Here is a 72,089-nt window from a genome sequence, read left to right on the forward strand (position 1 = left end):
TCTTAGTGTCTATGCCTTAAAGTTATGAATGTCCTATGAATCCATCACCTCTCTTAAATAAAAACGTGCTTAATTGAAAAAGAAAAGAATTGCATGAATTTTGAATTTTATAACAGTTTAATTATTTTGATGTGGTGGCAATATTTTTGTTTTCTGAATGTATGCTTAAACAGTGCATATGTATCTTGAATTTGTGGTTCATGAATGTTGGCTCTTGAAAGAATGATGAAAAAGGAGACATGTTACTGAGGATCTGAAAAATCATAAAAATGATTCTTGAAGCAAGAAAAAGCAATGAAAAAAAATCGAGAAAAAAAAAGAGAAAAAGAGAAAACGAAAAAAAATAGAGAGAAGAAAGAAAAAGAAAGAAAAAGGAATAAAGTTGTGATCCAAGGCAAAAAGAGTGTGCTTAAGAACCCTGGACACCTCTAATTGGGGACTCTAGCAAAGCTGAGTCACAATCTGAAAAGGTTCACCCAATTATGTGTCTGTGGCATGTATGTATCCGATGGTAATACTGGCAGACAGAGTGCTTTGGGCCACAGCCAAGACTCAATAAGTAGCTATGTTCAAGAATCATCATACTCTACTAGGAGAATCAATAACACTATCTGGATTCTAAGTTCCTAAAGAAGCCAATCATTCTGAATTTCAAAGGATAGAGTGAGATGCCAAAACTATTCAGAGGCAAAAAGCTAAAAGCCCCGCTCATCTAATTACTACTGATCTTCATGGATGTTTTTGGAATTCATTGCATATTCTCTTCTTTTTATATTAATTGATTTTCAGTTGCTTGAGGACAAGCAACAATTTAAGTTTGGTGTTGTGATGAGCGGATAATTTGTACGCTTTTTGGCATTGTTTTTAGTATGTTTTTAGTATGATCTAGTTAGTTTTTAGTATATTTTTATTAGTTTTTAGTTAAAATTCACTTTTCTGGACTTTACTATGAGTTTGTGTGTTTTTCTGTGATTTCAGGTATTTTCTGGCTGAAATTGAGGGACCTGAGCAAAAATCTGATTCAGAGACTAAAAAGGACTGCAGATGCTGTTGGATTCTGACCTCTCTTCACTCGAAGTGGATTTTCTAGAGCTACAGAAGCCCAATTGGCGCGCTCTCAACGGCGTTGGAAAGTAGACATCCTGGGCTTTCCAGCAATATATGATAGTCCATACTTTGCCCAAGATTTGATGGCCCAAACCGGCGTTCAAAGTCACCCTCAGAAATTCTAGCGTTAAACGCTGGAACTGGCACCAAAATGGGAGTTAAACGCCCAAACTGGCATAAAAGCTGGTGTTTAACTCCAAGAGAAGTCTCTGCATGAAAATGCTTCATTGCTCAGCCCAAGCACACACCAAGTGGGCCCGGAAGTGGATTTTTATGTCATTTACTCATTTCTGTAAACCTTAGGCTACTAGTTTTCTATAAGTAGGACCTTTTACTATTGTATTGAGATATCGAGGGGTAGCTATCTTCATTGTTATGCTATCTTAGATCATTGGGAGGCTGGCCTCATGGCCATGCCTAGACCTTGTTCTTATGTATTTTCAACGGTGGAGTTTCTACACACCATAGATTAAGGTGTGGAGCTCTGCTGTACCTCGAGTATTAATGCAATTACTATTGTTCTTCCATTCAATTCCGCTTGTTCTTGTTCTAAGATATCACTTGTTCTTCAACTTGATGAATGTGATGATCCGTGACACTCATCATCATTCTCACCTATGAACGTGTGACTGACAACCACCTCCGTTCTACCTTCGATTGGGTGAATATCTCTTGGATTCCTGATTGCACGATGCATGGTTGATCGCCTGACAACCGAGTGCTCGCCTGACAACCGAGCCAACCATTCCGTGAGATCAGAGTCTTCGTGGTATAGGCTAGAACTGATGGCGGCGTTCAAGAGAATCCGGAAGGTCTAACCTTATCTGTGGTATTCTGAGTAGGATTCAATGATTGAATGACTGTGACGTGCTTCAAACCCCTAGCAGGCGGGGCGTTAGTGACAGACGCAAAAGAATCACTGGATTCTATTCCGGCCTGACCGAGAACCGATAGATGATTAGCCATGCTGTGACAGAGCATAGGAACATTTTCACTGAGAGGATGGGAGGTAGCCACTGACAACGGTGAAACCCTTGCATAAGCTTGACATGGAAAGGAGTAAGAAGGATTGGATGAAGACAGTAGGAAAGCAGAGAGACGGAAGGGAAGGCATCTTCATGCGCTTATCTGAAGTTCCTACCAATGAATTACATAAGTACCTCTATCTTTATCTTTGTGTTTTATGCGTCTATCACTATATCCATTTGAGTTTGCCTAACTAAGATTTACAAGATGACCATAGCTTGCTTCATACCAACAATCTCTGTGGGATCGACCCTTACTCGCGTAAGGTTTATTACTTGGACGACCCAGTACACTTGCTGGTTAGTTGTGCGAAGTTGTGTTTATGCCATGGTATTGAACACCAAGTTTTTGGGATTCATTACCGGGGATTAATTGATTTATGAAAAGTATTGATCACAATTTCGTGCACCAGTCCACAAATCCTGAGGTGATCCTGTGGGGTCCACAGATCCAGAGATGTCAAAGATTTATCATCCCTGCACCAATTAGGCGTGTAAAACGCCCTCTGCATGCAATCCTGGCATTTAACGCCAGACTGAAGCTTGTTTCTGACGTTAAACGCCCAAATATATCATGTTTCTGGCATTTAACGCCAGTCCGATGCTTGTTTCTGGCGTTAAAGGCCAGCTTTCCTCAGGGTGCAATCCTGGCATTTAAATGCCAGATTGCTACTTATTTCTGGCGTTCAACGCCAGCTTCATGCTCTGTTCTGGCGTTGAACGCCAGCCAGATGCTCCTTACTGGTGTTTAAACGCCAGTAAGCTCTTTCTTCAGGGTGTGCTATTTTTCTGCTATTTTTTATTCTATTTTTAATTTTTGAAATTGTTTTGTGACTCCACATGATCATAAACCTAATAAAACACAAAAGAACAATAAAAATATAAATAATTAAAAATTGGATTGCCTCCCAATAAGCGCTTCTTTAATGTCAATAGCTTGACAACGAGCTCTCATGGAGCTTCACAGATGTTCAGAGCATTGTTGGGACCTCCCAACACCAAACTTAGAGTTTGAATGTGGGGGTTCAACACCAAACTTAGAGTTTTGTTGTGGCCTCCCAAAACCAAACTTAGAGTTTGATTGTGGGGGCTTTGTTTGACTTTGTATTGAGAAAAGCTTTTCATGCTTCCTCTCCATGTTTACAGAAGGATAACCTTGACCCTTAAACATAAGGTAGTCCCCATTCAATTGAAGGACTGGTTTTCCTCTATCAACATCAATCACAGCTCCTGCTGTGGCTAGGAAGGGTCTTCCAAGGATGATGCTTTCATCCTCATCCTTCCTAGTGTCTAAAATTATGAAATCAGCAGGGATGTAAAGGCCTTTAACCTTTACTAATGCATCCTCTACTAATCCATAAGCTTGTCTTATTGACTTGTCTGCCATCTCTAATGAGATTCTTGCAGCTTGTACCTCAAAGATCCCCAGTTTCTCTATTACAGAGAGTGGCATAAGATTTATACCTGACCCCAGGTCACACAGAGCCTTCTCAAAGGTCATGGTGCCTATGGTACAGGGTATTAAGAATTTACCAGGATCTTGTTTCTTTTGAGGTAAAGTTTACTGAACCCATGTATCTAGTTCACTAATGAGCAAGGGAGGTGCATCTTCCCAAGTCTCATTACCAAACAACTTGGCATTCAACTTCATGATAACTCCTAGATATTGAGCAACTTTCTCTCCATTTACATCTTCATCCTCTTCAGAGGAAGAATAGTTTTCAGAGCTCATGAATGGCAGAAGGAGGTTTAATGAAATCTCTATGGTCTCTTTATGAGCCTCAGATTCCTCTAGGTCCTCAATAGGGAACTCCTTCTTGTCTAGGAGACGTCCCATGAGGTCTTCCTCATTGGGATTCACGTCCTCCCCTTCCTCTTTAGGTTCGGCCATTTTGATTATGTCAATGGCCTTGCACTCTCTTTTCGGATTCTCTTTAGTATTGCTTGGGAGAGTACTAGGAGGAGTTTCAGTGATTTTCTTACTCAGCTGGACCACTTGTGCCTCCAAATTTCTAATGGAGGACCTTGTTTCACTCATGAAACTTAAAGTGGCCTTAGACAGATCAGAGACTATATTTGCTAAACTAGAGGAGCTCTGCTCAGGATTCTCTGTCTGTTGCTGAGAAGATGATGGAAAAGGCTTGCTATTGCTAAGCCTGTTTCTTCCACCATTATTAAAGCCTTGTTGAGGCTTTTGTTGATCCTTCCATGAGAAATTTGGATGATTTCTCCATGAGGAATTATAGGTGTTTCCATAAGATTCACCTATGTAATTTACCTCTGCCATTGCAGGGTTCTCAGGATCATAAGCTTCTTCTTCAGAAGATGCCTCTTTAGTACTGTTGGATGCATTTTGTCATCCATTCAGACTTTGAGAAATTATGTTGACTTGCTGAGTCAACATTTTGTTCTGAGCCAATAAGGCATTCAGAGCATCAATTTCAAGAACTCTCCTCTTCTGAGGCGTCCCATTACTCACAGGATTCCTCTTAGAGGTGTACATGAATTGGTTATTTGCAACCATGTCAATGAGTTCTTGAGCTTCTGCAGGCATTTTTTTTAGGTGAATGGATCTACTTGCAGAATGGTCCAGTGACATCTTAGAGAACTCAGATAGACCATAATAGAATATATCCAGAATGGTCCACTCTGAAAGCATGTCAGAAGGATACTTTTTGGTCATCTGTTTGTATCTTTCCCAAGCTTCATAGAGGGATTCACCATCTTTTTGCTTGAAGGTTTGAACATCCACTCTAAGCTTGCTCAGCTTTTGAGGAGAAAAGAACTTGGCCAAGAAGGCCGTGACCAGCTTATCCCAAGAGTCCAGGCTATCTTTAGGTTGTGAATCTAACCATGTTCTAGCTCTGTCACTTACAGCAAAAGGGAAAAGCATGAGCCTGTAGACTTCAGGATCTACTCCATTAGTCTTAACAGTCTCACAGATCTGCAAGAACTCAGTCAAAAACTGGTAGGGATCTTCTGATGAAAGTCCATGAAACTTGCAGTTCTGTTGCATTAGAGCAACTAGTTGAGGCCTCAGCTCAAAATTGTTTGCACCAATGGCAAGGATTGAGATGCTTCTTCCATCAAATTTGGAAGTGCGTGTAGTATAATCACCAAGCATCCTCTTTGCATTATTATTTTCAGCTGCCATCTCCTCTTCCTTTTCGAAAATTTCTATCAAGTCCACTCCAGAGGGTTGTGCTTTAGCTTCCCTTAGCTTCCTCCTTAGGGTCCTTTCAGGTTCAGGATCTGCTTCAACAAAAATGTCCTTGTCCTTGCTCCTGCTCATATGAAAAAGAAGGGAATAGAAAATAATAATAGGGATCCTCTTTACCACAGTAGAGGGATTCCTTTATGTTAGAAGAAGAAGAAAAGAAAAGAAGAAGGAAAAGAGGAAAATTCGAACTCAGAGAGGAAGAGGGGCTTCGAATTTTAAGATGAAGAGAAGTGTTAGTAAATGAATAAATAAATAGAAAAAGATGAGAGAGAAGAGTTTTCAAAAATTAACTAAAATAAAAAATATTAAATTTAAAATTCGAAAATTAAGAAAAGGAATAAAATAAAAATTAAAATTTGAAACAATTAGTTAAAAAAAGAATTTTGAAAAAGAGAGAGGTAATTTTCAAAAATTAGAGAGAGGAAAGTAGTTAGGTGGTTTTGAAAAAGATAAGAAACAAACAAAAAGTCAATTGGTTAGTTGAAAAAGATTTGAAAATCAATTTTAAAAAGATAAGAAGTTAGAAAAGATTTTTGAAATCAATTTTGAAAAAGATATGATTTGAAAATATATGATTGAAAAATATATTTTGGAAAAGATTTGATTTTTAAAATTAAAATTGATTACTTGACTAACAAGAAACTAAAAGATATGACTCTAAAATTTAAAGATTGAATTCTTAACAAGAAAGTAACAAATTTCAAATTTTTTAATCAATCACATTAATTGTTAGTAAAGTTTTCGAAATTTTGAAATAAAGATAAGAAAAAGATTTTGAAAAACAATTTTAAAAATTTTCGAAAATTAATAAGAAAAATGAAAAAGATTTGATTTTTTAAAAAAGATTTTGAAAAGATAGGATTTTTAAAATTGAAATCTTGACTTAACTAACAAGAAACAACTTATTTTAAAAATTTTTGACTAAGTCAACCCAAAGATTTCGAAATTTATGAGTAAAACAAGAAAAAGATATTTTTTATTTTTAAATTTTTAATGATGAGAGAGAAAAACACAAAAATGACTCACAACATGAAAATTATGAATCAAAACACATGATGCATGCAAGAACACTATGAATGTCAAGATGAACACGAAGAACACTTTGAAGATCAAGATGAACATCAAGACTTATTTTTGAAAAATTTTCAAGAAAAGAAAAACATGCAAGACACCAAACTTAGAAATTTTCAATGCTTAGACACTATGAATGCAAAAATGCATATGAAAAACAACAAAAGACACAAAACAAGAAAATATGAAGATCAAACAAGAAGAATTACCAAGAACAACTTGAAGATCATGAAGAACACATGCTTGAGTTTTCGAAAATATGCATAGATTTTAAAAAACATGCAATTGACACCAAACTTAAAAATTGATACTAGACTCAAACAAGAAACACAAATTATTTTTTGTTTTTATGATTTTATAATGTTTTTTTCCAAAATAATTTTTAGAAAAAACGAAAAAAGAAGAAAAAAAATTTTTGAAAAGATTTTTGAAAACTTTTTTGAAAAGAAAACTACCTAATCTGAGCAACAAGATGAACCGTCAGTTGTCCAAACTCAAACAATCCCCGGCAACGGCGCCAAAAACTTGATAGGTAAAATTGTGATTTACTCTTTTCATAACTCGAACAATTTTTAGTAATGGCTCCAAAAACTTGGTGCACACTACTATGGTTCACTCACATTCTTCACAACTTCGCACAACTAACCAGCAAGTGCACTGGGTCGTCCAAGTAATAAACCTTACGTGAGTAAGGGTCGATCCCACGGAGATTGTTAGTATGAAGCAAGCTATGGTCATCTTGTAAATCTCAGTCAGGCAAATTATAATAGTTATAAAGGTTTTCGAAATTAATAATAAATAAAGCATAAAATAAAGATAAAGATACTTATGTAAATCATTGGTGAGAATTTCAGATAAGTGTATGAAGATGCTGTGTTCCTTCTGAATCTCTGCTTTCCTACTGTTTTCATCCAATCCTTCTTACTCCTTTTCATGGCAAGTTGTATGTAGGGCATCACCGTTGTCAATGGCTACATCCCATCCTCTCCGTGAAAATGGTCCAAATGCTCTGTCACAGCACGGCTAATCATTTGTCGGTTCTCGATCATGTCGGAATAGAATCTATTGATTCTTTTGTGTCAGTCACTACACCCAACAATCGCGAGTTTGAAGCTCGTCACAGTCATTCAATCCTTGAATCCTACTCGGAATACCACAGACAAGGTTTAGACTTTCCAGATTCTCAAGAATGGCCGCCAAAGGGTTCTAGCTTATACCATGAAGATTTTGATTAAGGAATCCAAGAGATACACGCTCGGTCTAAGGTAGAACGGAGGTGGTTGTCAGTCACGCGTTCATAGGTGAGAATGATGATGAGTGTCACGGATCATCACATTCATCATGTTGAAGTGCAACGAATATCTTAGAACAAGAATAAGCTGAATTGAATAGAAAATAGTAGTAATTGCATTAAAACTCGAGGTACAGCAGAGCTCCACACCCTTAATCTATGGTGTGTAGAAACTCCACCGTTGAAGATACATAAGTGATGGTCCAGGTATGGCCGAATGGCCAGCCCCCAAATTGTGATATATAGTCTCCTAAGATGAACAATAGATTAAAATTGAGACCAAAGATGAGACGTGGTCAAAAGACACTAGTACAATAGTAAAAAGTTCTATTTATACTAAAACTAGCTACTAGGGTTACAGAGATAAGTGATTGATGCAGAAATCCACTTCTGGGGCCCACTTGGTGTGTGCTTGGGCTGAACTTGAGCTTTACACATGCAGAGGCTTCTCTTGGAGTTAAACTCCAAGTTGTAACATGTTTTTGGCGTTTAACTCTGGTTTGTGATGTGTTTCTGGCGTTTTACTCCAGAATGCAGCATGGAACTGGCGTTGAACGCCAGTTTGCATCGTCTAAGCTCGAACAAAGTATGAACCATTATATATTTCTGGAAAGCTCTGGATGTCTACTTTACAACTCCGTTGAGAGCGCGCCATTTGGAGTTCTGTAGCTCCAGAAAATCCATTTCGAGTGCAGGGAGGTCAGAATCCAACAGCATCAGCAGTCCTTTGTCAGCTTGAATCAGATTTTTGCTCAGGTCCCTCAATTTCAGCCAGAAAATACCTGAAATCACAGAGAAATACACAAACTCATAGTAAAGTCCAGAAATGTGAATTTTGCATAAAAACTAATAAGAACATCCTTAAAAGTAGCTAGATCCTACTAAAAACTACCTAAAAACAATGCCAAAAAGCGTATAAATTATCCGCTCATCAGTGACCTCCCAAATAAATGGAGAGTATCAGGCCAAAGATTCCAACATGAAAAAGTACTTGGACAAATCCTTGGAGCACCTTAGGCGCTTTGAGGAGACCGAGGTAAAGCATATAACTCGGGACCTCAACAGCAGGGCAGACGCCCTCTCCAAGCTAGCAAGTACCAAACCAGGAGGGAACAATAGAAGCCTGATCCAAGAAACTCTCCCTGAGCCCTCTGTGGCCAAAACAGAGGCTGTTCAAAACATCTTTGAAGTCACCGGGTTAGACCTCGGGTGGATAAAGCCCTTAATCGAATACCTGAAATTCGACATCCTCCCCAAAGAAGAAAAAGAGGCCAAGAAAATTCGGAGGAAAGCACAAAACTACACGCTGGTGAAAAATATCCTCTATAAAAGGGGGATATCAACACCACTACTAAAGTGCGTCCCGACCTCAAAGACAACCAAGGTGCTAGAGGAGGTGCACAATGGAATCTGCGGGAACCATCTTGGAGCAAGGTCGTCAGCTAGAAAGGTAATTCAAGCTGGATTCTACTGGTCGACCTTACAAAAGGATTCCACAAAATTTGTGAAAAAGTGCCAGCCATGCCAAATGCATGCAAACTTCCATGTAGCCCCTCCCGAGGAACTCATTAGTATAACTTTCCCATGACCTTTCGCAAAGTGGGGATTGGACTTGCTAGGACCATTCCCACAAGCGAAGGGGCAAGTAAAATATCTAATAGTGGGAGTGGATTACTTCACAAAGTGGATAGAAGCAGAACCATTGGCCACCATCACCGCTCAGAGAAGCCAGAAGTTTCTCTACAAGAACATTATCACCAGGTATGGGGTACCCCACTCCATCACCACCGATAATGGCTCTCAGTTCACCGACTCAACCTTCAAAATCCTGGTAGCCAGCATGAAAATCAAACATCAGTTTACATCAGTGGAACATCCACAAGAAAATAGACAAGTCGTGGCAGCAAACAAGGTCATACTGGCAGGGTTGAAGAAAAGGTTACAGGACACAAAGGGAGTCTGGGCCGAGGAACTCCCACAAGTACTTTGGGTTTATCGGACCACACCTCAGTCTGCCACAGGAGAAACACCCTTTCGACTTACTGATGGCATAGAAGCCATGATACCAGTTGAAATCAACGAGCACAGTCCAAGGGTAAACTTCTACGACGAGGTTGGAAAAATAAAGGGACACAAAGAAGAACTTGAGCTACTCCCTGAAGTCCGAGAACGAGCCCATATTAGAGAAGCAGCATTGAAACAAAGGATGATGAACAGATACAACCAAAAAGTCATTCGAAGGAGCTTCGCCCCAGACGACTTGGTTTTAATCAGGAACGACATAGGAGTCAACAAGTCTGGGGAAGGAAAGCTCGCTGCTAATTGGAAGGGACCATACAAGATTAGTGAGGTCTTAGGAAAAGGTTATTACAAGGTGACCGACTTAAACGCCACCGAGCTACCTAGGTCGTGGCATGCTTGTAATATGAAAAGGTACTACAATTAAAAGCGAACTCTACTCCCTGATGTACTCTTTTCCCAACTTCATGATTTTTTCCCAAAATAAAAGGGTTTTTTCTGAAGAAGGGTTTTTAACGAGGCATCACAGTAGAGACTAAGGGGTCATAGATAGCCCAAAACCATTAGTAGCGATAAAGTACCTTTGCAAATAAATAAAGATCTTTTACAAATATCTCTTATAAAATTCCTTCTTGCTTTTCTTTCTTTCTATGAAACGCGCCGACTTAAGCTCGACAAAGCGTGAAAATCCCATGAACCGACCTAGATGGTCGTCAGGATAAAACGACGAGGTACAAGTCGGTGTAAAGAGGTTATAAAAGTTGATCGTAAATAAACTCGGAAATTAACTGACTAACAAGTCGGAAATTCCGAGAAACAAAGAAACGCATCGCAAAAATAACCTAAATTATAAAAACTCAATATATCAAAAAATTAAGTATAAATAATACCGAAAAGAGATCAAAAAACTTATAGAAAGCACTAAAGATTGTCCCAAGCCTTCAAGGAAAATTTGAGAAAAACTTAGAAAAAGGGACAGCTAGCTAAGAAAAGGTCTTTCAAAACAAAAGATCAAAAAAGGGTTTTTCGAAACCTAAAGCAGAAAAAGCATGCACACAACCAACAAAAATAACTTAAACCCTTGTCCAAAAAAGGGTATTTTTAAATATTTTGTTTACGGTCATAAAAGGCCAAGAAAGTGTCAGCAACATACCACCACAACATGAAAATAAATAGTTTAAAAAAGGAGGGACCTACAGGCCGGGCCCCCATATAGCCAAAGATAATTTTTTCAATTCGGAAGGGCATCACCACCAGAACCCAGAAGAGTAGTCGGAGCACCACTAGAGTCAGGAAGAGAAACATCCATAGGAGATGGAGAAGTCTCAGGAGCCTTGGAAGAACTCGGAGCATCATCTGGTCGGGAAGGGGACTCTATGATTCTCTGGCCCCGAGTCTTCAACTCAGATTCAGACACAGGTTGGGGAGGAGATACAATGGCCCCATCGATTACAACCTTATCAGAATCCAAAGGTGAGATATCCAGGTCGGGAGCAATAACTCCGACCTGCTCCTTAAAAACCCTCCACGCCTCCTCGGATCCCTCGGCAATGGAGTCCTCCAGATCTGCATAAGCGTCCCGAGCTCTTACCAGATCTTTTTTGACCTTCACAAGGTCCTGGAACAAGCTCGAGTAGCTCTGCTCCGCCTTCTCTCGTAGACCCTCTACCATAGAGCACCGACCCATCAACTTCTCCCCCTCCTTCCGGAAATTATCCCTCTCCTCTCTCAGCTTGGCAACCTCCTCCTTCAGGCTCTTCTCAGACTCCTGATACAAAAGAATCCTCCCTTCTAGCTCTTCAACCCTCAGGGATGAACCCAAAGAGTTGAGGGGAGTTTTCTCAAAAATATCAAGAAACTTGGTGCACACCCCCGCCGCCCTGATACTCTCCTGAGCCAGAATAGTAAGGTGGTTTCGAAGAGAAGGATCATCCATACTTATACGAGTATAAGGATAGATATGCTCCCGGATAAATTGAGGCGCATCCACCTTGGCCTCACCTTCAAAGGGAGAGCCATACTCTAAAGCTTTGCGCTTCTTCTTTTCTGGCTCAGGAGAAGGTCGGGAAAAAGGGGGCGGCAGAGAAGAGGCTGAGGAAGAAATAACAATAGGTCGAGCAGGGGTCCCCAAGTTGTGAGAAGAAGGGGGAGGGGAAGGAAGAGAGGGACCAGCTGCCCTGACACCGCCAACTCTGGCGCGGGATCTCGCTTTGGCCTCCTGAATCCTCTAGTAAGACTCCCTCGAATTCTTCTTCGCCATCTCTGCAAAAGCCATTAGGTAAAAAGTCAATAAAAAAATCGGAGAAAACAACTCGGAAAGTCGGAAAATCCACAAACAAATATGACACTACCTAATTGGGGCCTGCACAAAAGTCGGAGACCCCTGGAGGAACTTTTTGGTATCCAAATAAGGGGCGCTCCCCCAAACTTCTTGGAGGAACCCAACGATGGCCGCCTCCATCTCATCTAAATCATCTAAACTATATTTCTCACAAGGAGAGGCCTCTAACCAGTACAGGAAAAAGCGAGGAGAAGAATTTTGATCCAGGAAAAAGGGGTGGTGACCCTCTACAGCTTGCACTTTGAAAAAGAAGTTTTTAAAGTCATGAAAGGATTCATCAAAAAGGGTAAAAACTCTCCGGCCTTGTATGGCCCGGAAAGAAACCCATTGATGTTTGTTATTTTGCCCACTGAAGGGCTTGGTCATGTAAAAAAGAAAAAAGAAAATCCTCAAAAAAGTCGGAAAATCCAAGGCATGGCTGATAAATTGATAAATTTTCAAAAAATCCCAAGAGTTGGGGTGAAGCTGGGTAGGGGCTATCCAGCAATGAGATAAAACGGTTATTTCAAAATCAGAAAAAGGAAGAAGAACGCCCAAACGGGTGAAAAAAATCTCATACATAAAAATAAAATGAGGGTCTTCCTCAGAAGCTCTTCCAAAACAAACCCGGTCTTCTGGACCCGGGGCTACCAGTTCATATCTCGACTCATCCCCATCAGAAGCACAAATCCTATGGTGCGTACGAAGATCGGTAACATAGTTAATATCCACAATGGGTTCTTCCCCAAGAACAGTAACATCTACCCATCGAGTGAGGAATTCTACAGAAGACATCTTCTTTCTAAAAAAGAAAAGGATCCCGAAACCTACAAAGGGGAAAGAAAAAAAAGGGGATCAAAAACAAGGTCTCTAAGGGGCCTGGGGTTAGATCCTTGACAAAACAGAATCACTAAGTCTACGACCAATACTCCTCTCAAATAAAAAACATGCAAATAAAATCAGTCATAAAAGAGGAGAAGAAGAAAGAAAAAAACTGACCTTTACTTTCGAAGGGTCGGAGGTGCAACATCAGTTAATCGAAGAAAAAGGAAGCTTTCTTTTCGAACAGAATGTGTAAGTGAGAAAGTTTTCAGAAATGAAACAAGGAAAGAGAGGAAAAAGTATTTATAAGCACGTTAGGGGCATAAAGGTAAAACGACGCAACCATTTAAAAAGTTGCACCGTTACCAATGTAACTGCCCCCGCGTATGAATGCTCAAACCTCTAAGAGACGCGACGTTTGATTAGACGCGACTGTTGAGAGTTTTTAAAAAACACGTCGGCTCCGAAAAAATCACGTCGGTTCCTTATCAGGTCGACTACGGTCTCGAGTTATAATACTCGACCCCATCTCTTAAAAGAAATTGGGCTCGAGTAGGGGCACTATTCATACCCTGGCCCAATGCTAAGGCCCAGGTCAAAACGACATGCCCAACCCACAGGGTTGAGCCCCACAGTACACCGACCTTCCCCTAAGAAGTCGGTACTCCCCACGACTTGCCCTAGCGAAGTCGGAAGCAAAGATTAGGTGGCAGATAATAACTGCCCCTAAAATCTCTCAATCCTCTTTCAAGAGCCATATCGTAACCTCCCTAAGATAAATGGACAGTTATCCACCTTAAAAGGTGGAACTACCCCAACGGTGGTTATTGGTTCACCACTATAAATACACTGACACCCCTCAGGTATCTCTAAGTCCCAATACTCTTTAGACCTGCTCACACCCTTACTGACTTAGGCATCGGAATGTCTTTGCAGGTACCACCCCCCATTCTCTCACGCTCACAAGTCGGATGGAGGCCCCCTAGACGCGAACCCGCTCGAAGGCTTCCTTCCTCAGACGATTGGGCCAACCTAACGAGTCCAGCCCATTAATCTCCAGTTACCAATCGTAACACTAACAAAATAGCAAGTGGCATTTCTTAGTGAGCAAGCACTCTTAAATTTAAATCTTTTAAATTTTTATTTTAGAGATTAAAGTGTAATTTTTTATTTTTAAATTATTTTTAAATTTTTTTATTTCATTTATAAAATAAATTATGAAAAATCACACTTGATCTTTTAAAATAAAATTTAAAAAGAATCCAAATTCTTTTCTCTTATAGTTATAAATCTAATGCAATTGAATTTTAAATTCTTTTGAAAATTATATTAACTATTTCCTAATAAAATGAACGCATGATTTAAGTGCAATACTTCAATTTTTTTTTTGAAAGTTCCTAACAAAACGGTACGTTTGGCGCATAGTTATTAACTTATTATTGTTAATGTTATTTGTTTTCCAATATTTATAATATTTATCCTCGAAACCTATAAATATAAGTGATATATTTCACATACAAGCTATGAAACACAGATATTTCATTGCGTTGTCATATTTTTGTGTCGGACATATTTTGAATATGACACTCATCAATATTCGTTTGATACATGTGTCTGTTGTGTCTAACTGTATCTTAATAAAAAATAAAAAAAAAATTTCGAACACATTTGGACACACCTAAATACCGTTATGTGTCACGTGTCTATTATTCAACCTTATTCTTAACATATATTCTTGAAATAAGTTTAAAAATAATATATATTATTATATTAAAACAAAAAATATTTTAAATACTTTTATATAGTTAAAAGAAGACATTAAAAACAGTTAAAAAATTATTTTATATTTTAATACCAATAAAATATCAAAAATTTATATATATATATATATATATATATATATATATATATATATGAAGTGTCTCCGTGTCTTATAAGATTTTAAAATTTGTGTGTTCGTGTGTCCCATGTCGTGTCGTGTCCGTGTCCGTGTCCGTGTCAGTATCCGTGCATCATAGCATACAAGCGTGTTTTCATACAAGTCATTTATATTCACGTGCATATGTTCTTCTTCGTGTCGTTACAACATCTTCGTTATTTTTCTCCCTCGTTATCGTCGTCACCAAGACCACCACCTCCTTCTCCTCCTCCTCCTCCTTCTTTTTTTATTAGAATTTCTTCTCCTCCTTCTTTTTTCTCTTTTTCCTCTATCATCAATTATCTCGTTGTTGAGGATAATGAATAATTTAAGTTCAGATTATCAATTAAAGCAGAACGAATTGATTATTGTTTTGAATTCAATCAAGTAGTTGAGGTGTTGTTCGATTCTAAATTTTTTCGTTAGTAGTTTATGATTCTGTATTTGTAGCAAATTTAGGTGTAACACAAAGATATTTGGATTTATTGTTTAAGAATTTTTATTGTATGTGTTCTGATAAGTTCTACATAATTCAAAACTCTTCTCCTTTCTCCTCATCTTCTGGTGCTTCTTCTTCTTCTTTTTCATCATCATTATCATCTTCTTTTTTTTTTCTTATTCATCTTTTTTTTCTTGTTTTATCTTCTCAAGTTTCTTCTTATTTTAATCTTTTAACAAGAATAAAAACAAAAAGAAATCAAACAAGAATAAGAAGATTTTGATTAAAAGAAAAAAAAAATATAAGAACCTAATTGAAAATTTCGCAAAACTATAAACAGAGTAATTAAACCTTTTTTTTAATAATAAAAATAAGCGACACAAATCATAAGTTGTCTATGTGCACTACTGGTGTTGGTTAATCCTAATATATTGAAATGCTGTCACCAAAAAAGTTACAATAACATCAAAAAAACCATAATCACCATCTATTACAGCATGCAAACTAGCATGATATTTCTCAAGCTTCATCTTTGAATACCACCTTAGGCCTTTTGGTAGCTGAATCCTTCTGCTCAAAATACTCCGGGACGGTGTCTTGCATTACCTTTGGGGATGAAAAATCAAAATCTGTAACAGACACGCCTTTGTGTTCCGGATGATCTTTCAGATACACAGCAATTTCATTGCGGGTTCTTAGCTTTTTCCCTGTGGGAGTGATGTAGTAAGCATCCAACTTAGAGTAATCTTTTCTCAGCACCAAGGTTCTCCTGAAACCTTCTGGAGCCTTAGGGAGGTTAGGCTTGTCCATGACCCATGTCCGAGTTGAATCATATTCCAAATCAGCAGGGTCATCACAGGACTTGCCCCTTTTACTGCAATAAAATGGTTCATCAATGAATTTGCTTCGAATCTCCTCAAACTCTTCCTGAGTATCAATCACTCTCCATTTCATGCAATTCTTGCATTGTGCAGCATACTCATCAACTGAACCAAGGCTTGATCCTGATCTCTGTCATAAAAATTTGCCAACAGTTTAAAATCATCAATCATTTCAATTCCATGATTAACATCCATTAATAAGTTTTAAGGGGTAAAGTATGTGTTTTGTCACTAACGTATGTGATTTTTTTCAAAAATACCCCTAACATTTAGTTCCATTCAATTTTGTTCCAAACGTTTTTTATTTGTGTCAAAATTACCCTTAGACGTCAATTACATGTAAAACATTAGGGATAAAATTGAAAACTTCTTGGGGTAGTTTTGACAAAAATCGAAACGTTAACAAAATTGAATTAATTGAAAACGTTAGGAACAAAATTGAATGAAATTAAATGTGATGGGTAGTTTTGAAAAAAATCACAAACGCTAGGACAAACAATATACTTCATCCATAAGTTAAGAGTCCAGTTTCTGTTTTCCTTTCTTGTTTTCACTTCTAGTATTATTTTTTGTTTTCAAAATTATTGTAAAGTAAAAGTGAAAACATAAAATATAAACAGATTTTGATTGTTTTAATTTTTCTTTCACAAAATCAATCAGTATTTCAGCCTTACAAATATGCACTATTTCATATCAATTTTCAATCTATGCTATCAACCTATATTTCTATGACAAAAGCTGTTTTTCTTTTGGTTAAAAAAAATCTGGTATGAACTAACTACCCATATGAAACAGCAGCAGAACAATCTATATCTATTGCTCATTCAAATTCAGCGGAATGTAATTATATCAAACAATTTGTTCCTCATTAATTTACTATCCTATTATAAGCACATTCAAAACAGCATATTCACCACCAAAGGGAAAAAAAATTCATCAGCAAAATTCAGCCAAAAAAAAAGGAAAAAAGAAAAAGGCAGATTCATACCCATATTGATCACACACACATGAATCACTCACAAGAACAAACGACATTGATGAAAAGAAATGCAATTTTTCACTTTGAATCCATGCAAACTGAAGGGAATAAAATGAATCATCAGTAAGAGTTTGAAAATTTGGGTATCGCAGGAGAGCGAAACCTAAAACCCTAAGAAATTAGAGAATGGGTATCGAAAACTAATAAGAGAAATTGAGAGGAGAAGATTAAAAAAAAAAAATTATACCTTGGCGGAAGTAGATGGGGTTTTGGAGTGAGAGTTTTCTTGAGCTCCCTTCATTCATTCAGAGGAACAGATTCACCAAAAATTTTCTTGGCTTCTCAATACCTCTCCCCGCTAACAAGTTATCTAATTCACCAGTGTACGGGATAATAAGAATGAAAACCATATTCTAATAATTAATATGGTTTTTTCTGTAATATTTTAAAATTTAATTTTAATAAATTATCCAAATAAAATAATTTTAAACATACATTTAGTTATGTCATGCAGTAAATTTTAACTATTTTTATGTTAGGATAAATCACATAGATAAACAAACTGTAAGTAGATATTATATAATTTTACAAAAAAAAAATATTACAAGATTCTACTAGAAAGACATTTTTATGTAGTTTAAATGAGACTAAATCGAATTATAAAATTCACATAAATTTGAATTAGTCAACATTAATGTAATTCGAATTGAAGAATTATATATTTGTTGTATCCATGGAGTAATTCCAATTCCATTGATTCGAACTATAAAAAAACGTGACCCACACTAATTAGGGTAATTAGGGTAATTTCATGGAGTAATTCAAATTTTTTAAATTACTATACATCAAATTAGTGTGGGTTACGTTTCTTTATAGTTCGAATCAATGGGATTCGAATTATTTCATAGATACAACAAATGCATAATTCGAATTGACTCAATTTAGATTACGTTGATATTGACTAATTCGAATTCATGTGATTTGAATTAATGTGGATTTTGTAATTATGTGATTTACCCTTTATATTAATTATATAAATAAACAACAAAAAATATTAATACAATCAAAATAATTATATAAAATATTTTAAACTTTAATGTATCAAAATTAAATTCATTGTAAATAAAAAAATTTTTATTTGTCTAATCAACTAACTAGATCTTTTTAAATTAAAAAATTGTGGTGAGTCACAAAACTACAGAAGATTTGGGAATTAGAGATCCAATTTAAACTAATTTAGTTCTGTTAGGCAAGTTAGTTTGACAAATTTTATATTGTCCGGATGAGAAACGAAGTCTTATGTTGCCAGAACCGAATTGGTGGTCGAACCGGTCAGATTATTGAGTCATTGAATTACTAGTTTAACGAGTGAGTTATTGGTTGAACCGTTTAACCCGATCTTATATAAATAAAAAATAGCTAAAAATTTAAAATATATATATTTTGCTAACATTTTAAAAATATTAAACTATTTTAAAATAATATGAAATAAGAACAATAAGTATTTTATTATTTTTATTTTATCATAAATATTTTTATTTTGTTTTTGTATTAAAATAACTATTATTTTTAAATTTTAATAATTTATTAATTAGTTTATATCTATTATATTATTATATATTACAAGTATTTATTAAAAAATAATATTAATATATATTATATAATTATAAAAAAAAGTGAATTTATAATTATTATTAAATAAAAATATAATTAAAAATGATCAAATTTATAACTAAAATTAAAATAAATTAAATAAAAGTAAATTATTTGATAAAAAATATTTATATATATTAAATTTGCATATAAATTAACTAAAATCATAACAGCCTAGTGGTTGTATTGGTATTTTTGATAAAAGTAAATTATTTGATAAAAAATATTATCTTCATATGATGAAGGATTCTCACACTTAAAAGAGTAGGAGGGTTATTCTTAGAATATTGACCTATTATAACAGTCTTTTTAGTAGTGTTCTAAAAACCGGATCGGATCGGCCGGTTCGATCGAATTAACCAGAAACCAATCAGTTGGCCGGTCCGATTAATGTCAAAAACCAATTTGCAAAAAATCGGTAAAAAAATTGATCAAATCAGTGGTTAACTAGTGAATCGGATGAACCGGTCGGTTTTTTCGAAGGTCTGGTTCTCTCATTCACGTCAAAACAGTGCCGTTTTGAGTTAAAAAAAAAAAAAAAACGCGAGAAGACCCCCAATTGCCCCTCTCCCTTCTCGCTCACTCTGAGTCTCACTCTCACTGCCAAAATCCCTAATTTCAAAGGTGGCAGCTTTGGAGAGGAGCGGAAGAATAAGCGGAGCCCTCGGAAGCGGCGGAGGAAGGAGGCAGTGGAGCTGTGTCTGAGGTTGATGTGCATGGCTTCTTCTCACTGTTTCGGTGTCTCTGTCATTCTCAGTCTCAGCCGCCGTCACTCTTCTCCTCACTGTCTCTGTGCTCGTTGTGAAGCCCACCTCTGTGCTCACCGTCGTCGGCCGCCTCTTTCTCGTCATCAAAATGCCTTTGTCTTCAAGCCATCTCTCTCTCTCTCTCTTTGTGTGTCGGGCACCACGCTCTGCGAAGTGCGAATGTACCCGTGCCGCGTTGGACTCTTCACCGTCGCCGTGAGTTCTTCAATCCTCGTCGTTCCTCAACATCTTCGCCGTCGCCGCCGTGAGTTCTTCAATCCTCGTCCCTCTCACTTTTTGCTCTCTTGTTCTGTTTTTTAATTTTTTTAATTTTGTTTATTATATGATTAATCATTCTGTAATATTGAAGAAATTTGATGTATGTTGCTCTGTTGATGTAGGTTCAATTTTTTTATTTTTTCAATTAACTAGATGAATTGCTGAATTTAATTATGTTGGATGCCATATGAATTGTATGAGTTATGAATTGATATATTGGTCTGAATTCTGGATTGCTGTCATTCTGAGTTGGGTTTGATGGTTGATTTTAACGGTGGTTGTTAATTTTGTCAATTGTGTGTTCTGAGTTGGGGGTTGTTGGTGATGTGATTCTGAATTTACTTTGATGCTGAGTATGGATTCTTTTAGTTTTTTGTTTTGGGATTTTTTGACTTTGGAGGTTGAGTTTTCTGTTTTAAATGCTGACTTTTTATTGTTGAATACTTGATTAGAAGTCTTTGATAAAAAATTTTATGATTCTGAATTTTTTATTGCCAATGCTTTGAATTTTTATGCTAGTTTGTTATTCTGAATTCTTTTTATGATTATTGAATTTGATCTACTTGGTTCTAGCCTCCAAAAGCAAGTGTATATTGTTGCCAAAAATGTCATTAGAGGTAAAGGAATTGCTCTCAGATGATGAACTTGAATAGGAGAATTATGCAGCACCAACACCAGTTTGTTGTTGTGCAAGAGCCAAGAAGTTATAGATTGAAAGAGAATTTGAAAATACAAGAGAAATTGATTTAATTATGATATATATGACTCTTTTACACTGAAATGTACAAATAATAATACCTAGTTACTGCTTTAGTTTTTATAATATCTATATTTATATTAAATTTTAATAATTTTAATATATATTGAATTAAAACGGTTCAACTACGGTTCAACCCCGATTAAACTATTGAACAATTGAACCAGTTACTTGATCAGTTCGATGACCGATTCGATTCTCGCAACCTTGCTTTTTAGTTTGACAACTTGCAGGAGATAGTACTATAGCAGAGAAACCAACCAAATTGTGCGCATATATCGGATATGGAACTTTGTATTAGCATTTAGCAACCTCTGAAAAGATGATACATGAAATTTGGTTGATGTTGTTACCCACAACCTGAGAACTTTAAGCAGAACCTTGATGCCTTTAATTCTTTAATATATTATTTATATTAAAGAATAATATTTTTATTTTGAAGAAAAAAAAACTCAACAAAAAATGATACCTCATTTTTATTAATTAAAAAAAATTTAATTTTAATAGATTAAGTAGATTATTATTATTATTATTATTATTATTATTATATTATTATTAAAAAGACTTATAAATACAGAATAACTGAATAATTCGTGCATTGAAAAGAATTTTATTATGATTAGAATAACTCATGCCATTAGCATATTATTATTATATCATATCATATCGTATTGTTTTGATATAATTATAATAAAGACAATTTCTTAAATTAGTATAATTATATATCATTTATTAAATACTAATTATAATATAATTATATTAATTAAAGATATTTTTTTAAAATAAATTTAGAAGAGCGAATAGTGTAATCATTTTGGAGGGAAAATGGATTAACGAAAAAGTGATACCTCACCATTATAAGCGGGGAAAAACCTAATTTTAGTATATTATATAAGTAGATAAAATTTTAATAATAATACACGGATAATAGAAATAGTTTATATATGGGTTTTTAAAATTAATATTATTATTATTATTATTATTATTATTATTGAATAATAAATAAGAATTAGAATTATATCAATATTTTTAAAATTAATATAATTAAAATGACTAAAAATATTTAAAATTAATGTTCGTTATTAATATCATAAAATTTGCTCATTTTATGATTAAATTCAAATATTCTTAACTACGTGCAATTATCATATATTATTATTATTATTATTATTATTATTATTATTATTATTATTAAAATGACTAAAAGTAGTTTTAATTGATAATTGATAAGTAATTTAATAATGTATTAAATATTGATTTGATATAATTATAATGAAGATATATTTCTAAATTAGTATAATTATATATTATTTATTAAATATTAATTATAACATAATTATAATAAATATATTTTTTATAAAATAATTTAGAATAGAGAATAGAAAAGTTCATTTTGGAGGGAAAACGGAGTTATGAGGGATCGACACGTCACCTTCATTAGTCGGGAGAAAACCCAGTTTTAGTATATTAAACAAGTGTATTAACCCGTGCTATGCACGTGATAAGATTGAAATTATAATTTTAAATTATTTTGTTAAGATTAATTTAAATTATAATAATTTGATTAATAAAAATAAAACATGTTATGTATTATTTATTTTTTCTTAAACTAGTGTTAAATATATTAATTCGAAAATAGTTATTAATTGGTTTTAGTAATCTATTTTCTTCAATAAATCAAACATATATACTCAATGTGACCATAAATAACTTAATAATACTTAGACCCACCGATAAATTTTTATATGTTGTTTTACTGTCAAATAAGAACATATCAAAATTAGCTCAAAATAAATAATAAATTATTAGAGAATTTTAATGCACAAAATTCTCTAATAAACAATAAATAATTTAAATCTACTAAAAAATAACTCAACACTTTTCTTTAATACCTGTAAAATATATACCTGAAATAATATTATATCAATATTAGTATACAGTTTTACAATAATCGACCGTATTTATTATACATGACTCTTTCTTAAAAGTTATTCTATACACGTGTGTAGTCAGAAGATAAATTACTGGACTTTATTTTATTTTTCTAAATTATTATAATTATGCATTATTCATTAAATGCTAATTGTAATATTGTAATATAATTATAATAAAGATATTTTCTAAAATAAATTTAGAAGAGAGAATAGTACTTTCATTTTGGAGGGAAAATGAATTCATAAGAAATTGATACCTCACTTTTATTAATTGATAATGTATTAAATATTGATTTTATATAATTATAATAAAAATATTTCTCTAAATTAGTATAATTATGTATTATTCGTTAAATGTTAATTGTAATATAATTATAATAAATATATTTTTCTAAAATAAATTTAGAGAAGAAAATAGTGATTTCATTTTGGAGAAAAAATGAATTCATGAGGAATTAACACCTCACTTTTATTAGTCGGAGAAAAAAATTCAGTTTTAGTATATTTTGTTATTATTATACTTTTTTCTCTAATCATATATCCACTGTTTTCTTTTCTTTATTTCAGCATTTTGAACATGGGTTAACTTTTCGTAGTTCTCACTTCTCAGTCATTCTATTAGATGTAGTTAATAACTATTAATTCTTTGGTTAATATTGGAAAAAATATATTATTATATGATAGAATTAATATGAGTATATTTTATTATTAAATAAACAAAGTTAATATAAAATAAAATTATACATAAAAAAGTAAAGAAAATAAAATTAAAATAGCAAAAGTGATAAAAATATTATTTTTATAATTTTGTTTTGTCATTTTTATGTATAGAAGATTAGAAAATTGTAAATTTTTAACTAAATTAATTTATATTTGTTGTATTCAATTTAAATAAGTAATAAATTATCTTATTTTAATTTATTACTTAAATTTATATATCATAAAAATTAAATCAAATAATTAATATACATAATTTTAAATTATGTGATACTTAAATATCTATTCAAATAAATTAGTTGATATAATTAATTCATCATAATGAATTGACTTTAATGAGTTAAACAAAATAAAGCAGAAGTATACTACGTTGATTCTATTATTAAAGGTGAAAATTCAATGTTTATATAATAGAATAGATGGAATAGATAATATAATAGACGGCGAGAAAGAGAAAGATAAACATTTTAGATCCTAAGTTGTTTCATTTGGATGTTGCAATGTGAGTATCACATTATTTTACTTATTCTACCCTATGGACCTTTTTGTAACTTTATTTCAGTATCAACGGAATTTCACTACCTTTGAGTACTAAATTAAAATTCAAAATAAAACTGGAAAAAAAATAAAGAGTATAAAATTATTGATTGAAAAACACTCTAAATAATAAAAAGCCAAATTAACTTTAACATTAAATTTATTAATACGATTTTAATTTTATATAATAGTTAAAAAATAGATTAGTAAAAACAAATGGAAGAATGACTTTAATTAGTATTTGATAAAATATTCATTTAGAATAATTAAAAAAATAAAATTATGATATTATAATAAATAATACATTTTTATGTTAAAAAAATTATATTTAAATAAAATATTTATAAAATAAAAAATTTAGAGTAACATACTTCATGAACATTAATCATTAATCAATTATGAATTAACATAAAATTATAATATAATTTATTTATGAAAAAATAATCAATAATTAATATTAATAAATATAAAAATCATCCAAACACTTTGATTAAAAGTATGAGTGGTTAATTATTATTCATTATTAATAATATTTTGTTCATAACAAAAATCGAAAATATAATTATTCAGATTTAGATTTTAGAAAAATAAACGTATAAGTAACAAATGATCTATTTTATCATGTATATTATAAATTAATGAATTAAACTAACTGATATAATGAATTATAATTAATTAATTGATATAAATTATAATAAATTATATGATATTTAAAAAGAAAATAAAATGAATAAAAAATAAAAAATAGAAGAATAGAAGAATACAATAAAATAAATTGAATGTAAGTTTTTTTTCTTTTTACAAATTTTATATCACATCTGCTTCAATAATAATAAATAAAAATACATCAACTTATTATCTAAGAGAAAATGATGAGATAAAATCATAACACAATTCTAAAATAAAAGCTTAAATTAAACCATAATATCATTGTACAACACAAATTAAAAGTAATTTCACACTACAATATACCACACAAACAGGTAAATGACTTAAGTTTAATTACGAATTTTTTTTATTTATGCAAACATGATAACACCATGGTCTATAAATGCTTAATGGATATCATATATTGCTCTGAATGATGAGCACGAGAGTTGAAGAGTTTGTGCTAATTTGTGACCATGATAGTTGCCTTCTTGTGACGACGCCTCATAGAAAGAAAAAGAATTGTTGTAAAAGTTACCCAATGAAAGAATAATTGGTAAATGAATGATAATTTCTTCTAGCATATATGGTAAAATAAAAATGGAATGAATAAAATTTTGTATTTTTATATTAGAAATAGAATTTGATATTTATCCTAATAAAATTAAATAACTAATTAGTTATATTTAAATAAATAAAATAAATCAAATAAAAATATTTTAAGAATTAATCAAATCAATTAGTCAATACAAATAATTAGTATAATTAATTTTATTTGATTTATTGAATTCAAAAAATAAATTAGAAAATAATTGATTGAATCAATTAGTTGATATAATTAATTTATTATAATTGATTGGATTTAATGAATTAAAAAAATAAATAGGAAAACATAGGAGATAATAATTTTTTTAACTAAATTAATATGTATTTATTGTATTTAATCAGTATAAGTAACAAATCATCTATGTTATTATGTAACTTAGAAATTAATGAATTAAAATAATTGATATAATAAATTATAATTATTTGATTGATATAAATTATAATAAATATACCTAATCAAATCAATTAGTTGATATAATTAATTTACTGTAATAAATTGTATTCAATGAGTTATAAAAAATAAATTAAGAAACACGCTAAAAAATATGTCACGCCCATCATAAAGTGCAGAAATTCAATTTTTATATAGTAAAATATATATTCTTATATATGTTATAGAAATATAATTTGATTCCATGAACTTGCTTATTTTTTTTAACTTGCCACCTATATTCAGCATGAAATCTTAATTTTTCTAAAATAAATTTAGAAGAGAGAATAGTACTTTCATTTTGGAAAAAAATAAATTCATGAAAAATTGACACCTCGCTTTCATTAGTTGATAATGCATTAAATATTAATTTTATATAATTATAATAAATATATTTTCCTAAATTACTATAATCATACATTATTCATTAAATGTTAATTGTAATATAAATATAATAAAGATATTTTTCTAAAATAAATTTAGAAGAGATAATAGTGTTTTCATTTTAGAAGAAAAATGAATTTATGAAAAATTGACATCTCACTTCAATTAGTTAGGGAAAAATACAATTTTAGTATATTAAGTATAAGTATATTATTATTATTATTATTATTATTATTATTATTATTATTATTATTATATTTTCGATTGATAATTGATAAGTAGTTTAATAATATATTAAATATAAATTTTATATAATTATAATAAAGATATTTTTCTAAATTAGTATAATTATGCATTATTCATTAAATGCATTCATTTTGGAGGAAAATGAATTCACGAGGAATTCACACCTCACTCTCATTAGTTGAGAAAAAAAAAAATCCAATTTTAATATATTAAGTAGATTATATAAATATAAATACTTGCTAAGTATATATAAAAGAGGAGATATATAATTATATATAATATAATTGCTATATATATAACAGATATAAATTATTATAATTATAGAGACTTATTATAATTATATTAAATTTAATTATGAATGTAAATAAATAAAAGTGATAATAATTAATATTATTTTTTTTCTTTTTTACATTTAATATTTACCATAAATATAAAAAATATTGAGAAAAAAGTAGATACTGACTTTATTTCATTTTATTTTACGTCATGGATTTTTTTTACTAAAATAAATGGAGGAAAAAAATCTTTATAATTATATATCAATCTCAATCACAATAAATAAGATGAATCGGTTGAGCAACTAACAAATTTAACGGGTAAATGTTATTTTTCATTTATAAAAAAAATGAGGTAACATGCATGCGTATATTTATACAGGAAGAATATATATTTACAGCTCTAAAATCTTCAAGAATATTCGATTGTATTATCTTTCAAGTCAAAAAATTCATCCTTTATTTTCATTATATATTTATATTAATTCAATTAGATGAGTGTTTTAATAAAAAGAAAGATTATAATTATTATTATTATTGAATAATAACGATAATTATTGTTATTATATTAAATTGGCTTCTACAATATATATTTTGTTGCTTCTACAATCGTGCAATAATATTTTCTTTCATTTGTTAACTAATTAAATTTGGTTATTTATATTAAATATATTTAATGATTACTAAAAATTAATCATATAATTATCATTATTAATAACCAATTATTAATAATCAATTTATATTTCTCTAAAATATAATTTTCTATCTTTTTATTATTATTATTATTATTTTTTTATTATTATTATTATATTATAGCTCACCATTAAGATAATAATTTGTCACTAATAAAATTTTAGGATAATGAATAAAAAATAAAATTATATCAATATAATTAAAATAGTTAAAAATATTTTTGATTGATAATTAGATTAATAATGTATTAATTATTAATTTTATATAATTATAATAGAGATATTGTTCTAAATTAGTATAATTATGAATTATTCATTAAATGCTAAGTATAATATTGTTATATAATTATAATTAAGATAATTTTTTGAAATAAATTTAAAAGAGATTAGTATAATTATAATAAAGAGATTATCTTAAATGAATATAATTATGTATCATTCATTACATACTAATTATAATATAATTATATCAATTAAAGATAATTTTTAAAAATAAATTTAAAAGAGTGAAATAGTGCAATCATTTTGGAAGGAAAATGGGTTCACGAGAAAGTGACACCCCACTTTCATTAGTTGGGGAAAAACCTAATTTTAGTATATTAAAAAATAGAAATAGATTGGTATATAAATTATAATAAATTATATAACATTTAAAAAGAAAATAAAATGAATAAGAAGAAAATAAAAATAAATATAATAGATAGAAGACTACAATAAAATAAATTGAATGTAAGAGTTTTTTTTGGTACATTTCATATCAATCCGTTTCAATAATAATAATAATAATAAATAAAAATACGTCAACTTGACATTTAAGAAAAAAAGATGAGATAAAATCATAATACAGTTCTAAAGTAAAAGCTTAAATTAGAACATAATATCATTACACAATACATATTAAAAGTAATTTCACATTACAATATACCACAAACAGATAAATGACTTAAATTTAAATACGAAACATTTTTTATTTATGCATACATGATAACACCATAGTCTATAAATACTTTATAGATAACATATATAGCTCCGAATGATGAGCACGAAAGTTGGAGAGTGTGGTAGTTTGTGTCCTCGATAGTTGTCTTCTTGCAACGACTCCTCATAGGAAGAAAAAGAATTGTCGTAAAAGCTATCAAATAAAAGAGTAATTGGTAAACGAATGATCTTTTCTTCTAGCATACATGATCTTTTATAGTGGTAAAATAAAAATGGAAGGAATTAAATTTTATATTTTTATATTAGGAATAGAATTTGATGTTTATCCTAATAAAATTATTATTATTATCAATATAAATGGGTCAACAACTTGTCACTAATAAAATCATTGGATAATGAATAAGAATTAGAAGGATATGAATATAATTAAAATGAATATAATTAAAATATTTAAAAATATTTTTGATTGATAATTAGTTTAATGATGCATTAAATATTGATTTTATATAATTATAATAAAGATATTTTCCTAAATTAGTATAATTATGCATTATTCATTAAAATAATTTAAAATATTTCTGATTAATAATTGATAAGTAGTTTAATGATGCATTAAATATTGATTTTATATAATTAAAATAAAGATTTTTTCTAAATTAGTATAATTATGTATTATTCATTAAATGCATTCATTTTGGAGAGAAAATGGGTTCACGAGAAAGTGACACCTCACTTTCATTGATTAGGGAAAAATCCAATTTTAGTATATTAAGTAGATAGATAGATTAAGTAGATTTGGAAGTGTAGTGTGTTTTTATTTGATTGGTAATTGTTTATATTGTTTAACAAAGTTATTGTCGCCCTAGTATTTCCCATATTAAATTTGGTGAATGCTATGGTGCTTAAAAAGTGGTGTCTATTTACTAAAAAAAGTTAACAAATAATATTTAATTTAAAAGATATAACAATAAATAATTTTTAAAAAATCAAAACTTACTATAAAAAGGTAAGTTAGACAAAATTTAGGCACCAACTCATAAACACCATAGAATTGCCCATTAAATTTATAACTTATATCATATGCATTTTATTATTTTATTAGTTCTTTCAGTTTAAAAAAGTTTGATCCGAAAATTCTATTAATAATAAGTTTATTTTTGGAAGGGAGGGATATATTTCATTCATAATTAATATAAGTTTAATAGCATTGATAAATTAAAAAAAATATATTTAATCTATATCTAATTTAAAAAAATGCATTCAATGTTTTTTTTTGGTGTCTAGCATTCGCTTAAATACCAATTTTAATATTAGATAATTAATATAAAAACTAAAAAGTAATAATATGGTCATTTCATAGTTTCATCACCTGATTATTTTTTTAATTAAAATGTGAAAATTTCGAAATTTCTTTCAGGTGAATGAGACATACAAATTAAATTAATTTTTTAGGAAATAAAAAAATTCAACACGGTATTCAGTATTCAGAAATGAAATGGTATTGCTGGAGTTGCTTCTAGAATAAAAGACCTTGGTAATAGTTTTTCCACATTTTCCCCTGAAAGCCCTTGACGCTGTCTAGTCCTTCTCCACCAATACCTATCTCAGTTTCCATTTAAGCCCTCCAAAGTTGACAAATTCACTTTCTCTCTCTCTCTCTCTCTCTCTCTCTCTCTCTCTCTCTCTCTCTCTTCCCAACAACTTCAAAACAAAAACCTTTCCCATTCAAAATCCAAAATCCCCTTCTCTTCAATTTGTTTTCTCTCTCTAACAACAAAAGACAAGTCACAGCCCTTTCCATTCTCGTTCCTTTCACTTTGTTGTTGTTGCAGAGAGTGTTTGCGTGAGAGAGGATGGGGCAGCAATCGTTGATCTACAGCTTCGTGGCGCGTGGGACGGTGATCCTGGCGGAGCACACCGACTTCAGCGGCAACTTTACCACCATAGCCTTCCAGTGCCTTCAGAAGCTCCCTGCCTCCAACAACAAGTTCACTTATAACTGTGATGGCCACACCTTCAACTACCTCGTCGATAACGGATTCAGTAACCGCCGCCTCCTCCTTCATCCTCCTCCTTTTTCATAACTGCCTTTTTTGCTTTTCCGATTTTGTGCTTTGCTTGTTTCCTTTTGCTCCTGTTTTTTTTTCTTTGAAGTTTTTTCTTTCATGACCTGGGAATCCCGGAGGAGAAGCCGGAAATGAGTTTTTTTTTTAATTTTATTTATTAGTTTTGTTTTGATGAATCTGTTTTTCGGTTCGGAATTTAAACCGTGAAAGGATGAAGCTTTGACCCTTGGAGGCGGAACCGGGTTTACTTTTGGGTTGTTGAGTTTTTTTTTTTCTATGGATTTAAAGTTGAAGTTGAACTTGATCTTAGAAAATTGTTTTCTTTATGTTTTATTTATTAAAAAATTGTATGATCATGTATCTAATTTTGTGATGAAAACTAATACTGAGTTGATTGAGTCGTAGTCAAACTCATATCCTTTCTGGTCTTGCGTTCAAGACTTAAGTTGGATTAATTTCATTAATAGGGTCCGAAACTAGTGACAAAGAATGAACTTGGTTTTGAAAAACCTCCTTGTCTATGAAATCTTTTTGCATATAAAAGAAATTCATTGGACAGAGCTTTTGATGCTACTGTACATAATGCCTTATTAAGATTAGACTTTAAAGTCATTGGTCAACAATGAAGATGATCTGTTTACACCGGAACTAGGTAGTTGTTCGCCAGCGTGCACAAAATAAAAAAAAAAACCTTGTATTATTGATATATAACAGGATAAGGTTTAGTTTGATATCGATACCCTTTAGTGATGTCATCATGGGAATAACATAGGGATTGTGATTTCTTGTCTTAATTATGGGCCGATTCAAGATGGTCTATTTGGATGATCATTTTCAAGTATTAATCGTTCTGTGGCATTTATGGTGAACTAGATGTGGTGTCTTCTGTGAGCTGCTTCAATATGTGGGGAAGTTTATAGTCTACTTTTGCATTTATTCTATTGATAACTATGGGTAGACGGCTAGAGGCTGAGTTTTACTTCTGCTTACTCTAATTAAGACATTTTGAAAGTTTTTTTAATGTAACAGGGAAGCTGGTATTGTTATACTTATTAATAGGTCACATAATTTTTAGAAGACAAAATGGGAAAAACCATTTTATGAATGTGGTAGTATTTTAATAAGAATAAAATATGCGTATAGCATTGCATGTAGCAGTTCCATGATCATTCTTCTCTTTTTGTGGGAGTAAGCATCTTAATTAGCTAAGTATGAGGAAACTGTCCCTTTTTGGGCCATCAAGCACTCTGATTTTGGGCCCTGAAGAAAAACCATCCAATTGTGAAGACCACTTATTTCATTTTATCAATTTGCAGGAATTTTAGGCAGAAATGTTATTGCTTACCCCTCAAATTATTTGTTTAGTTTCATTCATGGTTTATAAAATTGTATGTGGGATGTTTCATAATAAACTTGCCTATTTTATAGCAACTTATTTCATTGAATGGCATGTTCTCATCATATTCTTATGACCTATTAAGAAGTATGGTCCTGATATATATAGCAAATGAAATCTTGAGTCTTTACAAAGATATTGTGCAATGATCCTTACTTGCTGAAATTGCTTCTTGTGCCCCAGCTCTGACATTTACCCCATTTTTCTATATCAATTCATGCATGTTGTTTTGTTGAAATTGTTCCATAATTTGACCAACATGATCTGTTTCTGTAGCTTACTGTGTAGTGGCAGTGGAATCTGTTGGTAGACAGATTCCAATGGCCTTTCTTGAACGCATCAAGGAGGATTTTACTAAAAGATTCGGTGGAGGAAAAGCTGCGACAGCAGCTGCTAAAAGTCTTAACAGAGAATTTGGGTACTTTTTGTTTAATCTAATCTTCTATATAAATAAATTTTCCTCTCTACTGTGAATTTCACTAATATGAAGTTTCTGTTTTGTATATGCTTCAGCTCAAAGCTGAAGGAGCATATGCAGTACTGTGTGGAGCATCCAGAAGAGGTTAGCAAACTTGCAAAAGTGAAAGATCAGGTTTCTGAAGTAAAAGGAATTATGATGGAAAACATTGAGAAGGTACAACACTTTATATTTCTGGAAAATGTTGCATCATGTTGCAGTCCTTTGAAGTGTTCGGTACTTCGGTTATCAATTTACAAGTAATGTCATGAAAGAGTTGTAACTTGTAAGACAAAAATTTGGTCCTCACATTAAGTTGGTCATCAAAAGATTCGTTATATATATCAAATTCTTCAAAGATTAAAATTTGCGTCAAGTTAGTCGAAAAAGTTGTCAAAGTTTGGACTAATTTCAAAAGGGTTTTAATCCCTCTAGAACTAGATTGATCTCATTAAATTAATGTCCTAACACCTCTTTTGAGTACCAATCGATATCATAATTTTATTAATGATGTCCTCAAAACACTTTGGAGGACCAATTTGGGCTTTAACTCTGAATAAAATTATACCAGATAATGATTTTTTGGTTAAGGAATTGATTGTTGGAAGTTTTGTGACAAATTGTGAGTTACTATATTTTCCATAGAATGGTCTTTGTTATGGGTAGAATGTAGGGAATATCTCCTTTATTTTCATTTTAACATCTAAACTTCTTGTTTCTTCTTATTTTTTAAATGTCAAGAAATGTGACAAATGTGTGTAGGAATTATCACCAAAATTTTCTTTCTAACATCATAAGATGCATTTGGTTTGTGTTTTTATTTTGTTTTCATTCTCAGTGTTTTCTGTTTTTAGGATTTTATGAAGAAAAAAGAAAAAACAGTAAAAACGATAAAACCATGTTTTCTGTTTTCGCCTTCTGCTTTCTCTTTTTCCTTCACAAAATCCTAAAAACAGAATACTGAAAAGAAAATAGAAAACAAAAATGCAAACCAAATGCTGCCTTTAGTTTTCCCCGGTCTTTCTTTGCAAGGTTACTTCAATTCTGCTTGCTAATTATTTTTGTGTGTGCTGTATGCAGGTTCTTGATCGAGGAGAGAAGATTGAAGTTTTGGTGGATAAAACGGAGAACCTTCACTATCAGGTTAGATTATTATTTCCATTAAATCAAGTAGCTTGTTGTTGATCATAATATGGAATTTTCAGATTCATGTTGATTTATGTCAAACCACAGTAGTAGTCTGAAATCTGAAATTGTAAGTGTAATTCAATTTAGTCACTAAAATTTTAAAATTAACTATTTAGTCTTTAAATATAAGTTACACTCCATTGGTCATTTAATTAATTTAGCTTTTGATCGGTCAGTTTTTAGGCAATTGTCATTTGTATTGAGTCGTGTTACATCAAGAGACATGTCACTATGTTAGTATGCCAGGTGATCTTGATTGATGATTGCATGGCATGGCATGTGGCATCTGAGTCAACACCATGTGGTGGATGTTGATGTTGACTTGTTGATTAACATGATACATTATTAGAATGATGATGGTTGACTAATGATTGAGTTACATGGTACTAAAATGATGATACAGAGAATGTAACTTAAAGGATTAAATAACTAATTTGAAGTTTTCAAGGACTAAAATTAAGTACTCAATTTGGAGGCCAAATTGAACCTTTAATTCAATTCTTGATACAACCAAGTTCAAGTGTTTGAGTAATACAGCTAAGATAACAGTGTTTATGGTTAGTAGCGATTTCTTTCTTACACAACATCCAATCTCCATTGTCATTAAATCGGGATTCGAATAGTGCCTTGCACAAGCTTATTTTTGGTGTAACGGCTGTAATTGGTAATGGCTTTTCAGGCACAAGATTTCAGGCAGCAGGGAACCCAGTTGAGGAGAAAGATGTGGTATCAGAACATGAAGATAAAACTAATAGTTCTTGCCATCATAATTGCCTTGATTCTCATAATTGTTCTTTCTGTTTGCCACGGCTTCAATTGTTGAAGTGTTTTCACTCATTTGGAATCGTCACTACATGGAGTTTTTTTTTTTTTTTAATTTCTTTTTGGTAGTCTAATATGTTTGTTAACATATATGTATGATTATTAGAACATTAATCGGTTTTGTGAATAATAAAACAAAATGGTAGAAGGAAAATGGTGCAAAGAGAGGAAGGGAGAAATAATGTGACAAGGTACACATTATAGTTGCTTTTCATTTCTTTTGCTTCTCATAAACTCTGGATTGTTTCATCTATTGTATTGTATAGCTTTGGTAATAGTATTGTGATTCTTGAGTTTGGCTTTATGAAGAATTAATCGGTACTCTCATTGTGTATGACAAATATATATTTTTTTAAATACTATATGCACACTAAAAAATCATCGACCAAGGTATATTAATGGATAAGGTATATTAATGGATAAATATATGGATAGTTTAATTTATTTTTAATATATATTTTATATTAATAGTTAATTTAGTGGTTAATTTTTAGTGTACATTAAACATTTTTTATTAGTCACAAAAAAAAAACATTTTTTATTACTGTTACTCATGTTCATATGCTCTTACTGTTAGTGCTCGCCAACTATTGCGCACATGATTAAGTTCCAGTTTCAATTTCTCAATCTCTTGTCGAAATAATAATGAAACAAATCTTAAACATCTAAGGCTAAAATGTCCGTTACTACTTCATAAGAAATTCAGACTGAGATGACGTGGCTGGAATATATTTTCATCGTTGTTAAATCTATAGATGCAGGTGCAGCTGTTGAAGTGCGATTGAAGGAAATAATAGTAAAGGAAAAAGGATTAAAGAAAAAAGGAATAAAGTAAATAAGAGTAAAGGATAAAGGATTAACTAAACTTCACGTTAATTATTTATTCGAATCTTAGTTATCAATCATTTAATCCAGAGTATTAAAACAGGTTTCCTTCGCCATGTGATGAACATTTATGATTTATGCACCCTCCAATTTCTTGCAAAAAAAATTCCTGAAACCCACTCTCATCTGCATCTTTAAAAGTTGAATCCAAAAGAAAAACTGTTTCGCTTATTGTTTTTCTTGTCAGTCTCTAGTTCCTTCTAAGTTCCTTGTTTATGTAATTCTGTTCACTTATTATTTGTTTTCCGTAAAATTTGTCTTGCAAATTCAGTGTGTCATTTTTCAGTTTATACATCCGGAAAAAAAAAAAAAAAAACAGAAAATCTTGTTTTTATTTAGACTAAAATCTATTTCCTGTTTTTTGTGTTCTGTAACCAAAACAAAAAAAAAAAAAGAAAAAAGAAAAAAAATATATTTGCTGCTGATGTTTGTTCTTTCGATTTTAAACTCCAGTCTGTATACATTTCCCCTAATTTACTTGTTTCCGGGAGAAAAGTTAATTGTTTCTGCTCCACTTCTTTAATTATTACTGTTTATCATAGTTTTTTCTTGACAATCTCTTTTTCATCTTCAACAAGCTCAAATCTCAAAAAAAAAAAAAAGTTACTTGTTTCTGCTTCACTTATTATTGTTTATCATCAGTTTTTTCTTGATTTTTCATCTTGAACAAGCTCAAATCCGAAAAAAAAAAAAGAAAAAAATATCTTGCAGATTTTTCTTATTATCTTTTGGATCGGACAGAGAATTTCAGCGTTCTTTTCCTTTGGGCTTGAAACTTCGAATCATCTTCGTGTCTTCTTTGCTTTCATATTCTTGTGTGCATATTAATATTAATTAACCCTAACTATTTTAACTTCAATACTTCACACACACCCAAAAAAAAAAAAGAGAAAAGAAAAGATCTAGTTTCATATTTTGTGGTCATCATCAATTTGCAGCAAAAGTATTCACTCCATTTGAAGTGCTAGTCTTCTTGTTTCTTCTATAATCAGGTATTTCTGAAATCTTTTAATTAGATATATATATTTTGATTTGTCTGATGATAGTTCCATTGTAACATTATTATATTTCCATTTTTTTCTCATAATTCTCACATTTATTTGGCAAAAAAATACTTTATGTACGTTTTCTCTATTCATATATTAAGAATCTCATTTCTAAACATAAATATATAAATAAAAATAAATTGAGAGAGTAACCATATATGATATTTAGCTCCCAAGTTTATCGAGTTAGAAATGCTTCATAAAATTAAGATTTAATTAGTTTATTAGTCTTTATAATTTTATTAATTTTTTATTAAGTTTTTTATATAATTTAAAATTTATAATCAAATTTTTATGCTAAATTTAAAAAAAATTAATTAGACTTCTATTAATAGTTATCCTTTAAAAAAGGTACAATACTCATAGAATATTCACTTATAGTATATATTATCAAAATAAATATAATAATTACTAAAATAAATAATTTAAAAATTATTTATAGATTTAAATTCTCCTCTCTTATCTCGTTTACATTGTAAATAAGATGACTTTTCACGTATTTTGTGTATAGTGTAAACGAGATAAAACACGTCAGGTTGCTATGTGTATATCTTGTTTACACTGTAAATAAGATAATATATTTCGTTTACAATATAAACGAGATAAAGAAAGACAAATTTGCAGCTGCTATAACAGGATGTGTAATTCTTGGTATTCTCCACACACATTTTATATCCTTTTTCTGTCTTATTTTTTCTCACGAAAACAAGGCAGCAATGGCCAATAACAGTGTATATATAGTTGTGTGTGTTTATCCCAATTGTCGTATGAGAAATGGCGACAACGGGTGACATTTAAGTGTGAGAATCCGATATTGTTGTGCACTTAGCGTATAAATACGTTGTCAGAGTTGAAAAGTTTGATATTGAACAAGCTCGGTGGTACAAAAGTGAGGGAGATTGGAAGGGTGGAATATAGGTTGTTGGCACCCATGGGTAACAGAGTTTTCCGGTTTCGACTATTCCAACTTCAAGGGGGACGAGCATGTGTAACTGATGTTCGACATCCATGGGAGGATCATGGCGGAACATGTAATGGAGCTTTCCGCCGAGGTGGAAAATAGTGGTCGTGGTGGTTTTGTACACTCAACTTATGTACAGGACGACCGACCTCTCGCACCACCGCCCATTCATGTCGCCATTCCATTGGATGAGGCAGAGAAGGGCTAGGAGGAGTCGGACGAAGATTACATGACAGATAGTGCGAACAGTGATTCTTCCGAAGGTGGCGATGAAGATGAGTTTGTGCTAGAGATGCTTGCCCAGACTGTGGCGCGCCATGTCCTGCCTCCACCTCACCCAATTCCGACGCTACACACGGTGCCAAGTCACTATCACAGTCTGGATCTAGACACCATGCATGAGAGGACTCCATTTTCTGACACGGGTGAAGAAGATTACAACTTAGATGATGGGGTAGAGTTTCGGGTCGGCCACATGTTCAAATGCCGAGAGGCAGTGCTGCAGGGTGTGAAGAACTACAGTATTTGCAGGAGTGCTGAGTACCGGGTGATCGAATCAGACCGGTTAAAGTACCATGTGCAGTACCGTCAAGCTAACAATGGGTGTCTATGGAGCCTCCGTGTGGCCCTTCGATAGATCCTCGGATACTGGTAAGTTCAACTTTAATTGTGCTTTTGAGTACTTCTGTGCAATATATTAAGGAGGTTTGAGATATGGCTGAAGCAATACTGTTTTGCTGTGTTTAGGGAGGTTCGGAGGGTTGGTGAAGCGCACAGTTGTCTAGCACCCACCATGTCTCAAGACCATCGTCAGTTAGACAGTAGTCTCATCTGCAGGGTCATATTGCCGTTGATACAGTCCAACCCCTTTGTGAGTATTCCAATGTTGCAAGGTGCGATCCAGGCGAGCTATCACTTGAAACCCTCTTACAGAAAGGTGTGGATGGCAAAGCAGATGGCAATTACAGAGATCTACGGGGATTGGAAAGAATCATATAACAAGGTGTCGAAGCTGCTTCAGGCACTGCAGAGCTATTTTTCTGGAACCATTTGTGACCTACGTGTCAAACCGTTCTATGATGGGCACCTCCTGGTACGCGACTGTAGTATGTTCGACTAAGTATTTTGGACTTTCCCCTCATGTAATGAGGCATTCAAGCATTGAAATCTGTTTGTATCCGTCGATGGCACACATATGTATGGTAGATATGGTGGAGTGTTGCTTATTGCGGTGGCGCAAGACGACAACAGCAACATCTTGCCTATTGCTTTTGTCATTGTCGAGTTCGAGAGCACTGAGTCATGGTCGTTCTTCCTTACTAATCTGAGACGCCACGTCACCCCACAAGACGGCCTGCTGGTTATCTCCGACAGATCTCAGGTCATCAAGGCTGCACTAAGCTCCGATGATAGTGGTTGGAATCCCCCAAGAGCATTCCATGCTTACTGTATCAGACACATGGCTGCGAGTTTCATGACTCGGTTCAAGTTAGACGAGGAAAAGAGATACCTCATAAATGCTGCTTACAATCCAAGCAAGGCTAGGTATAAGTGGTGTCACCAACGCCCACGTCTCAGTGTGGTACCACCTACCGAAGTCACGGAAGCACCCCCAACGGGGTTCCCGTGTGAACGTAGGCCTAGATAGTACACCACGTCTGGCAGGGTGATAGTGACTTCACCCCACGGGAGATGAAACGTGTGCGTCTCTGGACGTCATCGCTCCACGAGTGCCGAAATCATGGAATTGTCAAAAGTAAAATTCTTGAGGTGCACCGTGTCGCCAAATCCAGCCTCAGCTAGATACGGGACGATGGCGTCGGGTGGAGGAAGGATATGGCTCACTTGTCGGGGTAGTAGAAGGCAAGGCCTCTGAAAAATATAAAAAAATTCATCCTTATAAAGAAATAATCTTAAATTTTTGGTTTATTTATTTCTTACAATTTCTTTTTAGTTTTGCAATTAGAACAATTTAACATGATATACAAATCATTAAAGTAAAATAAATATTTCTTTGTTACTTACATCTACTTCTACTTAAGAACATATTTCTATGTTTTTAACTTACAGATATTTCTAAATTACATAGTGCATACTAACAAATCTTAACTAGAACGTTATAAATACTAACAACTTAGCACAAGAAAAACAGAGTTCCAAACTAAAATTATGTCGTAACAACCTTGCACAAGAAAATACAGTTCTAAATTCCTCCTAGAGACCTACTACTAAACCTGCCAACTACGTTTTGGTTCTTCGGAACTACCCTAACCGTGGCCACATACTTAGATTAAACAAACAGAATAAAACTAACCTCAAAGTTGGCCGCCCCGGCGTAATGCGACGTCTCGTTCAGTCTGTTGATGTCTCCGTCATTCTCCGCCTGGCGCGCCATCTCAATGTCAGCCGAAAATAGGGTGAGAAATGGATAATAGAGAGGAGAAAGTGGTTGATGTAACACCCTAATTAGCCTAAGCTTTACCTCGCATCGTAAAGCAAAGGTTAATCAAAGGTTACGACAGTTCTAAGCTCATACATATAATATATAGAAAGAATTTATATAATCTAAAAGTCCGATGAAGGCTATAACTCAAAAACAGGATTTACAAAGCGTAAAACGTACTAACGAAGCTACTACTTAAAGTACAAGAATTAGATACAAATATATCAAAATATAATAGTATAATATCATGAGAGTCTAGCCACGGCTTGCGGAGTTTAAGCCGGCTAGTCATATACAGACCAAAAAGAACCAGATAGTAAAAACAGCTTATACAATTTTGTTCTCTCAAATACAAGGCTCTAGGTAAAACCAAAATACAAGAGTGAGAGACCTCCACATAACAAATAAAAAAGACTCCAAAAGGTATCCGGATCCTCCGCTCCTGTCACCAATAAAATAACTCACTGTGGTTGGTTGCGACCTGCATCTGAAAACAACAACAGAAATATGGTATGAGAATCAGAGGTTTTAAGTATGGTAACAGTGCCCAGTGATGTAGGATATAAGACCCCGGGACGCCAAAGGCGATCCTAGACTCCATATCCGTCACAAGATTCAAACTTAAAGCATTCTAAAACAAATAAGCATAATTATATAAAACCTTAACATAACTAAACAGGGTACTATATCTTAGGGGATTTCTATTCTAACCAACACTGCTGTCCCACAGCCTTCACCAACCTATCCTCCATGCGATCTCATCGCCACCGCCTTCCGAACCTCCTCAATCCCAGTAGAAAATACAATTATATACAATGCAAGTAAAACACAAGTAGGAGCATAATAGGCAATTAATTCAAATAGCACTTAGACATGTTATACAAATAGGCAAGCAATTTCAGCAAGCAAATAGAAAATGCACATGATGAATGCCTACCCTATCGGCTGTGATATCACATTGTCGATTCAACTGCCAACCTGACAAATCTCCATGGAGATGTCGCCCTTCGGAATCATCATATGGGAACCCCCGAGATATAGTGCTTGGATCATTGTCCAGGATTTTGCACCTGCACCCTCTATTGATTCGAAGGGATGCGAGTGGGATACTCTTGCCTCAGACCACACATCTCAACGTAAGTAGGATTAACCACTGTCCTTACGCCGCCGCTGCTACCTCGACAGGCGGGATTAACCCCGTCCCTGCCGAGCGCATAGCATCTCATAATCTTAGTACAAATCAGTACTTCAGTGGTTTTCAGAAAATATTTTCAGTTTACATGGATCCATCATCTCATTCAGAGTCCTCGACTCATCTCAACCACTGTCAATTCATATTTCAGTTTCCCAACATCAACAGTTCATCATTCCTCATCTCATATATCAATCATCCTTCATATAACGTCAAACCATCATCAGTACATCCGAAATCTAATCCTCTGTTTTCTAATTTTTCCAAATAATATCATTTAAAACCCTTAGATTCTTTCCCATGTTTTAGATATCCAAAACTAAGCCCAAGAGTCCTAAAATGGTGTTAGAGAAGCTTACAACCTTGTTGGGAAGGTAGAATAGTTTAAAATAAAGAAAAATTTGACGAATAGGGCGTGTGCGTCCGCATGGGGGTGTGCGTGCGCACGTCTTGGAGAGTTTTAAAACGTGTGCGTACGCATAGGAGGGGGCATATGCACAGATGCCAAAATTTACAATGCCTATTCACCCGCACAACCTGTGCTAGCTCTCCCAACAGACTGGCTTCCCCAACGTGTGCGTGCGCACAGGTCTGTGCGTTCGCACAGGTTGTAATTCTTCATTGATGTGTGCGCGCAACAGCTGTGCTAGTGCCGCAACCAATGAGCACTTCCCTGCCTGTGCGTACGTACAGGTCTGTGCGTCCGCACAGAATAAGATTTTTGCAGGGTTTTATGTGCGCACAAGGCTGTGCGTGCGCACATATCAGAAATCATAAAATTCTGCAACTTAGCAAAATTTCAGATTTTCAACAGCAACTTTGAATGATCATAACTTTCTCTACAAAATTCCAAAGTTCACAAACTTTATATCGATTAAAAGAGTTTTCAATAAACTTTAATTCTAAATAAATTTCAACCAATTTTGAAAACCGAGGTAAAAGTTATGATCATACAAAATTTACCAAAAACCTACTTTTACCAAATTCCATAATTTCTTACCATACACATTCCACACCATACCAAACCATTCAAAACTCCATTTTTCATCAAAATTAACCTTTTTGGGTCATAATACACCAATATTACCCCATTTTTCTTCACATTTCACTATTCTCAACCTCAACATCAATTATATAACACTTATCATCAACCCACATTCAAAGTTACCATTTCATCAACCTCAACATCACATCTATCATAATAAACCATCTTTCTAATTCATACAATCATTCAACATCATCATATCATTATAAACCATCATAATTGCACCCAACATTCATCAACTCATCATAAACCCTCATTCATCAACATTCAACACACCAACAATCATTTTATTGCAAACCTATCCTATGTGTCACTAGCCTAAGTGTCCATGAATATTATATACTACATAGAGAAAAATGAAACCATACATTGACCGATTTTCTATATGCACCAAAACTTCAAAATAGCACAAGTTGCGTTTTCCACCACAAGTAAGCCACCAATGTAACTCCAACAAGCACCAACAAACTCCAAACTCACAATAATCAAACTATATATGCATAAACCATCACAAATCAACCTAGGATTCCATTTAAATATAAAATCACAAGGGTTTAGTGGCTCTTACCTTTTCCAACAGATTTGATAGGAAAAATCTAATGCTAAGCAAGGATTAGAGCAAACCTAAACATCCAAAATCACAAAAACTCATTTAACCAAAAGTCCTAATAAACCCGAAATATTGAAGAGAAAAACTGAGAGGGATTCGAGATTTTCTTACCAGTTTCTTATATGGATTTTGTAGAGCTCTTCACAAGGAATGCGTAGCCGCTGACGGCACGCAAATCAAAGCACCGTAGCTCGAGATATCATGAAGAGAAGAGATGGGTGAATAGTATTTTCTTCTTCCTCTTCTCCCCTTTCTATTTTAGCATGGGTGTGTTGTGTTTATGTGTGTGTGTGCTGGAAATGGATTCATTAATGAACCTTTTATATGTTGGGCTTAGGCCTAATTTGGGCCCGGTTCAACCCGTTAGCCGTTTTAGCCCGTTTGGCCCAACTCGACTTTAAAATTAATGCATGGTTTTCCATTTCTAATATTTTTCTAAGGTTTTTGACTGTTTTCACTTTTTCTCCTGCGGTACCGGGCAGACTTAAATCGGTTCAACTGCCGGTTCACGATTTTTCACGATTTTTCGCACAAAACACATTTTCTGACTCAGAAAGACCCTCTGAGTCCAAAAATCACATTTAAATCCTCAAATTCTCACTCTAACTTTTCGGGATCTAATTTGGGCAATATAATCACTTAATTAACCGGTTGATTAGTTGCGGTTCTTACAGTTGACAAGGTCCAACTGGGGCCCAAAATGAATAACTTATACTTATAGACATCGACAGACCTTATCTCATTTATAGTGTAAACGAGATATACACGTGGCAGCCTAACGTGCCTTATCTCGTTTACACTGTAAACGAGATACGTGAAAAGTCATTTCATTTATAGTATAAACGAGATAAGAGAGAGGAATTTAAATCGGTAAATAATTTTTAAATTATTTATTTTGATAATTATTACATTTATTTTATTTATTAAAATAAAAAATTCCAAGTTTATCGAGTTACAAATGCTTCATAAAATTAAGATTTAATTAGTTTATTGGTCTTTATAATTTTATTAATTTTGTTATTAAGTTTTTTATATAATTTAAAATTTATAATCAAATTTTTATGCTAAATTTAAAAAAATTAATTAGACTTCTATTAATAGTTATGCTTTAAAAAAGTACAATACTCACAGAATATTCACTTCTAGACTTCTAGTATATACCATAATTAATTTTACATTGAATACAAATAGTATTCTAATAGTATTTAGTACTTTTTAGCAAAAACGTTTAGGGAGGAATTTATTGAAATTTTTTGTCTATATAAAAGTTGTTATAAACTCTTAAATTCTAATGATTTGTTGAACATTTACTAAAATTATAGTAATTTATACATAATTAGACCTAAATTTAAAATTCCAATCAAAACTAGATACAAAGAAGGAACACTAAGAAATTGAGAAAAACAACCAAAATATGTGCGAGATTGATTTAGAGATATGGTTCTTTGCTGTGAGAAATGAAAGATGGAAAGAAAAGGAAAAGAATAAAATTGAAGAGGGAGAAAGCTAGAAAAAACTACATGGGTATTCATAGGCCTCTTTATATGGGTATTCATAAATCTATTTCATTTCAGCCACTTTGAGAACAAATTGCTTCAATGAAGGTTCATGTGTAGGCCGGATTAGCCTATTCAAGATTTCCTTGCCCAAATGAACTTTGTGGCACAACTTAGTTCTATACTTCTTTGGTCTTGTAAATATCATAATTACGTTCGCAGGAAAGTCCTACAATTTTTGTTCTCTTCAAAATATACATATATAACATATAACATGCTTACATTACAAAAAAATTGTCTACCATCATCGAATTTTAGTTGAATTTTACATATTCATTTGACGTAAAATAATATTACTGTCGGATTTTATCTATCAATGAAATCCTTAATAGAAATATATTATCATCAGATTTTTTATTCTCGACAAAAAATCGTTGGCCTTTTGACAAATTTAAGTTATTATTACCATCAGATTTTTATTTTTTTAAAAAATTAAAGTTTTTAAATATATTATATATTCATAATCTTGTGATCAAAATTTATTTCTAAATCATGATTAAATAAATTTGAAAATCAATAATACTTTTTATTAAAGCAATAAATTAAAATATCAATAATATAAAAATATCAATAATTCAAAATAAAGTGTACTTGAATGAAAAAAAGAGTTAACTAAAACAAAAGATGCACTAAACAATTAAACAACAAAGTCGTACAGCTCCTCGTTGAAAGGAATTTTGCAATAGTAATTCTATTGCAGAAGAATAGAAAGAGAGAAAGGAAAATCAAAAAGCTAAAGAATAGAAATATTGAATTTTGTTTACAGTAGAACAAAAATGAGTCATATTCCCAATAGAGTTTTCTTTCTCTACTTATATAGCACTCTTAAAATCAGGATTAGTTCTCTAATTATCATAATTAATCATCCTTAATCTCAACACCTCCCTCAAACTTGAGCTTGGCTTTGGGACAACTCGCAATTTGAACTTCAGTCTTTCAAATGTGGAGGCTGTCAAGGGTTTTGTAAGAAGATCAGCAACCTGGTCTGTCCCTGAAATATGCATAACATGTAATTATTTTTGATTTATCTTGCCCCTGATTAATTGTACTTCAAGCTGGAAATGTTTAGTCTTGTCATGTAACACAGGATTTGCCATTAACAAAACAGTGCTTAAGTTGTCACAATATATCGTTAGAGTAGTTTGAAGTTTGACATCCAGTTCTTCTAACAAATGCCTGAGCCATTGTATCTCAGCTTCACAAGCTGCTACACTCCTAAATTCTGTTTCTGCAGAGGAATGACTTATAGTTGGTTGTTTCCTGCACATCCAAGAAATTAAGTTAGCCCTAAAATACACACAATACCCTGACACCGACTTTCTATCTTCTAGATCTGCAGCCCAATTGAGTCTGCAAATCCATATAATCTCATATCATTGCTTCGGTGCAGGACTAATTAAACCATGATGTTGTGTGCCTCTCAAATATCTTAACACCCACTTTGCTGCCTTCCAATGAGCCAAGAGGGGAGAATGCATAAATTGACTAATTTTTGCCACAGCAAAAGAGATATCTGGTCTTGTGATGCATAAATATTGTAGAGATCCTACAACAGTTCGATAAAGCTTTGGATCTTCAAAACTCTCTGAACCTGCTGACAACAATTGTAAGAAGAAACCATAGGGGTTGGCATAGAGGTAGCTTGCACCATCCCCAATTTTAACAATAAATCTGTAATATATTTTGTTTGTGAGAGATGCAAAGTTCCATTTTAAGTTTTGTGAATCTCAATCCCCAAAAAATAGCTTAAGTCACCTAAATCTTTTAATGAGAAAACAGTGTCCAACTTCTTAATCATGTCAGCCACACAATGTGAATTATTGCCAGTAATTATAATGTCATCCACATAGCAAAGAATATAAATAATTGAATTGGTATGTTTCTTGATAAACAAAGAATTATCAGACTTGGCATTATTGAAACCAAAAGAGTGCAAAGTGGTGCTTAACTTAATGAACCACTCTCTAGGAGCTTGTTTCAAGCTGTAGAGAGATTTATTCAACCTACAAACATGTGTGTCAGACTTTTCTTCAAAGCCAATCGGCTGCGACATGTAGATTATTTGATGTAAATCCCCATTCAAAAAGGTATTGTTGAAATCAAATTGCCTTATCACCCAATTTCGAGAAAGAGCTAAGCTTAAAATCAGTCTAATTGTTGTAGGTCTAATTATCGGACTGAAAATTTGTTCAAAGTCAAAACCTTCTTCGTAGTGAAAGCCTTGAGCCACTAATCTAGTTTTATACTTGTGAATGGATCCATTAGGGTGTCTTTTAATGGTAAAAAGCCATTTGCAACCTATAATTTTTGCATTTTCTAGCTTAGGCACTAAAGACCAAGTATTGGTTCTTTGTAGAGTTTGAAACTCCTCTACTATTGTCTCTTTCCAATAAGGAATACTGAGAGCAACATGAGCTGTTTTAGGAGGTTGTTCATCATTAGTTTTGGACCGAATAGAAGAAAAAAACACTTTTAGTTTAGATGAACCTGTTTTAGACCTTGTCATCATAGCATGAGTATTGTGAGGAGTAATTGGTTGTGAATGGTGTGATGTTGTAGAGGGTTGAGTATTAGAGGATCCTATATGTGGAAGAACAATGTCTATGCCAGAAGTGGGTACTAGGTTGTATTGGGCCTTGTGGTTGTGTTGGAATAGAATTGTGGCTAGGATAAAAAACATCCTCTAATTAATGATTTGGATAGTCATTAGTTGTGACAGAAGAAATTTTGCAACAGTAGTTCTATTGCAGAAGAATAGAAAGAGAGAAAGGAAAATCGAAAAACTAAAGAATAAAAATAAGGAAAATCGAAAAACTAAAGAATAAAAATATTGAATTTTGTTTACAGTAGAACAAAAATGAGTCATATCTCCAATAGAGTTCTCTATCTCTACTTATATAGCACTCTTAAAATCAGGATTACTTCTCTAATTATCATAATTAATCATCTTTAATCTCAACACTCATAATTGTCAGCATCATCCTTGTGCTGATTGTGATCCTCCTACAACATTGGTGGTAACAGTGTTGATGACAAACTCCCACTTACGGAACTAGGTCTAGTGGTACCATTGAGTCATGCAGATCGAAGCAAGCTAGCAAGTCACATATGTGATTCTCAACCTCTTGGAATTGCCGACCTTGATCATCCAAACTTTGTGAGGTTGTGGCATCGCTCACGCAACTCTGTGCCGGTCTCCTGAGAATCCAGAAGTGCTCCCGTAGCCATGGAAGGATGTTGCTAGAGGACCAAATCGAAGTGTGTTGACGAAAAAGGATCCTTTTTCATAAATGCAATTCTTGTATGCTTTCCAATCATTTCTTGCCATACCACAATTTGATGCAAACTAATAGCACTGTTTGATCTGTTGCCTTCCTTTACACTTTGTTAGGATTCTTGGGTCCGAGTCTTCAAGATTTGTGTATGCTTGCCCTATGCATTAAAAAGAGATTTAGTTACCACAATTGAAATTTGAAATTAATGTTATTTGGAATAACTATTAAAAAAATTAATACTTGCATATTAACACTTGGACTACTTATCCACCCACAAAATCTTGTTCTACTTCCTGAAGACCTCGCGTCAGTCTCCATCTCTTTGGACTGCACATAGTCAACCACAAAGATAGATAAGTATAACTACAATTATGGTATTAACAAAACTTAATTTAATTTATATTTAAATACTTTACCATCTTTCTTTTAGTAGATGTAATGGTCGTCATTATAAAAAAATGTTAAGTGATTTATCGTCGAATTTTGTGTCGGTATTTATCTAACGGAATAAATCTCGTCAATAACATAATACCGACGGATTTTTTTGTTCGACAGTAATTTTCGTCGAATTTTGCATCGGAGTATAGTTAGAAAGCAGACGAAATTTGTTGAACGACAATAATGTTGGCGCTATTTGACATGTCTCCGCGCCATCTTATCGTTAGATTAATCCGATGATAATGTCGAAGGAAATGTTTTTTAATTTATTTTTAAAAAATTTGGCTAGGCTGTTATCGTCGGTGTATTCTGACAGTAATTTTATTTTTTAATTTTTTCATGAACTTTTCCATTCATCTATAATATACCCTGATAATTAATAATTGAATCAGTTCTTTAAATGAAATATCAAACATACAAATTAAGAACACGGAATGATGGTAATTGAAATATGTGAAACGATGCTAATTATATTACGTTCATCTCAAAGTTTGGTAAAAAGATACATATCATATCATAGAACTATATTTATATTAGCCATATTCAGATTCATTATCTTCGTCCTTTGGTTCACCATCTTCCTTTTCAGATGTAGTTTTCTGATCATCGAACTCGGTTTCCTCCTCTTCGTCGCCATCGACCTCGTCTTTTTCTTGAAGACCACCGTCCTCTAATTGTAGTGCATTTTCAAGCAGAACAAGATCAATGATGTCATCACCTATATCAGCCGACCTAAGGATGATTGGCTCACCGGTATCAACTACCGTTTTTGAAGGAGTTGGGTCATCAATCTAGCTGGTAAGGTTTCTAATCCCCTGTCCTGTCATCAGACTCAACTACTCAACTAGATTTGCATGAATCCGGATAAGGCAAATAGTATACCTGTCGTGCATTTTGAGATAGAATAAAAGGATCGTAGAGCCTATATTTTATGATTACATTAACTCCAGTGATATCGTAGTCCTTGTGCTTGTGTGTTTCTTGTCACAAACTTAGATCATATTATTCGCATTTAAACACCCACACACCTTGGATTGAACCATTCTAACTACTAATTCACTGGTCCAACCGATTCAATAAAATAATAAATGAACACCCAAAAACATATTGAATGGTGAGAGATCACACTTTATCAAACAATTGGATAAAAAAAATTGAGAAAATTCACTCTTCTTTTAATTCCCTATCAAGAATCATCAACATGGCTTGTTTTGCTTATTTACTACTCGTAAACTAGGCCTGTCTACTTAAATTACTTAATTTTTGTGGGTGCAACCTTTACCATGTCCGTATCTTTTGTCTCCAATTTGAAACCAGTAATAAGCAATTAACATCTATGTAACAGGAAAAAGGTGTGCCTTGAAGCATTTGATCTTTCAAGCATATCGATTACTCTCTTTATTCGCCCAATTTAACTACAAAGGAAAAGGTATCAGCATTTAACATTTGTGTATGTTTTTCTTTTTACAATGTTTTCCATGAACTCTTTTCCTCATTTAAAATTTTCCTATTTTTGCTTGTAGTTTGAACTCTTGAATCAAAAGGATCAATGGATATTCTCATTGCAGTTGCTGCAAAAATAGCTGAGTACACTGTAGCACCTATTGGAAGGCAAGTTGGTTATCTAATTTTCCACAAAGCCAAATTTAAAGAGCTAAGAGACCGTGTCAGTGATCTTGAGTACAAAAGAGACGAAATCAAGCAACGTGTTGAAGAAGAAAGAAGGAATGGGAAAACAACTTTTGATGTTGTGCAGAATTGGTTGAAGAATGTGGATGATGCCATTGGAGAGGCAACTCAACTTCAAAATGATCCTCGTCGTGCAAAGGCTGGATGTTCTAGATGGTCATTTCCTAATGTGGTGACACGCCATCAACTCAGTAGAAAAGCTACAAAAGTTGCCCAAAAAGTTGTTGAAGTACGGGGAGGAGGGGACTTTTCCCAGGTAGCTTACCGTCCTAAACTTGATGCAGTGTCAACATTTACTACAAGGAGTCGTCAAAACTTGGAGTCAAGGAAACCAATTATGGAGAATATAATGCATGCTCTAAGAGATCCCAAAGTAAGCATGGTTGGAGTCTACGGGCTTGGTGGTGTTGGTAAGACCACTCTCGTTGAAGAAGTTTATCAAATAGCTAAGGAAAACCAGTTGTGTGATGAGGTGGTTATGGCCACCATTTCCAAAACACCAGACATCAAAACCGTTCAGGAGGAGATTGCTGATCAGTTGGGTCTTCGTTTTGAGGAGGTAACTGTTGCTGGTAGAGCACCTCGCCTATACGAGAGAATCAAAAAGGAGAAAACCATCCTTCTCATACTGGATGATATTTGGGAAGCCCTTGACTTGAAGAAAGTAGGCATTCCCTCTGATGGTCAACATAATGGCTGCAAATTATTGATGACTTCTAGAACCTTAGATTTGCTACGACAGATGGGAGTCAAAGAACATTTTAGACTAGAAGTTTTAAATGAAGAAGAATCATGGAGCTTGTTCCAATCTGAGGCTAATAATTTAGACAAAGAACCCGACAAGCATCAAATTGCATTCCAGTTGGCAAAAAGGTGTGCAGGATTGCCTATTCTCATAGTTACTATGGCGCGCTCATTGATAGATCAAAACATTCATGCGTGGAAAGATGCTTTGAGCCAATTAGAAAAGGTTGACAATGAAGAGTTGCAGGAGATAACTTATTCAGCTTTGGAGTTAAGTTACAAAAGGCTAAAAGGCAATGAGATGAAAGCTTTTTTCTTGCTCTGTGCAACAAATGGTAAAAATCCTTCTGTCAATGACCTATTCAAATATGGGATGGGTCTAGGTATATTCAGCAGCACAAATACAATGGAAGGTGCCAGAAATAGACTTCATAACATGATAAGTGCATTAAAGGCATCTTGTTTGTTGTTAGAAGATGACACAATCACAAGGGTCAAAATGCATGACGTTGTTCGTGAAGTAGCTATCTCCATCGCTTATAGGGATTATCACATATTAGCCAAGTACGGAGACGGAGATAAGTTGAGGGAATTTCCCAATATGGATATTCTTAGCAACTGCTCCCAGATCATTCTGCAGAATTGTGGTTTTCGCCAGCTTCCTGAAAAGTTAGATGGTCATAATCTAAAATTTTTCCACTTGAGTAACTTTGATCTATCTCTGAAAATCCCTAATTTCTTTTTTGCGGACACAAAATTCCTTGAAGTTTTAGATTTAACAGGCTTGAACTTGTCTTTACTGCCCACTTCTTTTCTTTCCCTAACTAATCTTAAAACTCTGTGTTTGGATCAATGTGTTCTGGAAAATATTGATGCAGTAGGAGCTTTAAAAAATTTAGAAATACTGAGTCTCTTACAGTCATCGATGATAAAACTTTCAAGCGAAATAGGGAAATTGAGTCATTTAAGAATGCTCGATTTGGGTGATTCTGGGATTGAAATCATCCCAGCAGGCGTCATATCAAGCTTGATCAAATTGGAGGAGTTATACATGGGCAATACCTCCATTAAGTGGAAGATTGATAATTTAGACAATCAAGATAAAAATGCCAGCCTTGATGAACTTCGTCAGTTGTCAAGCCTAACAAGTCTAGAGCTACAGATACAAGAGGCATGGATGTTGCCAAGAGACTTGATGTTTGATAAATTAGAAAGGTTCAAAATTGTTATTGGAGACGTTTGGGAATGGGCTGATATTGACGACGTCACATGGAAAACATTGAAGCTCAAGCTTGGCACCAATATTCACTTGGAGCATGGGATCAAAGGATTGATCAGAAGAGCAGAGAATTTGTATTTGGATGAAGTTGAAGGCATTTCGAATGTACTCTACCAATTGAATAGGGATGGATTTCCTCAACTGAAGCACCTCCACATCCAAAATAATGCCTTAATTCAGCACATCATTGATTTTACAGAGAGGTCTCATATTCCAACCCCATTTCCAAACCTGGAAAAACTGGTGATTCAGAATCTCGGTAAGATGGAGAAAATTTGTCATGGGCCACTTGCAGTTAGTTTCTTCTCCAAGCTCCGAGCCATCAAAGTTGAAAAATGTAACAAAGTAAAATATCTTCTCTCTGTATCCATGGTTAAAGGGATGCCTCAGCTTTCAGAGTTGGAAATTTCTCAATGCAATCTTATGGAAAAGGTAGTGTTTGAAGATGATGATGCAAGTGCAATGAATGACGAAACCATTCAGTTTCCATTGCTCCATTCTCTGACTCTACAACATTTGGATGCGCTTGAATGCTTCTATTCTCATCAGCCAACATCTTCTCCAATATCCCTTTTCAATAATCAAGTAAGGGTTTCAGCTTCTATACTTGTTTTGATGCGTATAAGTGGGTTCTTTAGTTTATTTATTTATTTCATTTTATGGAGTATCGGTTGATCTAAATAATTCTGACTCAACATAAATAATATATGTAAAAAAAATTAGTATTGGTAGTTTGTCACGGCCTTGAACACATTCCAACGTTACTGTATTTAGGAAAAAAGCTAAGAACATAATAGAAATAAAGTTTTAGTAAAAAAACACTTTATTCCTCAAGTGTTTGTTATAAATGACTGATATTCAAATTCTAACTTTCCCCTACTATTTATAGCCATCCACCTCCTTAATGAATGGTTATGATTAAATATAATCAATGGTCTAGATTAATCATCCAAAATCTTCATTATAAATATCTATCATACCACAACTTTCTAAATACTTCTAGATTATTCTATATTACTCGTTCATATACATCTAGATTCTTTTAGATTACTTTATGACATTTTAGAATCTTCTAGAACCTTTTAGGATATTTCGGGATCTTCTAGGACATTCTAGAACGTTTCGGAATCATCTAAAGCATTCTCAAACACTCTAAAAAATTATACAAACACTGTTAAACCTAATATTCTAAAATTTATCGTGACAAGTTGATATATTTTATAAACTAATAAATATTACATATATAAAAACTAATAAATATACTTATATGAAATTTTTTTGTAATATTTTTTAATTACATTTCTATATAGTATATTAAGTTAATATAAATCTCAAGAAATATCTCATCATGAACCAACTTATAATACCAAATTGAAAATGCATTTCACTTTGTGTGCGTGAGAGAGATCGAGAATACCTTAAAACATTTTTTAATAAAATTATAGAAACTAATTATTGATCGTGATGAATACTACTAAGTATTTTATTTAGAATTAATGATCGATAATAATACTGTACTAAAATAGCATTTAAATGATCATAGAAGCTTCTCATTTTTCTTGTACCGTAAGTATTAGAAATTTATTTATTATCACATTTCATTTACTTGTTTTAGCTGTTTACTTCTTAGCTAATTTTATTACTTTTATTTTATTGGATTTACTTTCAATTGTTAGTTTATTACATAATTCGTACAAAGGATGGAATACTATTGAATGCAAAGTTTTTTATAATGTTTTATTAACATTTTTATATTCTATATATATATATGTAGGTTGCATTTCCTAATTTGGACACACTCAAGTTGAGCTCGCTCAATTTGAACAAAATTTGGAAGGATAATCGACACTATTTTTGCAAATTAAGAAATTTGATTGTTGAGAATTGTGATGGTCTAAAGTATTTGTTCTCACCTGCCATGGTGGAGAGTTTTTCCAGCCTCATAAAGCTTGAAATAAGTGAATGCCATATAATGGAAGAGATAATAGCTGTAGAAGAAGATAGTGACAACAATATTGTCACACTAGAAGAGGTATGATAACTAAATGGTGACTATTGTTTTGAAAAAAGAAATTAGGACCTTTGTTCAAATACTATGTATCGAATAGAAATATACATCATATATCTTCACTAATAGCTTTTTCCGGTGCTTATTCTTTATTAACAGTTTAATGATAGAAGTTATGTATGGTTTTTGAATTTTTGAATCCAGGTTCGATTTTTCAAATTGCAAACAATTATCTTGAAGAATATGAAGAGCTTGAAGAAAATATGGCACAAAGAATTTTCTAAAGTAAAGACTTTACAAGTAAAAAATTGTGAGAAAATTAGAGCAATTTTTTCTTCTTCAATGCAAAAAGTATATAATGATCTTGAGACATTAATGGTTACTAACTGTGCTTCGGTAGAAGAGATATTTCAACTGAGTTCTGATGAAAATTATAGTACAGAACAAACACAGCTGAAAAAAATTACTCTAAAAGGATTGTCGAAGTTAAAACAAATATGGAGCAAGGATCCTGAAAGAGCTCTTAATTTTTACAATCTAGAGGAAATAAATGTAGAGAGCTGCATAAACTTGGAATTTGTATTTCCATGTTCAGTAGCCACAAGTTGCTCACATCTTAAAGAACTTATAATTAAATGGTGTGAAAACATGAAGGAAATTATTGCATTCAAGGAAGAACCCATGTTCTTATCTATTTCCTTTGAGTTTAACCATTTAAATACTTTGGTGCTTTGGGACTTGCTTAAACTCAAAGGGTTCTATGCACGAAATTACACATTATCATGTCCATCTTTGAGAAAATTAGATATTACAGGATGTGTGACGTTAAATTTGTACAGAACTCTTTCTACAAGTAGTCATCAAAAGCTTTCAGATGACGAATATATTATTTCAACACAACAACATTTGGTAGCTGAACAGGTATGAATTGTTTACATTGTTACATATGCTAATTTGCATTAAAGTCCAATGCATATGAACACGATTTTCTACTTTTCATTCAGATTTTTTATTTAAAGACAAATCAAATTTTACATTTAAAAATTAGTACAGTTAAATCAAAGAAAATATTTTTTCAATTCCAAAATAGCATTCTCAAGCATGAGTATTGGATTTTGTGTTAACTTTGAAACAAATCTTAGAAATAAAAGGCTTAATATAAGTTTTTGGTCAATATAAAATTCTTATTTTAGTCCAAATAAAAATATTATTTTTTACAGAAATATAAAAATAATTATTCTTGTTCTTGCCGTCAAGAGACTTCTTAGATGATCAGATAGCAAATTAAATATTGTGTGTTATTGTATTAAATTAGATAACTTTTAAATTTGATTGAAATAAAATAAAAAATTGAACATTTTACAGGTATCCAAAATTTATTTAAGCTTGAAAGAAATTTGATTGTATGAAAAAGTTGAGAGAAAAATATTAGAAATTAAACCTTTTTATATATGCAATTAATTATTTGAATAATGAGACTAGTGATTGCTGATTTCTAATGATTTTTAAATACCATTAGTGAGTTTGGATTAAATCGAGCAAAGTATAAGATTACTCTGAATTTTGATTAAACATTATATTTACTGTCTTTATTCTTTTCTTAGGCTATTGCGAATTAAATTTAGATTTATTGGAAATAGCATCTTATTGTAAATTGCTTTTTGTATATGTTCAAGGTAATGCCTAATTTAGAGCACTTGAGAATAGATGAAAAGGATGCTGCCAACATATTGCAAACCCAAAATATAGGTTCCTTCTTCGACAAAATATCATTTCTTGCTCTATCCAATTACAAGACCGAAGGTTCTGCTTTTCCTGATCAGGTTCTGCAGAATATATGCAGTTTGAAACGGCTACATGTTGAGCGGAGTTCCTTTAAGAAGATATTTCATGATAAAAGGCTTACAAATGAAAAAAATTGTACAAAGCTCCAAAGTTTGATACTCTATCAATTACCAAATCTTCAACATATATGCGAAGAAGGACTGCAAATTGACCCAGTTCTCGAGCTTCTTGAAGATTTATATGTTTATGGATGTTCAAGTTTGATAAACATTGTTCCTTCTTCTGTTACCTTTTGCCATTTGACCTATCTTGAGGTAGTAAATTGCAATAGCATGATAAACTTACTTTCTCCTAGTACAGCAAGAAGTCTGGCCAAACTCACCGTAATGAAGGTAAAACAATGTGATTCACTTGAGGAAATATTGTCCAAAGAGAGAGAGGAGATAACAAATGACATTGCATTTTTCTCTTTGCGAACTTTGGAGTTGGATTCTTTACCAAGACTCGGTAGGTTTTGCTCACAAAAGTGCTTCCTAAGATTTCCATTGTTGAGGAAAGTAGTGGTCAGAAAATGTGCTCGCATGAAGTACTTTTCTGAAGGAGACAAGGTGAGCACACCAAAGCTTGGAAAAGTGCTAACAGCAGAGAATAGAAAAGAATTTTATTGGAAGGGTGACTTGAATGACACCATAAAACACATGTTTGAAAATAAGGTATGTTTTTATTTTACTATTTGGGTTTGCTTTATTTTTTCTAACTTTGATGCAAGGTGGCCAACTTTGTTGTATAGTACCTGTGCCTTCAAACAGAAACGAGAATTCAAGGCTACTTATTATATTATTTATTCCTTTTTGCCGAAACAAAAGAAAAATGAAAACAGTAAAGTCAGGGGTATAAATCCTTGTTCTAAATCACATTGCCATGCCTAAAAAAAAATTCTTATTAACATTGATTTCTAAAGGAGACCTTTTTTTTTCTTTTACATAAATATTAAAATTTTATCTTTTTATGATATAAATTATTACAAGATGATGTATTTGTTACTCATATTTTTAAACGCAAACATATTGAAATTACATAGATACGAATAATGGTAATTATTTTCATTGCGTTCTCGTTGTCATCATTTCCAATCATCTAATTGATTAAAATAATTTCTGCTTATTAAAGTACATAATAATTTGGCCATTTTGAATTTTCATTCTTATTGTGGCATGTCGCGAGTTTTGAATTTTCTAGTTTATATTCTTTCTCAAAAATATAGCTTAGTAATTAAAAAAAAAAAGAAAATAGTATTATGTAATATGTTTCACTGTCTTTTGATATTCAAATTTTGTTCAACTGATATCGTTTTGTAGATTTATTCAAATTATATATCTCATTTATAGTATAAACGATTTCTTCATCCTTACAGCTGACCGAGTCGAAACCTACTGCTCAAGTCTGACGAATGCCGTTCATGTTCCTGGTGAAAAAGAAAAGAGTCGCTTTCCTTCCAGGACCGGATAAGGTCAAACTCTAGGCGGGCTGCCAGGTTTCGCCTACGCTACGGTTTCAAATCGCAATAGTTAGGAGAGGTGCACCAGCGGCGAGCAGAAGCAAGGTTATTAGATACCTCAGGAAAGCCCAGCCAGAACCACACGTGCAAGTTTTCCTGCATGTGGCTCATCCGTGATAACTTATTCAGATTTGCGGGAACTAGCGGACCGATCACTAAGTGGGGATGCTCCCTTCAATGTGATATAAATTAGTAAATACGTACTGAGTTTAAAGAACTAAAATATCATTAAGATGATGACTAAATATCATTGAATTATTAGCTAATTATTTGTGTAATTTGTTGTGTTTAGTGTACATGAAATTAACTTAATTGAAACAGATTTAAAAAGAAATAAAACAGGCCCAAACAAACATCTGGCTTACACACACATATAATTATGGCCGAAAGACTTACTTGCTTCCATTACAAATCTTTCCATCCGAAACAAAATCCAAAGCCTAGCCAAAAGAAGGAAAAGAAAGATCTGGCCTAAGAACAAAGCATAAACGGAGGCCCATATCCAAATCCAACTTCTCAACTTAGTTGTTAATTAGGAATTTCAATTTCATTTCAATTGAACCAAACCATACCACGGAAATCATATTATCTTTTCTCTCACTTCTTTCTCTTCCTACACCCACATGATATCTCAGAAGAAAAGAAAGAAAATGGAAAACTCTGAGTTTGGACAAATTGAAGAACAAAAATCAATATTTCCAATATCAAGCAAAAAAGCACTACAAGAAAAATATGTTTTAGCGACAAATTTTTAGTGGCAATAACATAATGGCCACCAATTCTTTAATTTAAGTTATATTTTTGCGACAATTATATATTTGCTATTACTACTATATATTATAATAGCAGTTATCTTTATTGCCACTAATAATTATAAAAAATTCTTCTTAATAAAAGTTTTTAGTGGTCATAGAATTATGGCCAGTATTATTCTCATTAAAATAATTTTTTTGTTAATAAATTGTTATATAGAATGAATTATGGCTTGCCCTTCTTGTAGTTGCCCTTTTTGTTAACAATTGTCATAGAGTAACATAGCTTATGCCGAAGGTGAAGAATAATCTCATTGCCGCCATCCTAGTCGTCACTGTTGCCATCGTCACCACCGTCGAGCAAAGGCGCCTCCTCCACCAACGCATCTCCAGGTCTAGTAGAAATGCCTAATTCACTGAGATAGAGAGAAAGCACCTCTTCTTGAATGACGCTGTCACTGCATTTGGCTCTGTCATTGCCTCCTCTTCATAGTACTACACCTCCGTCACTTGCACCGCCACCGGTCTTGCACGTAGACGTTGCCGCTGGTAAATCTTCTCCCTTTGTTTTTTTTATTTTTTTTATTTTATCCTTTTGCTAATTCTAAAACTCAGTAGGATTTTGTTGTTGTTGCTGTCGTCAATAGTTGTTGTTGCTCCTTTGTTTCTTTTTGGTAGTTAAACTTGTTGCTCGTTGCTCAGCTTGCTCTCCATGGCTGCCATTTGAAGAAGGTAACAATCGCTACTTCTCCTTCTCGACATCTTTTTCTTTTTATTTGTACTGGTACTTGTAACTAATTATAATTGTTTAGTAGGGAAGAAATTAGTGACTAAGTTTGTGTGGGGCTTCTACTTATTTTTGGTATTAGGTTTTTATAAGGGTTTTTTTTCTGAAATAAATAAAAAAACATTATTTCCAGAAACACGTTATTTGAACTTTAATGTCTGGAATGCATTTTTTAGGATGAATTTGCCCAACTCCTGGTGAACTTCACCGAAATTCTCCCTAGAAACCTGGCTGACGAAATTCAAATTTCTAAGCCATCATCATCGTCTCCAATAGTATATAGGAGTACACAAAAGTACACAAACAACAAGCATGACTTCTTCAATATCGCCGGCGTGAATGGCAACCATATTTAACAAGGATTTTTATATTATAAATTAAAAAAATCACTATTTCTCTAAAAAATACAACTTATTCCTGTGTACTCTTGTGTTCTCTTATGTACTCTAGAGACAATGATAATGGTTGCCATTGTTAAGTTTCTAACTTTTCTTCTTAGCCAATCTGATATTTATGAAGATACGTAGTAAAGTTCGCGGGGGTGCGGAAAACTTGCCCTAAAGCCCAAAAAAAATGTATTTGAAAAATTTGATGGTAATCAGTGGCTAAGAAAAAGGGGGGGTTGAATCTTAGCCCCTTTTTGTTGAGTGTTACTTTCTGTTCTTTGAAATAGCTTCAGGAGATATTTTTTCTTTTTGTCTCCTATGCAACAAAATCAGAAATGGAGTAGAAGAGAGAGAAAGAATCACACCAAGAAGTATCCTGGTTCAGCTGCTAAGTGCAATGCAGCCTACATCCAGTCTCTATCACAATAATGATGGAATTTCACTATAATCAAACAAATTACAAACTCTAATTCTTCCCTAGGAACTACCCTTCCTATCCGGGACAAATCCAGAATCTATCCCCAATCATAAACTTGACTTGGTCACCTACCAAGCTTTCAACTGCTAAGTACTAACCCAACTTGCAAGAGGATTCTCACAAAATCATTATACACAACACATAAATGTACAAAGGATCTCTAAGACACCTATGTCTTTTTCTTTAATTTTGTACACTCTGCCTTTTTCCACTCACTGGCTTTTTCTTACAAACCTCACACTATTTTTCTTTTTCACCATGAGACTCAGACAGAAAAAACTAAAGAAAATACAAAATGAAACACATTGAAGGAGAAGAACTTCTATTAGCTTGGGTAGCTATGAGAACTCTGTGCTTACTCTCCTTGTCTCAAGCCTTGGCCGTTCACCCTTATTATAGAAGGGGAAGCTTCCAAGGTTGAAACGGTTCAACCGAGTCAACTTCTTCTTCTTCAACACCAAAACTGGTTCGGACAGAGAGAAGAGAGAGGGAACCGAAAGTAAAAACCAACATGCAATTACCTCTCTCATCCCTTCTCATCAAGCTTCATCAATCTGAGCCTTCCATCTTGACTTGGTCCCCAATAAGGATTTTTGACCCTTGATGAACACTTGATCCTTGACAGCTCCATCTGCTCTACTTTTGCTTCCTCCTCCACGTAGCTATAGTAGCTACCTTCTGTGATGGATGAATAAAAAGTATAAATGAGCCATACCACTGGGATCTTCTTCTCTAACCGAAATGGATTGCTACTATTTTTAGGTATGGAGATCTTGAGGCTTCTTCACCATATCTTGCCATTAGTGGTAAAGATCTCAGCCATGCCATACTGTAGATCTTCTTTTTGCAAGGGCCATCATCATCTTACCCGCTTGCTTCTTCATAGCTTCTTTGCTTCTATCTCTGATAACTTACATCTTCTTCTTTCCTGACAGATAAAATGACCGAAAACTAGAGAGAGAAGAGAGAGAAGAAAAGCTTTCAATGGAAGTAAAGAAAAAAAATTAAAATGAGTTAAAATTCCACTTTCTAAACCTCCATGCCTAGTAACGTGTAATGCATTACTGGCAATCAAATCAATGTTAACTTTTTCTTTCATGTTACCAATGTATTTAAACCAAGTTAATTGAATTTGAATTCTATTTCTTAGTGGGGGTAGGTAACCAAACTCAATTGTGCTCCATTTCATTCTTTCTTCTTTCAATTCGGACCAACCAAAAGTTGGGGCAATTGGAAGCCTTGTTTTGGGCTTTGCTGAATAATTTCCAGGCCCAATTATCTTGCTAACCAAATAATTATTTTAGCCATTTATCAATTGGAATTCTGGACAAGGCTGAATATCACATTGGGCTTGTTGTAATTTTTGGCCCAACAACAGAATCTGTAAATTCTAACAAAATTGTTAAGCTGCTAATTTATAATAACCATAAAATTAATTTAACAATTTTGTAATTAATTATTTTTAATAATACTTGATCATCACATTAATTTTAAGTTTTTCAAACTCAACAATCTCCCCATTGATGACAAACATTATTAAAAATTGAATTGAAAAAGAGCAAGGATTAAGAGTACTCCCTTGAAGATTTTGGATCCTCCCCTTTCTCATTTGTCACATAGCTCCCCCTTGATATGTGCCATTTTTATCAGTGGAGGCATTACCTGTAACAAGCTTAATACATTCCAAAATGTATTCAACATATGGTACAAAAAAAAATGTTGAACACTTTGATTTTTGAGCAGATGTATTAAAATAAACAAAACCTGGTTTGTTATCTTTTAAACAATTTTTCTGCTTATAACAACTAAACATAAAGTATGCCAGAGTACTTTTAGAATACATTGCAACAAATAACCAAAACTCAACATACTTTAAATCAACATGTTCAAATAATTCCTATTTAAAAATATTTACTACCAAAACATTCAATCAAACAAAATTATCCAGCAACATAAAGTTCATCCAACAAATCATTTTAAACAAAATGGGCAGGCAATAATCAACAGAAAACTGTGATCAGAGAATCAAAGCACTAATCATTAAATTAGCATTTTATCAGAGCAATAATCATCAAATTAGCAGTTTATCAGAGCAATAATCATCAGATTAGCAGATTAGTCCTTTTTCTACTTTTTTCCCCATTTTGCCATGAAGAGGGGAACCTGCAAAAAAGTTAGAAAATCAGCATGATGAATACACAAAATATTTGATTAATAAACAAAACACAGAAGTTCAAAGTAGTTGAGTACAATTGTCCAGTAGTTCACAAGACACTAAAACAAAAGAACAATTAAAAGAGCAGAGTTCAAAGGTATGAGCAGCAAAGAACACATCAAGCATCAGAAAGATTGATATCTGAGCCAAGGGAATCATCTTCTTCATCCGAAACAGCCATGTCTTTTTCCAGGCTTTTGATTAGCAAATTGATTCTCTCATTGCACTTAGTCCAGGCCTTTTCACTTTCATAAGCTTGTTTTCTGGCCTCCTTGGAAGATTTGATCATCAGATTGGTCATATGAGAGAATTCATGCAGCACATCTTTGACTGATTCGGATAGTTTGGAAGATTTAGAGGGATGATATTCACTTTCACTATCAGATGTAATAGCACTTTTTCCCTTTTTCCCTTTCATGGCTTCAAAAATCCTGCCTCCTTTTAAGGTTGAAACCCTGTTTTCTACAGGCTCATTGAGTACATCAACATTAAAGTATTCGAAAATGCATGTAAGAAAAATACCATAAGGCAGATTCACCTTCTTATCACTACGGACACAGTCCCACATGTGCCACACCATGATATATGCAAAAGAAATAGAAGCAGAATTGATAATAGCAAATAAAACCAAAGTATCACAGACATTTACTCTTTGATAGGAACTGCTCTGAGGCATCAAAATGTGGTTGATGATGCGATGAAGTAGTGTTCTTACAGGGCTCAGAGCCTTGTGAGTGAGAATAGTTCCATCCAGAGCAGAGAAATTCTTGCAAACCCGAAAAAGAGCAGTCTGAAGAGTAACCCCAATTTGAGAGTCCCATTTTCCTGACATGTATGCCCTTGGTCCTTCATCTTCATATCCTAGTGCAGCACTAATAGTCTCTCTGTTTAAAGTCAGATGCACCTTTTTTACATAAGAATGCAAGGTGGTGCACGGAAATTATACTCACACTATGTAATTCTGCACAACTAACCAGCAAGTGCACTGGGTCGTCCAAGTAATACCTTACGTGAGTAAGGGTCGAATCCCACGGAGATTGTTGGCTTGAAGCAAGCTATGGTTATCTTATTATTCTTAGTTAGGATACCAATAGGGTTCTTTAGTTTCAATTGTAAAAAGTGAAAGAGCATAAAATAAGTAATTGTTATGCAGTAATGGAGATTGTGTTGGAGTTTTGGAGATGCTTTGTCTTCTGAATCTCTGCTTTCCCCCTGTCTTCTTCTTCACGCACGCAAGGTTCCTCCTATGGCAAGTTGTGTGTTGGTGGATCACCGTTGTCAATGGCTACCATCCGTCCTCTCAGTGAAAATGGTCCAAATGGCACGAAGATTCTGATTAAGGAATCCAAGAGATATTCATTCAATCGAAGGTAGAACGGAGGTGATTGTCAGGCACGCGTTCATAGATTGAGAATGGTGATGAGTGTCACGGATCATCACCTTCATCATGGTTAAGTACGAATGAACATCTTAAAGAGAAACAAGCGTGTTTGAATAGAAAACAGAAATAATTGCATTAATTCATCGAGACGCTGCAGAGCTCCTCACCCCCAACAATGGAGTTTAGAGACTCATACCATCAAAAAGTACAAAGTTCAGATCTAAAAATGTCATGAGATACAAAATAAGTCTCTAAAAGTTGTTTAAATACTAAACTAGTAACCTATGTTTACAGAAAATGAGTAAACTAAGATACATAGTGCAGAAATCCACTTCTGGGGCCCACTTGGTGTGTGTTGGGGCTGAGACTTGAGCTTCTCACGTGCCTGGTCTGTTTATGGAGTTAAACGTCAGGTTGTAACCTGTTTCTGGCGTTTAACTCCAACTTGCAACCTGTTTCTGGCGTTCAACGCTAGAATGCAACATGAAACTGGCGTTAAACGCCAGTTTACGTCGTTTATCTTCGCGAAAAATATGGACTATTATATATTGTTGAAAAGCCCTATATGTCTACTTTTCAACCCAATTGAGAGCACAGCAATTGGACTTTTGTAGCTTTAAAAAATCCATTCCGAGTGCAGGGAGGTCAGAATCCAACAGCATCAGCAGTCCTTTTTCAGCCTGAATCAGAGTTTTGCTCAGCTCCCTCCAATTTCAGCTAGAAAATACCTTAAATCACAGAAAAATACACAAACTCATAGTAAAGTCTAGAAATATGAATTTTGCCTAAAAACTAATAAAAATATATTAAAAACTAACTAAAATATACTAAAATCTATATGAAATTACCCCCAAAAAGCGTATAAAATATCCGCTCATCATAAGGCTCCATCAATGTACATCATGTTCGCATAAAACTCGCGAACCAGATTTGGGTAAATCGGCTTGTAAATCTTAAACAGAGGAGTCCATTTATTTTATCAAAACGGGTAGAAAATCAACACCCTTGTCAGACAGATTTTCCAGAATGACAACATAAGAGGCATACAAATGGCGGTTGACTAGAACTTGAGAATGGAACTCGTAGGTAGCGCAAGAGTTGAACCGAGCTGGATCAAAATGTGAATGATTCTTATTAAACTTATTTTTGAAATCAAGTGAGTCCAAGTTTGGTAGCTCTCGAGTATTGTGGAGCATGAAGCGCTTTGAGCGCTGTGAAGGAGCAGACCGACCAGTGGTATGGCTCAAAACAGGATTTCAAAAGCACAAAACATACTAGCAAACTACTAACTTAAAGCACAAGAAACAGAGGTGATATAAGAAAAGATAAGTATATAATATCATAAGAAACTAGCCACGGCTCGCGAAGTTTAAGCTGGCTAGCTATATACAGGCTAAAAGAGAATCAGACAGTAAAAACAGCTTATACAAATTTTGTTCTCTCAAATGCAAGCCTCTAGGAAAAACAAAATACAAAAGTGAGAGACATATACAGTATAACCCAAAATGACTCAAAAGAAGTATCCAGATCCTCCGCTTCTGTCACCAACCAGACAACTCACCGAGGTGTGTTACGACCTGCATCTAAAAAACATAACAAAAATATGGTATGAGAACCGGAGGTTCTCAGTATGGTAACAGTGTCCAGTGATGTAGGATATAAGACCCCGGGATGCCAGAGGCAATCCTAGACTCTATATCCATCACAAGAATTCAACTTAAAGCATTCTAAAACAATAAGGCATAATATATATGAATCTTAACATAGATAAACAGGGTACTCTATCTTAAGGAATTTCTATTCTAACCAATCACCGCTGTCCCACAGCATTCACCAACCTATCCTCCATGCAATCTCATCGCGACCTCCTTCCGAACCTCCTCAATCCCAGTAGAAAGCACAATTAATAGCAATGCAAGTAATTCACAAGTAAAAGCCTATAAGGCAAGTAGATCAAGTAAGAACATATGCATATTATTCAATTAGGCATACAATTACAAGTCGGCAAAGCAAACAAACAGATAGAAAATGCACATGATGAATGCCTGCCCTATTGGCTGTGATATCACATTATCGGTTCAACTGCCAACCCGACACATCTCCATGGAGATGTCGCCCTTTGGAATCATCATATGGGAACCCCCAAGATATAGTGCTCAGATCACTGTCTAGGGTTTTGCGCCTGCATGCTCTATTGATCCGAAGGGATGTGAGCGGGATACTCTTGCCACCGACCTCGCATCATAATGCAAGCGGGATGAACCATCGCCCTTACGCCGCTGCCGCTACCTCGACAGGCGAGATCCAACCACACGTCCCTGCCGGGCGCATAGCGTCTCATAATCTCAATATAAAATAGTAGTTCAATGTTTTTCAGAAAACATTTTCAATATATTAGTGATTCCTCATCACCCTTTCGAGTCTTCGACTCATCTCTACCACTGTCAATTCACATTTTTATTTTGAACTCAACAGTTCCTCAATTCTCATCTCATACATCAACCATTCGTCACATACCATCAAACCATCCCCAGTACACCCAAAACCTTGGCCTCTATCTTCTAAGTTTTCCAAATAATATCATTTAACGCCATTAAATTCTTTCCCATGTTTTAAGTATCCAAAACTAGGCCCAAGAGACCTAAAATGGTGTTAGAGAAGCTTACAACCTTGTTGGAAAGGTAGAATAGTTGAAAACAAAGAAAAATTTGAGAAACAGGGCGTGTCCATACGCACAGGGGTGTGCGTGCACACGGCCAGGAAGATTTTGAAAGTGTGCGTACGCACAGGTACTAAAATTTGTAAAGTCTGTTCACTCGCACAGGGTGTGCTAGCGCCCCCAACAGACGACCTTTCCCGACTTGTGTGTGCGCACAGAGCTGTGCGTACGCACAGGTCGCAATTCTTTATTGATGTGCGTCTGCACAAGCTGTGCTAACGCTACAAGCAGAGAGCCCTTTCCTGCCTATGCGTACACATAGGTCTGTGCGTCCGCACAGAATAAAATTTTCCCAGGGTTGTGCGTGCGCACATATCAGAAATCTTGAAATTTTGCAACTTTGTAGAATTTCAGATTTTTAACACCAACTTTGAATGATTATAACTTCCTCTACAAAAACCCAAATTTTACAAGCTTTATATCAAATTGAAGGGTTTTCAATAAGTTTTAATCTCAAACAAGTTCCAATCAATTTTGAAAAATGAGGCAAAAGTTATGATCAAACAAATTTCACCAGAAATAAACTTTTACCCAAATTCACAAATCCCACAATTTCTTGTACAACACAACCAAAACCATACCAAACCATTTCAAATTTCATTTCTCATCAAAATCTACCCTTTGTGTCATATTATACCTATCTTACCACATTTTCCTTCACATTTCATCCTCCTCCTTCTCAACATCAATATATCACATATATCACATTCTAATCAATCTTCTTTCACATTTTCCAACCACTTTACCAATTCATCAATTCCAACATCACACATGTTATCACTATTCACTTTTCAAATTCACACAATCAATCATCATCACAATTCACAATAAATCATCATACATCAATATTCACAACTCATCAACCATTATAATTCAAACCTATCCTATAAGTCACTAGCCTAAGTGTCCATGAATATTATATACTACATAGAGGAAACCGAAACCGTACCTTGGCCGATTCCCTATATGAACCCAAATCCAAAATGGCACAAGTTGAGTTCTCCACCACAAGCAAGCCACCAATGTAAATCTAACAAGCATCAACAAGCTCCAAACTCACAATAATCAAACTATATATGCATAAACCATCACAAATCAACCTAGGGTTCCATTTAAACATAATATCACAAGGGTTTAATGTCTCTTACCTTTTCTAACAGTTTTGATAGCCAAAATCCAATGCTAACCAAGGATTAGAGCAAACCTAAACATCCAAAATCACAAAAACTCATTTAACCCAAAGCCCTAAAAACCCCAAAATTTTGGAGAGAAGAACTGAGAGGATTTCAAGCTTTTCTTACCAGTTTCTTGCATGAGTTTTTGTAGAGCACTTCATAAGAAACGCGTAGCCGCTGATGGCACGCAAATTGGAGCACCGTAGCTCGAGATATGAACCAGAGAAGAAGATGGTGAATAGTATTTTCTTCTTCCTTCCTTCAGCTGGTGGTGTTGTGTTAGGTGTGTGTTATGGCTGAAAGGGGTTCATTAATCAACCTTTTTTATGTTGGGCTTGGGCCCAATTTGGGCCCGGTCCAACCCGTTAGCGTTTTTAGCCCGTTTGGCCTAACTTCGGGCCAAACCTTTTAAAATTAATGTCCGGTTTTCCATTTCTAATATTTTTTAAGGTTTTTGACTGTTTCTACTTTTTCTCACACAGCATCGGATAGACTTGAACCGGTTGAACCGGTTCAACTGTCAGTTCGTGGTTTTTCACGGTTTTTCGCAGAAAATACATTTTCTGACTCAGAAAGACCTACTGAGTCCAAAAATCACATTTAAATCCTCAAATTCTCACTTCAGCTTTTCGGAATCTAATTTGGGAAATATAATCACTTAATTAACCAGTTAATTAGTTGCGGTTCTTACACTCTCCCCACCAAATAAGAAATGTTGACCTCAAAATTTGAATTACCTGAGAAAAGCTCGGGATAATCCTTTCGCATCTTGGACTCCAATTCCCAAGTATGCTCTTCAATTCCTGCTCGCTCCCAAGCAACTTTAACCAATGAGACTTCCTTTCCTCGCAGCTTCTTCACACTAGTGTCATTGATCCTCACGGGCGTTACTTGGAAAGTTATGTTTTCCCTCAACTCAACCGACTCAGGCTCCAACACATGAGCCGCATCCGACATGTACTTACGAAGTTGTGACACGTGGAATACGTCATGCAGGTTAGACAGATGAGGTGGCAAAGCAACTTGATACGCCACTAGCCCAAATCGCCTTAGAATCTCAAACGGTCCTATATACCTCGGATTCAACTTCTTTGTCTTGATCGCTCTTCCAATTCTAGTTGTCGGTGTAATGATGAGCGGATAATTTATACACTTTTTGGCATTGTTTTTAGTATGTTTCCAGTAGTTTGAGTTGAGTTTTTAGTATATTTTTATTAGTTTTTAGTTAAAATTCACTTTTCTAGACTTTACTATGAGTTTGTGTGTTTTTCTGTGATTTCAGGTATTTTCTGGCTGAAATTGAGGGACCTGAGCAAAAATCTGATTCAGAGACTGAAAAGGACTGCAGATGCTGTTGGATTCTGACCTCCCTGCACTCGAAGTGGATTTTCTGGAGCTACAGAAGCCCAATTGGCGCGCTCTCAATGGCGTTGGAAAGTAGACATCCTGGGCTTTCCAGCAATATATGATAGTCCATACTTTGCCCAAGATTTGATGGCCCAAACTGGCGTACAAAGTCACCCTCAGAAATCCCAGCGTTAAACGCCGGAACTGGCACCAAAATGGGAGTTAAACGCCCAAACTGGCATAAAAGCTGGCGTTTAACTCCAAGAAGAGTCTCTACACGAAAATGCTTCATTGCTCAGCCCAAGCACACACCAAGTGGGCCCGGAAGTGGATTTTTATGTCATTTACTCATCTCTGTAAACCTTAGGCTACTAGTTTTCTATAAGTAGGACCTTTTACTATTGTACTTTCATCTTGGTTCTTCTGGTTCCCTCTCTGGGGCCGAAACCAATGATCACTTTTGTTCTTATGTATTTTCAACGGTGGAGTTTCTACACACCATAGATTAAGGTGTGGAGCTCTGCTGTACCTCGAGTATTAATGCAATTACTATTGTTCTACCATTCAATTCCACTTGTTCTTTATCCAAGATATCACTTGTTCTTCAACTTGATGAATGTGATGATCCGTGACACTCATCATCATTCTCACCCATGAACAAGGTGACTGACAACCACTCTTGTTCTAGAAGCGATCAAGGCTCTAGTGAATATCTCTTGGATTCCTGATTGCACGATGCATGGTTGATCGCCTGACAACCGAGTGCTCGTCTGACAAACGAGCCAACCATTCCGTGAGATCAGAGTCTTCGTGGTATAGGCGAGAACTGATGGCGGCATTCAAGAGAATCCGGAAGGTCTAACCTTGTCTGTGGTATTCTGAGTAGGATTCAATGACTGAATGACTGTGACGTGCTTCAAACTCCTGAAGGCGGGGCGTTAGTGACAGACGCAAAAGAATCATTGGATTCTATTCCGGCCTGATTGAGAACCGACAGATGAATTCCGCTATGCTGTGACAGAGCATATGCAATCGCTTTCATTGAGAGGATGGGAGGTAGCCACTGACAACGGTGAAACCCTTGCTTAAGCTTGCCATGGAAAGGAGTAAGAAGGATTGGATGAAGACAGTAGGAAAGCAGAGAGACGGAAGGGAAGGCATCTTCATGCGCTTATCTGAAGTTCCTACCAATGAATTACATAAGTATCTCTATCTTTATCTTTTATGTTATTTTCGTTCATCACCATATCCATTTGAGTCTGCCTGACTAAGATTTACAAGATGACCATAGCTTGCTTCATACCAACAATCTCCGTGGGATCGACCCTTACTCACGTAAGGTATTACTTGGACGACCCAGTGCACTTGCTGGTTAGTTGTGTGAAGTTGTAGTGATCACAATTTCGCGCACCAAGTTTTTGGCGCCGTTGCCGGGGATTGTTTGTGTATGGACAACTGACGGTTCATCTTGTTGCTTAGATTAGGTATTTTTCTTCAGAGTTCTTAAGAATGAATTCTAGTGTTTCAATGTGATGTTCTTATCATCACCAAAGCTGATTGATCTTCATCAATTTAGCTCTAGAATGCAATGTCCTGCTGAAGCTTGGCTAGCCATGTCTAATTCCTTTAGACTGAAGCTTTAGACTAACATTGCATGATTCCTGGAATTCTCATTAAGAATTTTGATATTCTTTTCCACTTAATTTTCGAAAAACACAAAAAAATTATAAAATCATAAAATCCAAAAATATTTCTTGTTTGAGTCTAGAGTTTCATCTTAAGTTTAGTGTCAATTGCATGTTTCTGTTCTTATTGCATTCATGCATGTGTCTTCATTGATCTTCAAGCTGTTCTTGATGATTTCCTTGTTTTGATCTTTGAATTCTATTGACTTGAGTGTTTTATGCATCCTCATTTTGTTAGTGTCAGTAGTATACAAACTGCTAAGTTTGGTGTCTTGCATGCATTATCTATTTGATTTTAGTTGCATTTTGATTATTAAAAATCCAAAAATATTTTTAATTTGTGTCTTTTCAAGTCAATAATACAGAGAATTGAAGATTCAGAACATACAGCAGAGGAATTATACAGAAAAAGCTGGGCGTTCAAAACGCCCAGTGAAGAAGACAGACTGGCATTTAAACGCCAGCCAGGGTGCCTGGCTGGGCGTTTAACGCCCAAAAGGGTAGCATTTTGGGCGTTAAACGCCAGAATGTGCACCATTCTGGGCGTTTAACGCCAGGATGGCTAGAAGGGAAGATTTTGTTTTCAAATCAAATTTTTTCTAAGTTTTCAAAATCTTTTCAAAATCAAATCTTTTTCAAATCAATTTTTCAATCAAATCTTTTTCAAAATCAATTTCTTTCTATTTTTAAAAAATACTTACTATCAATTAATGATTTGATTCAACATTTCAAGTATGTTACCTTTTCTGTTGAGAAGGGTTTAATGTTTGGATCATATCTTTTCTTGTTAGTCAAGTTTTTAATTTTCAAAATCAAATCTTTTTAAAAATTGTTTTCAAATCATATCTTTTCAATCATATCTTTTTAAAACCATAACTTTTCAATCAAATCTTTTTAATCACATCTTTTTCAAAATAGTTTTCAATCAAATCTTTTTGATTTCTAATTTCAAAATCTTTTTCAAAAATCACTTGATTTCTTTCCCACTCTTATTTTCGAAAATCAATTAATGTTTTTCAAAATGTTTTCAAAATTCTTTTACTTAATTTTCGAAAATTACCTTCCCTCCTCTCACATCCTTCTATTTATGGACTAACACTATTCCTTAATGCAAAATTCGAACTCCTTCTTCTTTGATAAGTTCGAATTTTCTACTTCTGTCTTCTACTTTTCTTTCCTCTGACACCTCAAGGAATCTCTATACTGTGACATAGAGGATTCCACATTTTCTTGTTCCCTTCTCTTTCTTATGAGCAGGAGCAAAGACAAAGGCATTCTTGTTGAGGATGATCCTGAACCTGAAAGGACCTTGAAGAGAAAGCTAAGAGAAGCCAAAGCACAACTCTCTTTAGAGCACCTGAACGAATTCTTCAAAGAAGAAGAACAAATGGCAGCCGAAAACAACAACAATGCCAACAATGCAAGGAAGGTGCTGGGTGACTTTACTGCACCTACTCCCGACTTCTATGGGAGAAGCATCTCTATCCCTGCCATTGGAGCAAACAACTTTGAGCTTAAGCCTCAATTAGTTTCTCTAATGCAACAGAATTGCAAGTTCCATGGACTTCCATTGGAAGATCCTCATCAGTTTTTAGCTGAGTTCTTGCAAATCTGTGACACTGTTAAGACTAATGGGGTTGACCCTGAGGTCTACAGATTAATGCTATTCCCTTTTGCTGTAAGAGACAGAGCTAGGACATGGTTGGACTCACAACCTAAAGAAAGCCTGGACTCTTGGGAAAAGCTAGTCAATGCCTTCTTGGCAAAGTTCTTTCCACCTCAAAAATTGAGTAAGCTTAGAGTGGAAGTCCAAACCTTCAGGCAGAAGGAAGGAGAATCCCTCTATGAAGCTTGGGAAAGATACAAACAATTAATCAGAAAGTGTCCCACTGATATGCTTTCTGAATGGAGCATCATAGGTATTTTCTATGATGGTCTCTCTGAACTATCCAAGATGTCTTTGGATAGCTCTTCTGGAGGATCTCTTCATCTGAAGAAGACGCCTGCAGAAGCTCAAGAACTGATTGAAATGGTTGCAAATAACCAATTCATGTACACTTCTGAAAGAAATCCTGTGAACAATGGGACTAGTCAGAAGAAAGGAGTTCTTGAGATTGATACTCTGAATGCCATATTGGCTCAGAACAAAATATTGACTCAACAAGTCAATATGATTTCTCAAAGTCTGTCTGGAATGCAAAATGCACCAAGCAGTACTAAGGAAGCTTCATCTGAGGAAGAAGCTTATGATCCTGAGAATCCTTCAATAGAAGAGGTGAATTACATGGGAGAACCCTATGGAAACACCTATAATCCTTCATGGAGGAATCATCCAAATCTTTCATGGAAGGATCAACAGAGACCTCAACAAGGTTTCAATAACAATAATGGTGGAAGAAACAGGTTTAGCAATAGCAAACCTTTTCCATCATCTTCTCAGCAACAGACAGAGAGCTCTAAGCAGAATACCTCTGACTTAGCAACCATGGTCTCTGATCTGATCAAAACCACTCAAAGTTTCATGACTGAAACAAGGTCCTCCATTAGAAATTTGGAAGGACAAGTGGGTCAGCTGAGCAAGAAAATTACTGAACTCCCTCCAAGTACTCTCACAAGCAATACAGAAGAAAATCCAAAAGGAGAGTGCAAAGCCATTAACTTGGCCGAATCCTGGGAGGAAGAAGAGGTAGTGAACGCCACTGAGGAAGGCCTCACTGGGCATCCACTGACCTCCAATGAGTTCCCTAATGAGGAACCATGGGAATCTGAGGCTCAAACTGAGACCA

General features: G+C 33.8%; 3 protein-coding genes and 1 long non-coding RNA gene across 5 annotated transcripts; 3 read left to right on the forward strand and 1 right to left on the reverse strand.

Annotated features, from left to right (window-relative positions):
* Positions 1 to 15,567: 15,567 nt before the first annotated feature.
* Positions 15,568 to 17,507, reverse strand: LOC112747329 (methyl-CpG-binding domain-containing protein 4). Its single transcript, XM_025795299.3, has 2 exons — positions 17,340 to 17,507; positions 15,568 to 16,243 (listed from the first exon to the last, which is right to left on the reverse strand). The coding sequence occupies exons 1-2, from the start codon at positions 17,391 to 17,393 to the stop codon at positions 15,752 to 15,754; spliced, it is 546 nt and encodes a 181-aa protein (XP_025651084.1). The 5' UTR covers positions 17,394 to 17,507; the 3' UTR covers positions 15,568 to 15,751.
* A 1,783-nt stretch (positions 17,508 to 19,290) lies between these two features.
* LOC112747335 (uncharacterized) lies at positions 19,291 to 20,612 on the forward strand. Its single transcript, XR_011873137.1, has 2 exons — positions 19,291 to 19,756; positions 20,344 to 20,612. It is a non-coding gene; the product is annotated as an uncharacterized lncRNA (long non-coding RNA).
* An 8,850-nt stretch (positions 20,613 to 29,462) lies between these two features.
* On the forward strand, positions 29,463 to 34,179 carry LOC112747344 (vesicle-associated membrane protein 722). Its single transcript, XM_025795323.3, has 5 exons — positions 29,463 to 29,978; positions 31,674 to 31,815; positions 31,911 to 32,031; positions 32,935 to 32,997; positions 33,722 to 34,179. The coding sequence occupies exons 1-5, from the start codon at positions 29,789 to 29,791 to the stop codon at positions 33,863 to 33,865; spliced, it is 660 nt and encodes a 219-aa protein (XP_025651108.1). The 5' UTR covers positions 29,463 to 29,788; the 3' UTR covers positions 33,866 to 34,179.
* Positions 34,180 to 34,777: 598 nt separating this feature from the next.
* Positions 34,778 to 56,717, forward strand: LOC112747352 (disease resistance protein At4g27190-like). 2 transcript variants are annotated; one of them, XM_025795334.3, is made up of 8 exons: positions 34,778 to 35,741; positions 47,905 to 48,113; positions 48,661 to 48,744; positions 48,839 to 51,612; positions 52,802 to 53,059; positions 53,240 to 53,956; positions 54,712 to 55,533; positions 56,235 to 56,717. In XM_025795334.3, exons 4-8 carry the CDS (start codon positions 48,865 to 48,867, stop codon positions 56,265 to 56,267), a joined length of 4,578 nt encoding a protein of 1,525 aa, XP_025651119.2. In that variant the 5' UTR covers positions 34,778 to 35,741; positions 47,905 to 48,113; positions 48,661 to 48,744; positions 48,839 to 48,864; the 3' UTR covers positions 56,268 to 56,717. The 2 variants fall into 2 exon arrangements, with proteins under 2 accessions (XP_025651119.2, XP_072074662.1); XM_072218561.1 differs by lacking the exon at positions 47,905 to 48,113 and having other exon boundaries at positions 35,606 to 35,741.
* Positions 56,718 to 72,089: the final 15,372 nt, after the last annotated feature.

This window comes from Arachis hypogaea, chromosome 2 (genome assembly GCF_003086295.3).
Source record: "Arachis hypogaea cultivar Tifrunner chromosome 2, arahy.Tifrunner.gnm2.J5K5, whole genome shotgun sequence".
Lineage (NCBI taxonomy): Eukaryota > Viridiplantae > Streptophyta > Magnoliopsida > Fabales > Fabaceae > Arachis > Arachis hypogaea.

Bases quoted from the DNA above. Each gene is read 5' to 3' on its own strand.
- LOC112747352 (XM_025795334.3), top strand. From the start codon at position 48,865: ATGGATATTCTCATTGCAGTTGCTGCAAAAATAGCTGAGTACACTGTA. The intron at 53,957-54,711 runs GTATGAATTGTT...TATATGTTCAAG, and splicing joins AACATTTGGTAGCTGAACAG to GTAATGCCTAATTTAGAGCA. The intron at 55,534-56,234 runs GTATGTTTTTAT...TCATCCTTACAG, and splicing joins AACACATGTTTGAAAATAAG to CTGACCGAGTCGAAACCTAC.
- LOC112747329 (XM_025795299.3), bottom strand. From the start codon at position 17,393: ATGAAGGGAGCTCAAGAAAACTCTCACTCCAAAACCCCATCTACTTCC. The intron at 16,244-17,339 runs GTATAATTTTTT...TTTTTATGACAG, and splicing joins CCCCATCTACTTCCGCCAAG to AGATCAGGATCAAGCCTTGG.
- LOC112747344 (XM_025795323.3), top strand. From the start codon at position 29,789: ATGGGGCAGCAATCGTTGATCTACAGCTTCGTGGCGCGTGGGACGGTG. The intron at 31,816-31,910 runs GTACTTTTTGTT...TATATGCTTCAG, and splicing joins AGTCTTAACAGAGAATTTGG to CTCAAAGCTGAAGGAGCATA. The intron at 32,998-33,721 runs GTTAGATTATTA...ATGGCTTTTCAG, and splicing joins CGGAGAACCTTCACTATCAG to GCACAAGATTTCAGGCAGCA.